We start from the raw sequence: 72,089 nt of genomic DNA, 5'->3' as shown, positions 1-72,089 counted from the left end.
TTAGATGGATCGTATGATATGCTTACCTGAAAAGCTAAAAATGGCTAAAAGATAAGTCAGGGAAGGCTATAAAAATTCTTAAAACTGTTTTTTTATTCAATAACTAAAGTTTTACTATCAGTTACTCATCCAGTCTCCATGTCTCATCCTCCTCCTCCTCCTCCTCCTTTTTCATCCACATCCTCCTCTTGAAGGCTAGCTTCTCTATAGCCGTATCCCGTGGTACCGCGAATGTATAATTTTAGTCAAACATCTTTTTATCACTTTAACTAATTCGCTCGTAGAAAGGTAAATGATTTCTTGAATGAAAGTCTAGAGAGGGTCCATAGAATTAGAGAATAGTGGGAGGGTCTAGGATTGGTTCTGAATGGTCAAATAGTACCCTCTAAGGACATACTATAAGTGAGGAGCTGTAAGGCCTAATAAATTGGTGAACCTGACCTGGGTATAGTAACAGCTAGGACTTAATAAGTTGTCCTAGCAAAAATGTTAATATTCTTGAAATTGATGTTAAATTGTTATTCTCCCCAATAGGGAAGACTATTAAAATTGTATCCTTTCATTTAGAGGATATTTTGTTATCCGGTGCATAGGTTTAGTTAAAAACCATGCAAAGTTATAATTCCATGCTGGATGGGAAGTTAATACCTTGCATGATATCAGCAACTTATCACAATAGCTATCTACAATTTAACTAACGAGAAAAGGGGGGATTGCGGTAGCCACCTAGCGGCAATTACTGGTTCTATCAGTTAAATTGAACTAGTTAACCCGTGTGTGTGTAATTACGTAATATTAAAATACCATAGGCGCGAAAGAAGATTAAGGAAGGCAGTCACCTAGCGGTGACTACTGGAACTAGCAATTAGCTCAACCTAGTTTATCTGTGTAGCAGAGTCGGAAATAGTTAGGCTACGTAAGGTAACTAACCATCGACTTCGAAGGGTGAAAAAACCTTCCCTCAACTAGGGCCCCGTAGGATAACTAACCAACGGTACCATAGGGTGAAAAATACCCCCTCCCTAACCAAACCCGGTCCCACTATAAGACCTTCCAACTGTGACATAGGGTGAAAAATACCCCCTACCTAACCAAACTCGGTCCCACTATAAGACCTTCCAACTGTGACATAGGGTGAAAAATACCCCCACCCTCCCTAACCAAACTCGATCCCACTATAAGACCCTTTCCTTCCTCATCCCCACCACTACCATACTAAGAGAGTCTTATCCCCACCCATCCCCCTTCCACAACACAAAACAGCTTCCCCCACTCCCTGTCATCGGAACCGCATAGCTCCTCTACTATTATCGCCAAGAGCCCTTTTGGTATCAGTATCAACATCATTTTTTACAGTATTTTCATCACTTTTACTTAGTTTCTCTTGACTGATGATAATATTTCTTTCCTCTACCATTTCCATGTTATTTGCCACAAGGTTAATAGTAACGTCATTACTTGCAAAAGTATTAACGTTACTTTTAACTATGTCGACAGTCTTTATAATTTTATTTTTTACTTCCTCCTCACCATAACAGTAAAGCGGTAAGTTAGAAACCACATTGTTTTCATTGACAACATCACTTGGTGCAGTATTATCGTCACATTCAACAATGTCGGCGGTTTCTATAAGAATGACGAATTTATTCTTTATAGTATTAACGTCACTTTCGATAGTAACATCATTACTGTCTTCAGCAATGATTTCGTCATTAGATCCTCCTTCGGAGGATTGCTTGCGCTTTTTGGCAAGTCTTTTCTGTGCCATAATGGCACCTCGCCGCTTCATAGAAGCCATTTTGGACGGCCTTTTGCGTCCGCTACCCATTTCACTGAAAAATTAAATCATGCAAATAAACACACATTCAAATTAAATTTTTAAAACAATTTTAAAAGAGGAACATAGAAAATTATATCGTTTTCGACCATAATACTAGACTTTACAGCAGCATTACTATAAAACTACAAAAACATTTACACAAAATAAGGTACAAGAGTACAACTAAGTCCATTTCACACTTTAGTGCTGCGGTCTATTATCAACATTCCATGTTCCGCTTTTAAACAATTCACGACACTACATTATGAGGATAGCGCAGGTAGAGGGACCAACCGTGATATCATTTACACATGCGCCAAATCTTTTACAAGTTAGGAAATCTCTATTTCGACGTCTAATCAATGTTAAAGAATTTCAGAGCTGCATAACACATGCAAGAGAAGGCAGAAAATCAAAAATATGCTTTTTCGCGATTTCCCTCCTTTAGGCTACTTTCGCTTAATTAAAGATGCATAAAAATTATTTAAAATTCGAGAAATATTCTATTTTCAGACCAATCATTCCAAAAACAATTATGGAGTAGCCCAAAATCTGTGAGGGAAGACAGATTATTCGAAAATTTCAAATTTGCGTATTCACTATCTTTAAACCAGAAACTACTTTGCTAAGAATTCCTAAAAATTATTTAATAAATTCAATAATTATCCTTTTTGTTGCGCAAACAGTTGACAAAGAATTCCAGAGCCCCTGCAGAATTGTGAGAGAAGGCAGAATATTCCATACTGTCCTATTCTGCTTATTCGCTCACTTAGAGCTATCCTGTTTTGCTAGAAACGCATATGAGTTCTTTAAAAAATCAGGATCCCTCTATTTTGATGCCAATTTATCTAAAAATAATTCCAGAGCTCCTGAAGACTTGTGAGAGAAGGCAGAATATTCCATACTGTCCTATTCTGCTTATTCGCCCACTTAGAGCTATCCTGTTTTGCTAGAAACGCATATGAGTTCTTTAACAAATCAGGATACCTCTATTTTGATGCCAATTTATCTAAAAATAATTCCAGAGCTCCTGAAGACTTGTGAGAGCAGGCAGAATATTCCATACTGTCCTATTCTGCTTATTCGCCCACTTAGAATGAGGCTGAAGTTAGCCCACACTTTTAGCACACAGTTACGGGCGCTAGTTGAGAACCACTGCAAACCCCTTATTTCTCTGAAAATTCGATTTTTTCGTATTTTCAGTAAATAAAGGGCTCACTTAACATATAAATCAATAAACTACATTAACTTATATGAAGAATAATAACCTTATTAATGGTTTTAATAAGTTCGCAATAGTGGTTACCACCAAACAATAGCTTCTGTGTTTTTCATAGTAGGAAATTTTTCTAATTTGTGTTAATTGTACACTCTTGAAGCCCATTAAATTATGAATTGAACAGTATGCATTTCCTGAGGGTTCGCGACTCCCCCTTTTAACAAAGAAATAGGACTTTAACTCCCATAACCAACGTTTTCTATCTTTAGGCTGGATTTTTTAAATCGCAGGAATTTTTTTTTTAATTTTTCATACATACAGTCTCAAAGCGCATTAAATTCTGAATATAACGATATGCATTTCGAGATGGTTCGCGACACCCTTAATATCCTTTTTTAATCAACAATTGAACAGAATTCGGAATAGATGGATAAACTGACGTTTTCTATCTTTGGGCTGGATTTTTTAAATAGCAGGCATTTTTTTTTAATTTTTGTCAACTAGACAGTCTTCTAGTCCATTAAATTCTTAATAAAACAGTAGACATTTCGTGAGGGTTCGCGACTCCCTTAAACCCTTTTTTCATGAAGAGCTAAACAGAATTCATAATAGACAGAAAACGTTAGTTCATCCATTTATTCTGAATTCCGGTTACTTCTTGGTTAAAAAAAATCATTAAGGGAATCGCGAACCCTTTCAAAATGCATATCGTTATATTCAGAATTTAATGGGCTTTGAGACTGTGCGTGTGAAAAAAAATTTTTAAAAATGCCTGCTGTTTAAAAAATTCAGCCCAAACATAGAAAACGTCAGTTTATCTATCTATTCCGAATTCTGTTTACTTCTTGATTAAAAAAGGACATTAAGGGAGTCGCGAACAATTTCGAAATGCATATGGTTTTATTCAGAATTGTATAAGCTATAAGACTGTGAAGTTGACAAAAATTAAAAAAATTTTCTGCTATTTCAATAATCTTGCCCAAGGATAGAAAACGTCAGTTTATGCAATAAAATGTTATACTTCTCAGTTAAAAAAGGGCTTTAAGGGAGTCGCGAACCCATAAGAAATGTATACTGTTTTATTAAGAATTTAATGGGCTACAAGACTCTATGATTTAAAAAAAATAAAATAATGTCCTGCTACATAAAAATTTTAACCGAAGGTTGAAAAACATCTGTTTTCTCCTGTATCGCTGCTTTATATGTTAAAAAAGTATAACAAAAAGGACACGATCCCTCAGGAAAGTAGCATCATTCTCTTCCGAATTTAATAAGCTAAATGACTGTATCAATGAAAAAATATCCTGCTACTTGATAATAGTCGTGAATGACTTGCTGATGACATCTATTAATGACCGTAAAAAAAAGTGAACTAAGTCGTTTTCTTTAATAAATATCAAATGAATGTTTTCTTTTTCGATTAACTGAAGCTTCTGCGCCATCGAAATATTAGGTTTTTCGGCAAAATTAAGCATGAGCAGCGGTTCTATACTTGCGTCCGTAACTTTTAGCTGAAACTTTCTGCTATCTTCAGCGCCATAAAATTTCTGAGAGAAGGTAGAATATTCCATTCTGTCCTATTTTCCGTATTGACTCCCCTAGAGCTATCATGCTAAGTCAAGAACAAATTGAAAATCTTGAAAAACATCAGGAAATCTCTTTTCTGATCACCGATCAGTTTAATGTAATGCCAGAGATGCATTAGAAACCACGGTCTGACAGTGTTGTCACGTTGGCCCTCTCTACTACCTGCGTTTGTTTACATGCAACTTCTTGCAGTGTCTTTATAAGTCTTTGCTGTCGTTCTAGTAACACTAAATTTCAAAATTATACTTGATTTACAAGTATCAATAGTATTGAAGAGTACTTAAACTACATAACCTACACGCAACAAAAACTTATTCAGTCACTGCAATTACACACACTTTTTAACAAAATGTTTCAAAATCACATACCAAATTGGTGAGAAAGGCCTTGGAGAGGATTCTGCTACAAACAGCGACCACGAACCATTAAAACACCTGTTTTGGCACTTACGAAAAACGCACGTGTTCACTTATTAAAGGTCTGTAGCAGACTCGCCGATTATCGATCTATTTCCCGATAATAACATTATTAGGGGAGGCGCCTAGCGGTGCCTATGCGTACTACGACCTTCTGACTTATTGTTTATTGCATGCATATTTTTCGTACAGGTTTGACATCACTCAGAAATATTGTTCCAACACTCATGATATAAATGAAGAAAAATTTGTAACCTGAAGCTAATGAACTAAAGAGCGTCGTTGAATTACAGTGCAGTCATTGAGCGGTGAAGTACGCTACAAGCAGTTTTGGCTTCGTTAGACCAATAGCAAGCTTCAAAATAACATATGGCCTTGAAAATTCCCATCAAACTTCTGACCCATGTCTTTTAAGCCTTGCTTTTCTAGATTCGACAAAAATGTGGCCTTGACGAATTTTTACAGCAAATTGCAAGCAGTTTTGTCTTCGTTTGCCCCTTGCGAGCTTCAAAATTCAATTTGGCCTTGAAAATTCTCATCAATATTCTGACACATGTCTTTCAAGCCTAGCTTTTCGAGATTCGACAGAATTCTGGCCTTGACGAATTTTTACAGCAAATTGCAAGCTGTATTGGCGTTGTTTGACCCATAGCAAGCTTAAAAATTACATATGGCCTTGAAAAATCTTGTAATAAATCTGCCACGAGCTCTTTCAACCTATGACTCTCATGCTTTTCAGGAAATGACAAAAATCTGGCCTTGACGAATTTTTACAGCAAATTGCAAGCAATTTTGGCTTTGTTTGACCCATTGCGAGCTTCAAAATTCAATTTGGCCTTGAAAATTCCCATCAAAATTCTGACACATGTCTTTCAAGCCTAGCTTTTCGAGATTCGACAGAATTCTGGCCTTGACGAATTTTTACAGCAAATTGCAAGCTGTATTGGCCTTGTTTGACCCATAGCAAGCTTAAAAATTGCATATGGCCTTGAAAAATCTTATAATAAATCTGCCACGAGCTCTTTCAACCTATGACTCTCATGCTTTTCAAGAATCCATGCTTTGCCCTGCATACAGTTTGGTCCGCCCCTGTAGATGCAGCGGGGGGGCGCCGCGACATTGCAACACAGCCTATTATCGCCACGTGCCGCGAGCCGGGTATTACCGGTATTGCTAGTATAGCATTGTTAGTGCGTGGACGTGCCCTTGTGTTGTGGTGCAGTGCCAGTTCCCTTTTTTGTAAGGATATTTCTGCAGGACGCTGAAAATGGTAAGTTTATTGAACATCATTGTTTTTCATTATTGGAATAGTAGAAACGTCTCATTGTGCAGTCGAACAGCTAATACTATTTTCAATATTATTGCTCCCGTTGTCTGCACAATGAAATAATTTCTACCATTCATGTGTTAATGTACTTTAGCCTATGATGAGGAAAGGGATAAAAAAGGGGGTGGGATTTTCTGCATCATTGGCTATACAATGTACTTGTTGTGTCTGTTCTGTATATAAAAAGGTAGACAGCCTCTCCTCTTTTATTAGGCTAAAGGTTTCAGGTGAATTTCTACGGTACATCAAGTGACTTGCCCCGCGAGCTGAAGGCTATGAGTGGGACACGATGCGACTATCACTGGCATCGTATTCCACCCATAGGCACAATGCAGCAAGCTCAGGCGATAAATAATGAAGCTGAAGTTGACAGACACTTTTCAAGTAGGCAGTTTCGATTTCAATTAGATGTTAAAATGTTATTCTTCATCGGCCGTGTACCTTAAAAAAACTATTGCATCGTATTCTTTGGATAATTGACTATAAGAATATGCATCTTCATAAAATTAAAAAATTGTCCTGTTGAGCAGACATTGGTTTTATTAGATGCAACACTTATGCATTGAATGAAGCTGAAACTGGCGGCCAGAATTAGCGGCCAGCCGACGACGTTCAGCGAAGCTTTTGTGAAAATTTGTATATATATTCCTTATAATATATGCAAGACAATAGCACTATAAAGATTTTGGGGCAGCGATTCCTCTATTGTTTAAAAAATAAAAGTTCTCATATCTTGCAAAATAAGAGCAGGCCAAACGCGAAGGGTATCTGGGCTGAAAATACTCTTTGCGTTTGGCTTCCACGTATTTTGCAAGATATGAGAACTTTTATTTTTTAAACAAAATAGGAAGCGCTGCCCCAAAATCTTTATAGCCCTATTGTCTTACATATATTATAAGGAATTTATGTACAAATGTTCAGTCTGGCTACTCTTTGCGTTTAGCATGTGTACTAATTTTGAATATTTAATAATGATGCAGTCCGTGACATGACGCTGAAGTTAGCAGCGACTTTCCAGCAGCGAGTTTCGGCGTCACATAACCCAAAACTAGCGTGTCACCCGGTACACGACACATATAGAAAACCTATTATAACGAGTAATTTCACGCGTATGTTTCACCAAGCCGTCGTTACCCTATAAAACCCGAAAGTTGCTGGCAGTAGACCTAATATAACCCGGTATTCGGGAGAATTGTAATGCGATCAAGTAAAGGATCGGTTGGGCGCCAGGCTCGATATTGGAGCCGAGGCCTATTCTACCCTGCAACTATCGTACGTATCCTGATTGCGGCTAGTCAGCCCCGAAGGTAGGAGAGGGGATAGATCAGGATGAGTGAGAAGCCATGCGGAGACGGTCCAGCCAAAAAGGAACATGAATTAAAAAGGAGAGTCAAACATACAACTTTCAATTCAGGGAGATGGATCTAGGCTTTATTTTGTCTCAGCACTCAATTTTATAAATTGGATTCCGATCATCCCTTTAATTATCTACAATTCGCGCACACACATTCCATCCATACTTATCGAGTTTCACAGTCATTTTCTCTCACACACGCACACTTCCATGCCGACCCGAGGAGCGGGGAGAACAACGGACTTCCTGGCGATCACTCCCAGGTTACTTCCCTTCGTGTGTCAGAAATGGCCCGATGACGGGGAATAACGCCCAATCCCTAGGTATCGGCCAAGTCCCGTGGGGAGGCCTTATCACGAGCCTCAGAACCCTGCTCCCGTGGGGCGACTCGCCTTGGGTACTCTCTCTCCAACCGCACTATATCGGAGGATGCCCCGACGAGGTGAGTACTCGGCCACGGCCCTTTTCAGGGACACCCGACACCCCCCGGACCACTCAATGGCCGGACAAGCTCAGGTCCCGTCCTATGACCGATCGGATACTCACTCCCGTCACGTGAGCGGGATATCCTACGGGATATCTCCTCGCTCTTAAGGGGAACAGCGTTCTCGGCCCGCGCATCTGCTGTGGGGCCAACCGACGGCCATCTTCCTCTTAACCAACCTACTCCAAACTAGGGAATCGGACTACCCGAGCCAGAAAACTCACCCTACAGACTTCGCCCTTCGGTGGGGAAGACGCTTGGGGAAAAACACCCTAGGCGAGGCCCAGGGTCCTCGCGAGAGGGGAAAACGGCACCCTCCGCGGCCCCGAGATCCTCGCCCAGAGCATCTCCCCCCTCCTGGGCCGATCCCACCCACCATTCCGACACACAAAAGGAACGATAAACTGTCCTCACCTCAACGACATTTCTCCCCACAGGACTGGAGCGGCCTAGCACCTTCTCTCTCTCCTGGCCCAAACCCGCATCAATCCTCCTCACTGCGTCGTCTCCGAGGTATCCAGCCTCCTTCGCCTACTTTGTTCATCACGAGTTGGATCTCCATGTCCGGGAAGTTCTGGGCTGACTTCGACTGGACTCTCTTTCTGGACCTTTATCGCCCCTTGCTGTCCGGCCAGACACCTTCCTTCAACTCTCTCTCCACACCGACTCTCACTCTCTGCTTCTCTGCTTCCTCTCTCGACGCTTTTCCCTCTTTTTTTTCCGGCTCCTCTCCGCCTCCCCTTTACCACTACTTCTTTCCTTATTTTTGGCGTAATTGGCCACATAGAGTCACGTGAGTAATCGACGTCACGTATTCTATCTTCCCTCCATTACAGCGAGGCCTTACCGCGTAAGGTGCGATCGCCTCCTGCGCAGATAAGCATGGAGACTCCTCGGGGCGTTGGCGGCTGAGGAGGGCTCCGGGGAGAGGTACTTTTCCGTCTCTCTCTTCGATCCAAATCACTCTCTCTCTCTCTCTCCCTTTCTCTTCCTCTTTCTGCTTAGCTCCGGGTTTGGGCTCAGGATAGTGCCTAGTCTTTCCTCCCTATTGCTCTATGCTCCCGGCGCTTATCCCCCTCATTCCTCGAGCCGTTCCCTCACATTCCTTCATTCTCACGACCTTAAATAATAAACAACAAATAATAAGTGGCACATAGGTGCTGACTCTATACAAATTTAGAGTGGATTAGTCCACAGAGTAAAATATTGTTACTATCGAGAGGGTATAGCGGGTTGAGCAAGGAGGGAGGGCCTGTCGATTGGTGAAGCAAACGCATTATAACTAAAACTCCCACTTATAATGGGGGTCCCAAGAATCCCCGTTATACTACATATAATGCTTTAATATCAAATTAAAAGCAAGATAAACGTTGTATTTTTTTTTAAATAACATCAATTATGAATTTAAATAAAAAATAACAATTAATACACAGAAAAAATAGTCAAAGGAAAAATATAAGTTTAAACTCTTTATCATCACATTTGACCGACAGGGAAATTTTTGTAATTTATTATAATTGCACAGTCCTCTAGCCTATTAAATTCTGCGTAGGCTGGTATGACTTTTGTTAGGGATCTCGGCTTGTACAATGGTTTTTTTTACGGAGAAACGGATACAGAGAGCGATAACCATGTTTTCCAACTTTCGGCAATGATTCTCAACTAGTAAGAAATTTTTTTAATTCTTTCGAATTACACAGTCTTCTAGACTATTAAATGCTGCGTAGGCTGGTATGACTTTTGTTAGGGATCTCGGCTTGCACGATGTTTTTTTTTTTACAGAGAAGCAGCTATACACAGCGACAACGGTGTTTTCCAACTTTCGGCTATCATTTGCTACTAGCAGGAAATTTTTTTAATTTTTTCGAATTGCACAGTCCTCTAGCCTATTAAATACTGCGTAGGCTGGTATGACTTTTATTAGGGATCTCGACACCCTTTTAGATTTTTGTTAAGATTGAAAGCAGAGATACGAATGAATTTTCAAGTTTTTCGACATTTGGTCAAGTTTTTCAGTTAACAGGAAATTTTTTTAATTTTTTTGAAACCAACAGTCTTGTAGCCTATTAAATTCTGCATAGACCAGTATGAATTTCATTAGGGATTGTGATTACGTTAATGTTTTTTCTTTAGAATAGGTAGTAAAAATACATGTGATTATATAGCTTGCAGAATAAATAAACGAAATATTGCTTGAAATATAATTGAGTTTCGGCAGCTTTCCCTGTTATAAAAAAATTATAAAAAAGTGTCAATCCTTAATAAAATTTGGACATGCCTACTCCTAATTTAATAAAGTAAAAGCCTGTATATTTTTAAAAATTAAAAAAATGTCTCGCCGGTTGGAAAACTCAGCCGACAGTTTGAAAACGTGATTTTGTGATTCAGAGTCTTAGGTTGATTCTTGAAAGAATGCACTAAGGAGGGTGCGATCCCTCACAACACTAACACCATTCTCTACAGAATTTCCTTAGCAAAAAGACAGAATGATTGAAAAAAATTAAAAAAATTTCTTGCTAACTGAAAAACTTGACCAAATGTCGAAAAACTTGAAAATTCATTCGTATCTCTGCTTTCAATATCAAGAAAAAACTGAAAGGGTGTCGAGATCCCTAATAAAAGTCATACCAGCCTACGCAGAATTTAATAGGCTAGAGGACTGTGCAATTCGAAAAAATTACAAAAATTTCCCTGTCGGTCAAATATGATGATAAAAAGTATAAACTTATATCTTTCCTTTGACTATTTTTTGTGTGTATTAATTGTTATTTTTTATTTTAATTCATAATTAATGTTATTTAAAAAAATACAACGTTTATCTTGCTTTTAATTTGATATTAAAGCATTATATATAGGTTTTCTATATGTGTCGTGTACCGGGTGACACGCTAGTTTTGGGTTATGTGACGCCGACACTCGCTGCTGGAAAGTCGCTGCTAGCTTCAGCGTCATGTCCGTGACAAAAGTTTCGCTAAGCGTCATCGGATGGCCGCTTGTTCTGGCCGCCAGTTTCAGCTTCATTCAATGCATAAGTGTTGCACCTAATAAAACCTATGTCTGCTCAACAGGAAATTTTTTTAATTTTTTGAAGATGCATATTCTTGCAATGAATTATCCAAAGAATACGATGCAATAGTTTTTTTTTAAGGTACGCTGCCGATTAAGAATAAAATTTTAATATCTAATTGCAATCGAAACTGCTTGCTGGAAAAGTGACTGCCAACTTCAGCTTCATGAAAAATAGAATAATGTACATGGTACTCTAATCGCAAATGTAAATCATAATTTTTATATTTTTAATTAAACTTATTTATAATTATTATGAAAACATTGCTTATATTTTTAACATAAAAATGAGTGCAAATACGACCTCGGACCATTATTTCTTTTAGTTACACTTTGCAGTTGATACTTTATTAAATTCAAATCAAATTTTCATTTTTGTTTGTATGGTCCTGCTACGGGTTAATAGATGCCTATTTGGATTATTTCCAGACATATTAGAATAGAATCAATTAAATTTCAATGAGATTTTAATGAAATGAGAGATGTAAGATATAACTAATACAGAAATGATAGTCCGAATAGTATGTCATGTTTGGTTTCATTTTCATGTTTAAAACACAAGCAATGTATTTGTTATAATTTTATATATGTATTGTAAGGTTATTCCCGTCAGTGCGAGGAGCCACTCACACTACGGGTTTTCCCATTACCTTCGCCCGTCCTTTTCTATCGGTATCAGGGCGCCAGTTGGTCAGTTGGGTGGCCAGCAATCCTACGTTATCAATTGGGTCCTTCGACCCCATTCGCCATGCATCTTATACGGCCCTGCGGCCATGCATATGGACGGTAGCGGTAGCCAGGGTCGCTCAGTATGCTAGGTCGTGGAGAGAGAGGAGGGTTCCTTACGGAAGTCCGAGCCTCGCAGACCTGCCTGCTGAGGGGCATACATTTCTTCCTCACCACCCACACACAGGTGGTGGCGAGGAGTGCGGGAACATGCGGTATCAATTGCCAAAGCATAGCGTTTTGCCAGGAGCGGACCACCACGGAGGCAATGTTCACGGCCCGTCCAGCCATAGCGCAAGCCTATGGGATTACGGAGGGCACCGGGACACATTCCAACGGGCTAACTACGCCCCTGCGCAACCCACCATGCATTGGCCGGTATCGAGTCGTGACGTACGTGCAGGCTGGCCTATAGCACACGCCTCACGTACGCGAACTGACCCATGGCTGCTGAGTGCCGCGTCACGCGCTCACCAGCACGCACGGACACATCAGCACAGTCTCATGGTCGCGTTCCGACTGCCTGCTATGGCAGTCTGCGCACGACATTCGCGCAGCCTGCTTGACGCGCGTAACCAGCGTTCAAGCCAGACTCGATGTTCTATTTCCCCTCCTCGTGGGGACTTATAGACACTGTCATTGTTTTAGGACTCCCCGAGGCCGCTTCTCCTTATCTCAGGTTGCCTGGGTTGTTTGGCATGGCCCTGCCTTACTTCTCAGGACAACCTGGACATCGTTTACTGGAGCGCCGGTCTTTTCATCCGGGCCTCTGCCTGTCAACGGGGTCTATCCTTGACGTTAGCTATAATCCACTCGTGAGCCTATCTCACGAGTCGGTAACGTAGGGATTAATAATATCCACTGTTCGGTAGCTTTTATGTTCTTTATTCGGTATCTCGTATACGTAACGGGGAACTTCGTTACAGTATGATTAAAAATATAGAATTTGTAAATTTGGATTAGTGTTTGTTGAAAAACCAGGAAAGAAACGAAAAGTAACGATTGCAAATATAAATAAAATTTTTCCTTTGCAGCCAAAGAGGAAGGGTAACATCCCCCGGGGGAAACGAACCCAGGGGCCCCCCAAATCCGCCCGGCCAGCCTCGCAGGAGACAAGCTCCTCCAACCAACCGCAACTGCCGCCAGCCACCTATGCTTCGATTACGGTGGCAAGCACCTCTACCGCGTCGCAACCGCCACCAGCCACTGCTTGCCACTGGAACTGGGCCAAGCACCTCCACCGTACCACAGCCGCCAGCAGCTACCGCTGCTACCGGAACAGGGCCAAGCACCTCCTCCATGCCACAGCTGCCACAACCAGCCCCATCGCCCCGAACAAGGGCAAGCACCTCCGGCGCAATACAGGCCCCTACAACGTCCGTCGCACCAGCGCCCGCACCGCGGAAGTCCAGATCGCGGAATCCACGCACGCCTTCTTCGTCAAGGGCACTAAGCGCCCCGACGACGAGGAGGCGTCACGTGGATTCCGCGGCTCAAGAGCCAGAAGCCTCCACCTCCGTCTCGATCGAGCCGGTGGCCAGTACCTCCGCCTCAAACCAGACGGAGGTCTGCACCACCGTCTCGAACGAGACAGAGGCGAGCACCTCCACAGACGGGCTCACGGCCGATCAGATAGTAAGTATTATATTGCGTTTAAGTCTACTTACCTATATTTTTGTATTATTAGCAATCTAAAAGTTCTTTGCTCTTTTACAGATAAAAAGGGCCATCAATAAAAAAAAGAGGCTAGCGCAGAGGGAGAGAAAGAAGAAGCAGCAGCAGCATACGGAGGGGGGGTCGGTGACAATAACGAGCGCCGTTGTAAGTTATGACGAGTAATTTCGCGCGTATGTTTCACCAAGCCGTCGTTACCCTATAAAACTCAAAAATTGCTGGTAGTAGACCTAATATAACCCGGTATTCGGGAGAATTGTAATGCGATCCTGTAAGGGATCGGTTGGGCGCCAGGCTCGATGTTGGAGCCGAGGCCTATTCTACCCTGCAACTATCGTACCTATCCTGATTGCGGCTAGTCAGCCCCGAAGGTAGGAGAGGGGATGGATCAGGATGAGTGAGAAGCCATGCGGAGATGGTCCAGCCGGAAAGGGACATGAATTAAAAAGAAGAATCAAACACACAACTTTCGTTCCAGGGAGATGGATCTAGGCTTTATTTTGTCTCAGCACTCAATTTTTTTATAAATTGGACTCCGATCATCCCTTTAATTATCTCCAATTCGCGCACACACATTCCATCCATACTCATTGAATTTCACAATCATCCCTTCTCACACGCACACTTCCATACCGACCCGAGGAGCGGGGAGAAAAACGGAGCTCCTGGTGACCACTCCCAGGTTACTTCCCTTCGTGTGTCAGAAACGGCCCGATGACGGGGAATAACACCCAATCCCCAGGTACCGGCCAAGTCCCTTAGGGAGGCCTCCTCACGAGCCTCAGAACCTTGCTCCCGTGGGGCGACTCGCCTTGGGTACTCTCCCTCCAATCGCGCTATATTGGAGGACGCCCCGACGAGGTGAGTACTCGGCCACGGCCCTTTTCAGGGACTCCCGACACCCCTCGGTCCACTCGATGGCCGAGCAAGCCCAGGTCCCGTCCTATGTCCGATCGGATACTCACTCCCGTCACGTGAGCGGGATATCTGACGATATATCTCCTCGCTCTTAAGGGGAACAGCGTTCTGGGCCCGCGCGTCTACTATGGGGCCAACCGACGGCCATCCTCCTCCTAACCCAACCCACCCCAAACCAGGGAATCGGACTACCCGGACCAGAAAACTCACCCCACAAACTTTGCCCTTCGGTGGGAGAGACGCCTGGGGAAAAACACCCTAGGAGAGGCCCAGGGTTCTCGCGAGAGGGGAAAACGGCACCCTCCGCAGCCCTGAGATCCTCGCCCAGAGCATCTCCCCCCTCCTGGGCCGATCCCACCCACTACTCTGACACACAAAAGGAACGATAAAATGTCCTCACCTCAACAACATTTCTCCCCAAGGCCTGGAGCGGCCCAGCACCTTCTCGCTTCTGGCCCAAACCCGCATCAATTCTCCTCGCTGCGTCGTCTCCGAGGCATCCAGCATCCTTCGCCTACCTCACTCATCTCTAGTTGAGTTTCCCTGGCCGGGAAGTTCTGGGCCGACTCGGGCTGGCCTCTCGTTCTAGGCCTTTTTCGCCCCCTTCCTGTCCGGCCAGACACCTTCCTTCTACGCTCTCTGGACACACTCTCGCTCTCCTCTCCTCTGCTTTCTCTCTCGACGCTTTTCTCCTCTTTTTCCCCGGCTCCTCTCCGCCTCCCCCTTTACCACTCCTTCTTTCCTTATTTTTAGCGCAATTGGCCACATAGAATCACGTGAGTAATCGACGTCACGTGTTCTATATCCCCTCCATTACAGCGAGGCCTTACTGCGTAAGGTGCGATCGCTTCTTACGCAGAAGAGCATGGAGACTCCTTGGGGCGTTGGCGGCTGAGGAGGGCTCCGGGGAGAGGTACTTTTGCGTCTCTCTCTCTCTTCGATCCAAGTCATTCTCTCTCTCCCTCTGCTTAACTCCGGGTTTGGGCTCAGGATAGTGCCTAGTCTTTCCTCCCTACTACTCTATGCTTCCTGCGCTTCTCCCCCTCACTCCTCGAGTCATTCCCTCACATTCCTTCATTCCCACGATCTTACATACTAGACAACAATTAATAAGTGGCACATAGGTGCTGACTCTATACAAATCTAAGGTGGATTAATCCATGGAGTAAAATATGGTTACTATTGAGAGGGTATAGCGGGTTGAGCAAGGAGGGAGGGCCTGTCGACTGGTGAAGCAAACGCATTATAGCTAAAACTCCCACTTATAATGGGGGTCCCAAAAATCCCCGTTATAAAGTATAATTATATAAACCTTCTTTTCCAGATTGAACTTCGATCGTTGAATGGAAGACTGCACACTATACAAAATCAACCTTTTTTAAAAAAAAGAGAGCCGCAAAAGCTTTCGATGTGCAAGGGGTCTGAGATAACTATATATCTCCCCCCTCTCTCCAATTCTTTCAACAATCAATCAAAGTTCAATCTATATGCAACCTTTTAACTGTACATTACACATGTTTATAACAGATTTATTTGCAGATGAACAGGCTCTTGGACAGCTACCGGCCTCCCCGGCCGTATGCAGCCCGGCCACGCTACCAGCCGCCCTATCAGCCACTCTATCAGCATCCCTATCAGCCAGCACAACAACCACCTTATCAGCCACCCTATCCGTCAACACAACAGCCACCGTATCAGCCACTACCACAACAGCCATCCTACCAACCACCACCACAGCAGCCACCCTATCAACCACCACCACAAAAGCCGTACTACCAGCCACCACCACAGCAGCCATCCTACCAACTACCACCACAGCAGCCACCCTATCAACCACCACCACAGCAGCCACCCTATCAGCAACCCCATCAACCACCACCACTTCAGCCGTACCACCAGCACAACAGCCATCCTACCAGCCCCAATATTACCCTACACAGTGATCCCTCTTCGCCAGCCTCTTTTTTTAAAATTTAATTTTTATTTTAATATTTTAAACTTCTGTTTTTAATTTTCATATTTTTTTGCTATTTTTAATAAACGAATTATTTATAAAACGTTAAAACTGCTTGCAATTCTCTCTAACAATTCGTCAAGGTCCAGATTTCTGTCGTCTCTCAAAAAGCAAGGCTTAAAAGACTTTTGTCAGAATATTGATGGGAATTTTCAAGGCCATATATTATTTTGAAGCTTGCTATGGGCCAAACGCAGCCAAAACTGCTTGCAATTTGCTGTAAAAATTCGTCAAGGCCAGATTTTTGTCATTTCCTGAAAAGCATGAGAGTCATAGGTTGAAAAAGCTCGTGGCAGATTTATTACAAGATTTTTCAAGGCCATATGTAATTTTTAAGCTTGCTATGGGTCAAACAACGCCAATACAGCTTGCAATTTGTTGCAAAAATTCGTCCAGACCAGATTTTTGTCATTTCCTGAAAAGCATGAGAGTCATAGGTTAAAAGAGCTCGTGGCAGTTTTATTACAAGATTTTTCAAGGCCAAATTGAATTTTGAAGCTCGCAATGGGTTAAACAACGCCAAAACAGGTTGCAATTTGCTGTAAAAATTAGTCAAGTCCACATTTCTGTCGTTTCCTGAAAAGCAAGGCTTAAAAGGCTTCTTTCGAATTTTTAATGGGAATTTTCAAGGCCTAATAGAATTTTTAACCTTCTTTAGGATGAAATAACTCCAAAACTGCTGCCTATTTGTTCCAAAATTCATAAAGTTCCACATTTCTCTCATTTTTGGAAAAGCATGATAGTAGATGGCTGAAAAGACTTCTGTCAGATTTATTATGGGAATTTTCAAGGCCAAATTGAATTTTGAAGCTCGCAATGGGTCAAACAACGCCAAAACAGCTTGCAATTTGTTGCAAAAATTCGTCCAGGCCAGATTTCTGTCGAATCTCGAAAAGCAAGGCTTAAAAGACTTCTACTGTCAGATTTATTATGGGAATTTTCAAGGCCATATATTACTTTGAAGCTTGCTATGGGTCAAACGAAGCCAAAACTGCTTGCAATTTGCTGTAAAAATTCGTCAAGGCCAGATTTTTGTCATTTCCTGAAAAGCATGAGAGTCATAGGTTGAAAGAGCTTGTTGCAGATTTATTACAAGATTTTTCAAGGTCATATGTAAATTTTAAGCTTGCTATGGGTCAAACAACGCCAAAACAGCTTGCAGTTTGTTGTAAAGATTCGTCAAGGCCAGATTTCTGTCGAATCTCGAGAAGCAAGGCTTAAAAGACATGTGTCAGAAGTTTGATGGGAATTTTCAAGGCCATATGTTATTTTGAAGCTTGCTATGGGTCAAATAACTCCATAACTGCTTGACATTATCTCTCTAAATTCATCAAGGCCAGATTTCTGTCGAATCTCGAAAAGCAAGGCTTGAAAGACATGTGTCAGAATATTGTTGGGAATTTTCAAAGCCATATCTTATTTTGAAGCTTGCTATGGGTCAAATAACTCCATAACTGCTTGACATTATCTCTCAAAATTCGTCAAGGCCACATTTCTGCCGTTTCCTGAAAAGCAAGGCTTCAAAGGCTTCTGTCGAATTTTTAATGGAAATTTTCAAGGCCAAATTGAATTTTTAACCTTGCTTTGGGTAAAATAACTCCAAAACTGCTTGACATTATCTCTCAAATTTCGTCAAGGCCTGATTTTGTTCGTTGTTGAAAAGCATGAGAGTGAAAGGAGGAAAAGTGTCCTGTTATATTTATAATGGTAACTTTCAAGTCCATATGTAATTTTGAAGACTACTATGGGTCAAACGAAGCCAAAACTGCTTGCAATTTACTCTAATAATTTGTAAAGGACACATTTTTGTCGTTTCCTGAAAAGCATGAGAGTGAAAGGTGGAAAAGGCTCCTGTCAGATTTGTGTTACTTGTTTTCAAGGCCAGCTAGGTTATTTGAACTTTCAATGGTTCACACAACGCTCAAACTGCTTATAATTGATTCTAAAAATGCATTATAGTCCTGATTTCAATAGTCTGCTGAATGGTAGAAGAATGGTAACAACAATTCATTCTATATATGCACAAACATTCATTCTACTTTAATAACCATTAAAATAAATTATGATTATATTACATTTTTCTGTCATTCAGCAGAAACATTTAATGTATGCATCAAATTTATATTTTTTATGTTAAAATAATGCAAAATTATGTTTGAAATTATTGTACTCATCTAAACCGCAGTCTGTCATGTAAAGATGGCAAACCTATTCCTTTGATTTTTCATGAATGATGTGGTAGTAACTGTAAAGTTGATGTCCCTTAGACCTGTGTAGTTTGTATGATGAGGTCACTCCTTCTATATCACATAAAACTTCACATTGACAATAGCATGTCCAAACACCAACGAAAGATTGACTTATCAAGGAGACATTGTCTTCGTAGAACTGAATGTACTTGATAACGTGCACCATTCACATTTTATAGTAGGACATTGAAATAATCACTTGCATAAATGAAAAATGTTCTGAATAACTATTGTGCAATTGTCAAACATTCTAATTGTCAAGACGCAGTGAGAAAGAAATTGCTCAATGAATTGAAATTGATTGAGCATTTCCACATTGACCGATGCTGTATGGTCAATGTCTTTTCACCACACAAAAACACCACTTCACATTCTTGAGAGGAATAATTATCAGATTGGGTATGATACACATTTTATGACAAATATGCATATCCAATATTCACTTTTATTCCTAAGCAATATCTGCAGCACTTTCTTAAGCAGACTCTTTGTGTACATTTATTGGGTTAATTTTCTCTCATGAATGAGTTTCATTTCTCACCATTCATGGGAAAAATTAACCAAAATGTAGCACTACTGCATATGACAAAATACCGCACAGAAAACCTGTTTTGACAGGTCCTCCTCCTAAACTTGCAACAGCATACGCGTTCGCAAAGGCACACTGGGCATACCACCACGCGCACCACGTGCAACATTTAATGCTTCGTGGGTATGGAAACATAGTATTTTTGATATTCACATTCCTCCTAACAATAATTATTGATGTTGAAGATTAACAAAAATTTATAGAAAATATGCAAGAAATTAAGATAACTGCAAATAATAATTTGATACAGATAAAATTATCCTAACGTGAAAAATAAATATAAGGACTACGTAGCAATATATATATATATATATATATATATATATATATATATATTGCTATTAATTATATACCTGTCTCCTGGTATAAAATATTTAATTAAAAAAAAGAGGATTTGTCGTCGAGGCGCGGTTCGACTACTACCCAGTCATTTGAACTATTTTTTAAGCGGCTGCGGTTGGTGGAGGTGCTTGCCCCCGTTCGGGTGGCTTGAAAAAGCCCAAGCTTTTAATCTTGGAGGAACTGGGGATCGAACCCGGGTCCTCCGGGTAGCAGCCGAACACGCTACCACGACGCCAAATCCTCTAACGAGAATAATTGTTTCAATTTCTTCTAATAACCTTCGTTACTGTTATCCCGATAAATCTACGGGCTATTGACTCCTACATTATCGGCTACCTATGAAAACAATACTACAGCTGTAGGGATACATGTATAGCGTGCGTGTAAACAGCACGCATACACACGCAGTCACTCAATAAATATGACACACATTATAAGCGATAGAAAGAGAGAGCATGACGTATAAGTAAAGGATAAGGACAGAGCAATAACAAAGCTTATTAGAATAATTTTAAACATTGTAACGTTGCGTTCTCGCAACGTTACTATAGCTGCCATCTAGCGCTTTGCTAATCTCAAGCGCTAGATAGGCGGGTCGCGTACGAACTAGGGAGTTATCAACCGATAAGTATTGATCTAGGATCGATAACTTGTCGGCTCCGTAGTGCCGCGCGATGGGTGTAGCGGGGCAGCGGCGGGACAGGCGCAGAGCCTTATACCTGCTTCCGCGGACTGCCCCGACACACGTAGTTTAGAAGTCATAAGTGACACATAGTGCCCGAATCTGAGTTCCCCCAGCCGGTACGAACCCCAGAAGTGACAGCCGCTACCGGACAGAAATTGGAAGGCACGAAAAAGTGCAGCGACTGCCACCGCCACGAATCCATACCGGCCAGAGGAAACCTACTGCCCTAAGGGCGAGAATTAAGGGCGAGAGCGAGAGAGAGAAGAGAGAGAGAGAGAGAGAGAGAGAGAGAGAGAGAAAGAGAGAGACTGAGGCGAGGGAGGAAGAGAGAGAGGGGGACCGAAAGAGAGCAGAGGGACAGAGAGAGAGCAGGGGGATAGAAGAGAGCCAGCCCTTGTAAGTAGAAATTAGGGTGATTATTCGTTTTGTAGTAAAGTCCTGTAACGTCCCGGGGTGTGCTAGGGCTTTAGGGCTCGTAGCACCGAACGGTTTTATAGGGAACCGCTGGCCCAGCTCACCAGTCACGGGTAAGCGGGCAACTTAGCGGAGTGGTCATTCCGTCGGACCGATAACGAATATCCTAAAGAGTAAAAACGCGAATTAGTAGAAGTGTTCGCGATTACATCGATTCGTTGTGCGTTTGACCGTTGACAGGAACGTTCCCTTCGGGTCAGTCAAGGCCGCGGACTTAGCATAATTATCGGGAGGACTCGTGACCTTAGACGTGCGGGAGTAAACAATCCGGGTCATTGTTGTGTTTGAGTACGCGGGAACGGAGTGAGTGCGAATAACCGTCTCGCAACGCGCACGCGCGGGAAGAGGGACTTATCCGCGTAGCGCCGCGTAGTAGTTAATTGAGGAATCCGCCGGTGGCGCGCGAGTACCGCGCGACTCGGTGGGACCACCGCGAACGCCACTAGCGGCTCGAGTGCGAGGTTAGCTAGTACGTCATCGGGACTTCAGCCGTGTTCGCACTACTTAGGCCGCGTCCACATTTAGGACCTAGCGTAACACCCCAAGAACGAGTAAAGCGAACCGGGTCTTGTATTGATAACCGACTTTATCATAAAGAGAGTTTGACCGCAGTTATTGAGTTATTGTATTAGCACCCCATCCCAGATATTCGCGTATTATCCAAAGTACATCGAAGGCGCCCGGGTCTTGTAGGAAGTCGCCTATTGGGACGCGAACGCGATCGGTGAGGGATCACTCCTCCCTCCCCTTCTATACTATCCCTAAGGATAGCCAGTAGCGTCACAACATATATTCTCGATTCAGGATTTGGCGTCGTGGCAAAGTATTCGGCTACCACCCCAAATGACCCGGGATCGAATCCCGGGCTCTTCAGATTAAACGCTCGATTTTTTCAGGCCTTGATGGTCACCCTATCAGCCGCACCACAACATCCAGCCACCCTATCAGCCACAGGGGGGTAGCCGAACACACCGCCCCGACGCCAAATACTGTTTATTTTATTTTTTTACAGAAAATGCAATTTAGTATAGGAGAAATAAATATTTTGTATGGGTTTATTTAATTGGAAATGTAAAGAAGCTTAATAATACAAAAAACAAAGAAACCGATGTAGGCATTCATGAAACATATATAATTTGTATTATATATTAATTATTTTTGTTTGCGTTTATCCTTCTTAAACATATTTCCAATCAAATTTTGATGTCTCCATCGAACCTCTCGCTCTTTCGCGTAGTAAACGTATATTGGATATCTTCTATCCTTTACGCGCTACCTTCCAGCAATAGACAATCAATCAACGCGCAGGCGCAGTCGCCTGATAGTACTGTTAGGTCCTATTGGTGTGTGCAAGCTTGTGTAGTGAACTAATGATATGTGTAAGTGCTGAATGTGTGATTGACATGTGTCACTCGTTGAGGTTAGAAGTTTAAACCAGCTGAGTGATTTCTACTGACAGGTGTGGATTTTAATAGGACTATGGACATATTGTTGAAGCATAAGAAGAAATCAGGTGGTTTTTTAACACTGGAGATAGCCAAAATATGTAGGAAATAAGCATAAAGTAACCAAGAGCAATTAGATAAGTATAATTATTTAAGTGCACTTAAAGTGTACATTGAAGCAACGATACTTTGTGATTTCTTAATGTATTACAGGTACCATTCACTGTAAAGAAGGAAAATTAGACAATGAAGCAAATTTTCTGACCCTTGGAGGTAGAAAAAAAGTGGTACATTATTGATCGAAGAAGAAAGCACGGGCAAAATGATTCAATGGGTAATACCATGCAGGAAGGATAGGTGCAACTTGTCAATTTTAATTTCAAGGACACATTTTAAGGCCGAGTAGTAATTAATTGTAAGTATTTAAATTAAAATTTCTTTAAATTTCTGTGATTATGCATTATTTCATATAGGCTCATGTGTTCATTTCCTTTTAATGTTAATGTTTATAAATATCTACGTATACATAACCACAGACTTTAATCAACAGGTTATTCAAAGATAAAACGAGTGTGTAAGGATTCCATTCAGAAAAAAACATCGATAGCACAGTGCCTGTTGCTATTCAAGGGAAGGATATTAGTAACAAACAGAGCTGAGTAAAATATTTGTTTACTTAGTGCTCTGTCTTCTTGAAGTGCAACTAAAACAAAATGTTTTTCATCACATGTTGCTGAGAATAGAGTTGCCTAGTATAAGTATCCTTTAACCTCATCAAATAATTATTGAGGTATTATTTTTATTAATGCAAAAGGGTCACATCGTAAATATAAAGAATTAGATAAGTATATTATTATAAAATTTTTAAAATGGCATATAGTACGGTGTGATACTTTGTGGAATATTTTTTTTCAGATAACAGTAATAGAAACATTATTTTGTCTTTACTGAGAATGAAGCTATCACAATATATTGAGTTAGAACTAACAGAAACACTATAGACATGGAGCTTAAGATAAATGTGTAGGGACCATCATTTTATTCAAATTTCACACTTCAATATGTGAAAGGTATACATTATTGGAAAATTCGAGGAAATTGAAAACAGTATGCCTGAAAACCAAAAGGTTCTATTGAATTAATAGGTGTTTCACAGTTTATATTAAACAGAAGAAGCCAGAAATGAGAGATATCAGCTTGTCATAAAAAGAACCATAATGCAAAGTTGATATTGAGTGTTAAACCTAAAGAAAAGGAGGAGAAATGAAAAAATTTGGAAGACAATTCTTGAAAGTCAAAGGTCTGCAGGTGAATGTGGGCATAAAATTTTTGAAATACAAATGAAATAGTTAGTGAAAATAATAATAACATCATGTAGATGTGTAAATATGAAAAAATTTCATGATTTCAATAGTTCACATCTAATAGACCATACAGTGTATAATTTTGGGAAACTGTAAGCTGTATATCTAAAAAAGAGTCATCCATTGCATTAATTGGTGTATGTCCTAGTTAAGATTAATGAAAAGAAAATATAAATAGTCAGAGTTTGTCAGAGAAAGAGGCATAATGCAAAGTTGATATTGAAAGTAACACCTGAGAAAACGGTAGATATACAGATAAATTGAAAAGAGTAAATTTTTGAAAGTTAAAAGATGGAAGGAAATTTTTAGTGTAAAATGTTGGAAATATAATTGGAAAAAATCTGTGAATAATATGATGAAATCCTTTAAAAGTGTAATTATGAGAAGAATTTATCATTGTAATATTTTGTGTATTTTTTTTAATAGATTAATAAATAAATATCTTGAATTAAAGCGTTACATTATTGAACGATGAGGACATTGGAAAATATGTTATTACATTTAACCCATTAACGTCCAAAATGTCAAAATTTCTTGCACGTTTTCAAAGTGATTTTTTCCTATGTAATTGGCGTTGAAAAAATTCTTGAACCACATATTCTGATGTAAAATTGCATGCTCTTTCAGAATCCGTTGCCAGAATCATGATAAAACTCACAGGAAAAGAGATATGCTCGATTGAAACATAAAAAACACCTAAATTTTCGAAAAAAAAAATTTTTAGGATTTTTTTTCGAAGTGTTACGGTGAAGATATCACCTTGCGACCGTGATCAAAGGTGATCATGGGAGTTGATGTTTAACAGGGAATTTTTTTGTTGACCTTGAACCATCGCTTCTTTACAAAATGGCGGAAAAAACGAATTTTTTTTTTCAATCTTCATCAACTTTTTTCTCGAAATCTATGGTCTTTAGAAAAAAATTCATAAAAACAAAAATGCCTTAGAATCGCTTCGAGGAACATTCTCAAATTTTTTCAGAATTTTTTGAGACAATTTTTGAAAATTCCATTTCACAAGTTTCCCGGAAAATCAAAAATTGTCTCAAAAAATTCTGAAAAAATTTGAGAATGTTCCTCGAGCGATTCTAAGGCATTTTTGTTTTTATGAATTTTTTTCTAAAGACCATAGATTTCGAGAAAAAAGTTGATGAAGATTGAAAAAAAAAATTCGTTTTTTCCGCCATTTTGTAAAGAAGCGATGGTTCAAGGTCAACAAAAAAATTCCCTGTTAAACTTCAACTCCCATGATCACCTTTGATCACGGTCGCAAGGTGATATCTTCACCGTAACACTTCGAAAAAAAATCCTAAAAATTTTTTTTTTCGAAAATTTAGGTGTTTTTTATGTTTCAATCGAGCATATCTCTTTTCCTGTGAGTTTTATCATGATTCTGGCAACGGATTCTGAAAGAGCATGCAATTTTACATCAGAATATGTGGTTCAAGAATTTTTTCAACGCCAATTACATAGGAAAAAATCACTTTGAAAACGTGCAAGAAATTTTGACATTTTGGACGTTAATGGGTTAAGAAGAGAAAATAATTTTTTAGTTAAAATTTCTATATTCTTACAAAACATTATAAGATTCTACAAAAAGTGGTAGTACCTTGCTAACTGCCTCACTTATTCTTACGCAATGACCTAGAATTGACTTCATCAATGACAATTGAAAAAGCATTTCCACCATAACAATATTGAATAGTGATCATATATGTTTTATAAAATTGTTTTAATCACAAAAAAACATGATGTCACTAATTATAAGGAATAATTCTCAGTTTTCATACAGTACTATTCTTGACACGTATGCATTTGCAATGTTATCACTGTTATTCCTTCTTCGTATCACTGCAGCACTGCTCAAGGCTGTCTTTGAGAACATTTTTTGAGATAATTTTCTTTCATGAATGAGTTTCAATTCTCATCATTCAAGGGGAAAAATTAACCAAAATGTAACTCTATTAAATAACACAATTCTTCTTGTCACTGCAGCACTGTTCTAGGTTGTGTCTTTGAGTACATTTTTTGAGATAAGTTTCTTTCATGAATGAGTTTCAATTCTCATCATTCAAGGGGAAAAATTAACCAAAATGTAACTCTATTAAATAACACAAATCTTCATTGTCACTGCAGCACTGTTTTAGGTTGTGTCTTTGAGTACATTTTTTGAGATAATTTTCTCTCATGAATGAACTTCAACTACCATCATTCAAAGGAAAAATTAACCAAAATGTAACACAAAGAAATAACACAAAACACCACATAGTCAACCTGTCTTGACAATAACGCTCCAAAACTTCCAAAACCATGCAAACCGCACGTTAGCAAAGGCAGATGAACATATGGCACATACCATCACGCGCACCACGTGACTACGTATAGCGCGTGATACATATGGCAACGTTGCACTTTGAAATTTCTATTCTAATGCACAATAACTTTGTATGTAATCATAAAAGAAAAATGCAATTAGTGGAAAGCACACAATTCTTTAAAAAAAATAGATGTTGTTAGTTTTGAAGGATATAAATATGCAAATGTTAAAAATATGTCCGAGGACTATAGCTGCATATATCAATAATAATAATATACAGTCACTCTGAAGGAATACAGAGTTTTATTAGAAAAAAAAACAGAATTTGCCGCCGGGGGGGGGGGGGGTGGTTCGACTACCACCCGAACATTTTTTTAAGCTGCTGTGGCGGCTGTAACGCAGTGGAGGTGCTTGTCACCGTTCGTGTGGCTTGAAAAAGCCCAAGTTTTTAATCTTGGAGGGGCCAGGATTCGAACCCGGGTCCTCCGGGTGGTAGTCGAACACGCTACCCACCGCGCCAAATCCTCTAACGGGAATAATTGTTTCAATTTCTCCTAATAAGCTTTGTTATTGACAGTTGTAGGGATAGATGAGGAGCGTGCGTGTGAACAACACGTATACACAAGCAGTCACTCAATAAATATGACACACAGTATAAGCGATAGAAAGAGAGCATGACGTATAAAGTAAAGGACAAGGACAGAGCAATAACATAGCTTATTAGAAGAAATTGAAACAATTATTCTCGTTAGAGAATTTGGCGCCGTGGCAAAGGGTTCGGCTACCACCCTAAAGGACCCAGGATCGAATCCCGAGTCCTCCAAGATTAAATGCTCGTTTTTTCCGGCCTTTCCGGCCACCCTATCAGCCACCCTATCAGCCACCACAACAGCCACCTACCAGCCACCGCCACAGCTGTCGAAATAGGGGGTAGCCGAACACACCGCCACGACGCCGAATCCTATATTTTTTACATTTTTAAAATAGGTGCAATTTTATTTGCAATAAATGAATTTTTAAAATGAATACATGTAATGGAGCTTTCACTTTATGACAAGCACATAAGCCTTTTACACCAGAAAAATTCAAACTGATCTGGGCATTGCTAATCTATTGGAATTGACTGAATTTTTCCTAAATTAAAATTAATTTCAAGCAGATTTTGATGTCTCTGCCGGACCTCTCGCTCTTTCATGTAACAAACGTATGTTAGATATCTTCTATCCTTTACGCGCTACCTTCCAGCAGTAGTCTATCTATCAACGCACAGGCGCAGTCGCCTGATAGCACTGCTATGCCCTATTGGTGTGTGCAAGCTTATATGGCGAACCATTCATATGTGACAGTGCCGTAGGTGTAGCATTGCTGTAAATAAGAGTTGCATAGCACAGCTGACGCTTCTGTTGGGGCTCACGAAACATACACACTTGTGTGACAGACTGAGCTCCCAAAATCACTATGCGTATAGCGGTTTTCAATTTCATTTTTTGTTCTGCTAAAGAAAAAAAAATACAAAAAAATTTTATATCAAGTCATTTTCCTGCACTCTCCAATGATCCCAGCCGCTTATCAATTGAACCTGTGGATGAATTTTGGTAAATCATAATACAGTGAAATGCATAGAATTTTCGAACTGTTAGCCGACGGTAAAAATCATGCTATCTCTTGCCAAACAGGACGACTGTAATTCTTATCCGATTGTGATAAAAATTGTATGAATATAATCCTTGGTTTATTCCAGAGTGATCTTCGTTCTTGGATTTTCAATAAATGTCAAAGTTTTTTCGCTATTTACGTTAGAAGTCACGAGTGCGCAAAGAACAAAGCGAGTCGAACAGTGACCGTAGTTGTCGCGCACTCGTGACTTCTATCGTATATAGCAAAAAAACTTTTACACTTATTGAAAATTCGTGAACGAAGATCACTGTGGAATAAGCGAAGGATTATATTCGTAAAATCTCTATCACAATCGGATAAGAATTACAGCCGTTCTGTTTGGCAAGAGATAGCAATGATTTTTACCAGCGGCAAACAGTTCGAAAATACTACACATTTCACTGTATTAAGATTTACCAAAATTCATCCACAGGTTCAATTGACAAGCGGCCGGGATTAATCGAAATTGTAGAACAATGACTTGATGCCATACTTTTTCAAAAATTTTTATCCCTTAGGAGAGAAGAAAACCAAGAATGAAGCCGCTATACGCATAGTAATGTTGGGAGCACGGCAGAGTCACACAAGTGTGTGTGCGTCCGTGAGCCCAAACACTAGCGTCTCAGCTGTGGCAATTCCACTCTTATTTACAGCAATGCCACGCTTGTAGTGCGCTTTTGAACTCCTCTCTGTTTATCAGATGGAGGATAAGACAAATAAATAATGAAAAAATTATCAATTCATTGCAATTTGATGCTCTATCCAATAAGATCAGCCATTTGTCAATGTTAGGTCTGGATAAATTTTTATAAATGGAAAATAGACGAATGCTAGACAACATCGGACTGTACGGCCAATGGTAAAAATCACGCAAACATTGGCCAAACAGAACGACTGTATTTCTTATCCGATTGTAATAAAAATTTTACGAATATAATCCTTTTTTTATTTCAGAGTGGTCTTCGTTCTTAGATTTCTAATAAGTGATACAGTTTTTTAGCTATTTGCGGTAGAAGTCGGGAGTGCGGGGCAACTCCGGTCACCGTTTGACTCGCTTTGGTCGTTGCGCACTCATAACTTCTAACGTGAATAGCCAAAAAACTATTACACTTATTAAAAATCCAAGAACGAAGATCACTCTGAAATGAATGCTGGATTGTATTGGTACCATTTTTATCACAATCGGATAAGAATTACAGTCGTTCTGTTTGGCAAGAGATAGCATGATTTTCACCATTGGCCGTAGTGTTCGATGTTGCCTTGCATTGGACTCTTTTACGATTTATCAAAATTTTTCCATACCTTCCATCGGCCAGTGGCTTGTCTCATTGGATAAAGCATGAAATTGCAGTGGTTTGATCATTTTTGCATAATATACTAACCCTTCCTCCATCTGATAAAAAGAGAAGAAGTCGAAAGCGCACCGCAAGCGTGTCACGTTGCTGTAAATAAGAGTAGCTCAGACACGCTGACGCTAGTGTTTGGCTCACGGACACACATACACTTGTGTGATTCTGCCGTGCTCCCAACATTACTATGCGTATTGCGGCTTTATTCTTGATTTTCAGGTCCCCTAAATTATCAAAAATTTCGAAAAAAATATAGCATCAAGTCACTATCCTACAGTTTCGAATGATCCCAGCCGCTTGTCAATTGAACCTGTGGATGAATTTTGGTAAATCATAATACAGTGAAATGCATAGAATTTTCGAACTGTTAGCCGACGGTAAAAATCATGCTATCTCTTGCCAAACAGAACGACTGCAATTCTTATCCGATTGTGATAAAAATTATACGAATGTAATCCTTGGTTTATTCCAGAGTGATCTTCGTTCTTGGATTTTCAATAAATGTCAAAGTTTTTTCGCTATTTACGTTAGAAGTTACGAGTGCGCGACAATTCCGGTGACCGTTCGACTTGTTTTGTTCGTTGCGCACTCCTGACTTCTAACGTATATAGCGAAAAAATTATTACACTTATTGAAAATCCTTGAACGATGATCACTCTGAAATGAATGGAGGATTATATTCGTACCATTTTTATCAATATCGGATGATAATTACCATCGTATTTTTTGGCATAAATTTGCGTGATTTTTACCGTCAGCCGTGCATTTCAATGATTTTTCATTATTAGAACTAATCCATAGTTTTGATAAAAATGCTAATTTTTATTGTGGCCAAGAAAAACAATTAAAAATTGCAGAATTATCATAGAAAATTATCTACTCTCCCCTTCTTTTCCCCTCAATCCTTTCAGCGCAGGCAATACATTGCCGGCCGCGGAGTGGGGAGATAGGAGGAGAGTGAAAGGTGGGTTCGCTTCCCCTTAGTTGCTGGAGTGGGGAGCCAAGCTAAGTTACGATGTTCTCTCTACTTTGTGTAAAATTTAACAAATTCTTCAAATCTTGCGCCAAACGAAACGGCCTCATTTCTTGACCGATTTTCATGTTTATGGACTTTTTGAACTCGCAAGAAGATTATCTAGTGATCTTCGTTGGCCGATTTTTTAAAAAATGAAAAACTAAAAAATTGAAAAAAAAGTGGAATTTGAAAAATCGGCCAACGAAGATCACTAGATAATTTTCTTACGTTTTCAAAAAGTCCACAATCGTGAAAATCGGTTAAGAAATGAGGACGTTTCGTTTGGCGCAAATTTCGCTCTGTAATGTCGATATACGGATTTCCCCTTAAGGGGATGCATTGAGCGACTCAAACACTCATTCAAATTTATCTTCCAAACTACTAGGAATATGAACTTTTTTGTAGAGATTAAATTTACTCTTTTGACTGTACTGAAGCGTGCTACAAACTCGGTTTCTCAAAAATTAAAAAAAATAAATTTCATAAAAATTATATTATACTTGTAATTTTGCTGGTCATAATAATATTGTAAATTAGGCATTGTAGCGCGTTAAAAAAAAGTTCTATGACTAATTTGAGATTAAGAAGAAACAAATATACCTGAAAATGTGGAAGACTTTTTGGAAAAACTAAATTAGCTAATGAAAGACAAGTTTTACACTGTTTTACCGACGGAGAAGTTTCACAGTGCGTTAGACAAGGACAGGTCTATTAGCTCTCTCGCTTTAGAAGGGGTACCCACTCTCTCTCCACCATTCCCCGCTAAACAAACCAACTCTCCTACACACAGCAAGATAACTGGCTAACGCTGCCTGTCGTTGTAAATCCGGAGCGGAATGGAAGAACAAATAATTATTAGTAGATTTCAGAGTTAGGTTTTTGCAAATCCGGCGTTGTACCGCCCTTCCATATCATTTCCGACAGCTACTATAAATTTCTCAAATCATTTTATCATCTACAAGTCTCAAGAAACTTGAATTATTTGACGAAAGCGTGACTCGTAGCAGCTGACGTTGATCGCTAAGTTGTGTAGCGCATCAGCGTCGGCTGCTACGAGTCACGTTTCCGTCAACTAATTCAAGTTTTCTGAAACTTGTAGATGACAAAATACTTTGAAAATTTTACTGTAGCCTCCTGAAATGATATGGAAGGGCGGTACAAGGTCGGTTTTGCGAAAACCTAACCCTAAAACCTAGAAATAATGATTTATTCTTGCATTGCGCTACGGAATCACACCGACGGCCAGCGTTAGCCACCCGTCTTGCTGTGTGTTGGTGCTCGTAGGTGATGCGCTTCACAACTCTGCGATCAGCGTCGGCTGCTACGAGTCATGCTTTCGTCAACTAATTCAAGTTTTTGAGACTTGTAGATGATAAAATGATATGGAAGGGCGGTACAACATCGGATTTGCGAAAACCTAACTCTGAAATCTACAAATAATTATATGTTCCTCCATTCCGCTACGGATTCACACCGACAGGCAGCGTTAGCCAGCCATCTTGCTGTGTGTAGGAGAGTTGGTTTGTTTAGCGGGGAATGATGGGTAGTGAGTGGGTATCCCTTCTAAAGCGAGAGAGCTAATAGGCCTGTCCCTGTCTAACGCACTGTGAATCTTCACCATCGGTAAAACAGTGTAAGACGTCTTTCAATAGCTAATTTAGTTTTTCAAAAAAATTTTCACGAGGCTGAAGCTAGCGGCCGATTCCTAGCGGCCGATGGGCAGCATCGTTGTCATGACTGTACAGACATTTAGCCGTACCAATAAGTAGATAAGTCTATTCCCCGCTAGCGCGCCGTACGTAGTCAGACAAATTCCATATAAATCAGTTCGATGCGCTCTACGCTATTAAGTACGACACTGTCGAAAGAAAAGAAAAACATAAATTGGAAAAATATGCATCATCTTCTTTACTTGATAAAGAAAAGATTTATATAGGTCAGAAAGTGGAACTGGCTATGGACATACTAGAAAAAAAATGCTAAAGCATCAAATACGCTGCGCGCTCAGCTTCTAAGTCGGCTGCTGACCACTAGGCACCTCGTCAGCCCAATAAAAAAATATGTAGAATATTCCTTATTTAATAAGGAATAATTCTATATAGGTTAAAAAGTGGAACTGACTATGGACAAACTAGAAAAAAAATGCTAAAGCCTCAAATACGCTGCGCGCTCAGCTTCTAAGTCGGTTACTGACCACTAGGCACCTCGTCAGCCCAATAAAAAAATATGTAGAATATTCCTTATTTAATAAGGAATAATTCTATATACGTTAAAAAGTGGAACTGGCTATGGACATACTAGAAAAAAATTGCTAAAGCCTCAAATACGCTGCGCGCTCGGCTTCTAAGTCGGCCGCTGACCAGTGGGCACCTCGTCAGCCGAATAAAAAAATATGCAGAATATTCCTTATTTAATAAGGTATAATTCTATATAGGTTAAAAAGTGGAACTGGCTATGGACATACTTGAAAAAAAATGCTAAAGCCTCAAATACGCTGCGCGCTCGGCTTCTAAGTCGGCCGCTGACCAGTGAGCACCTCGTAAGCTGCATCAAAAAATATGTAAAATATTCCTTATTTAATAAGGAACAAATCTATATATATCTAAAAGTGGAACTGGCTATGGACATATTTGAAAAAAAATGCTAAAACATCAAATACGCTGCGCGCTCGGCTTCTAAGTCGGCTGCTGACCACTGGGCACCTCGTCAGCTGCATCAAAAAATATGTAAAATATTCCTTATTTAATAATGAAGAGACCTACAATATTCAAAATGCGGAACGACATATCAATGTGTCTAATAACACACCGCCAAGGAACTTAAAATTTACCGCGTTAGTGCTGTTTACATATCATGCCCCAGCTAAGCTTCTTGTTCTCTCTCGGGTAGACTTTGTTTACATTTTCTCGATCTGCTTCATTCGTATGACGAGTGTCCACCGGTATACACGTGTAGTGTTTTCCAATTTGGGTAGCTTTCAATAGGTTTCATCAAGCTGTGTAGCTTTACCTAAAAATTCGAATAAATTTTTCTTTCCAATTGAAAGTATTTATTAAGTAGTGTTTAAGTTTTTGTAGTGTTCGCAGGTATTTATTTTACTGGATGCCCAAAGAATATTTTCTGCTATTCAGCTATTAACAAAAAATTGTTCCGCGCATTGTGTTGGGTACCATTTTTTTACACTGTGGTTTATGGTACAAATTAATTTCCTATAATTGTTGTAAGCTGTATATTTGTTGCAGTCTTTAATTAAGGTATGTGGAAATTTTTTATTTCTTGTTTTATTTGACTACCGACAGAACATAATGTGCATACTTTGTTTAGCATGCGCTCTCCTTACCCCACAGAATATCAATTCTGGTGCAGCAAAAAAGTCTGATCCTTCAAAGTATAATAGTATAGTTAATTATGATTATTTTAGGATCAGAAAGAAATTAGCAATTAAATATTTGACGGAAATTTTTCACGCAACAAAAGGCGAAGAATCTCTGGCACATGCCGGTTTCCTTTATCGCTTAGGTCATCATTTCTGCAGGAAGAAAAACATTAATTCTTGAAAAGTACATTACAATAGTTAATTGTAATCATTTTAGGTGCAGAAATAAAACAGCAAAAAAATATTTTACGGCAATACTCCATGTAACAGTAGGTACAAAATCTTTTATGCAAGATGCTAGTTGGATCCATCGCTTACTACGTCGATTCCCCCGGGGGAAAAAATCAGTTCTTTAAAAATACCTTAGAATATTTCATTCTAATCATTTTAGGACTGAAACCGGGCTAGTAAAAAAATCCTTAACGAAAATACGTTATTGGACAGTAGGTGTAGGGGCGATGAGCGTGCTCGTTGACTTTATCGCTCTTACCTCATTAATTCTACTATCGCAACAAAATCAGTTATTTATAAATCTATTAAAAAATTTAATTAGGATCGCTGTGGAGCTAGAAACTGGCGAGCAAAACATTTTTTAAGAAAGATAAACATGTTAACAGAGAATAGAATAGAATAGAATTTATTATAATTATACAAGGGCACAGCCCCGTTTGTACAAAAAATAAAGGAAAATAACAAAAATACGAGAAAAGAAAAAGGAGAGCCCCCGAATATTGCAAAAGAACATAAGACAAGATTTGATGATTGAGAGGGGGACTCATCCTTTCAGAGCTCTCAGAGAAGAGTTAAAGAATAGCTACAAAACTGCTTAAGCCTAACGAAGGACCGCAAATATGCAGAAACAGAGCGTATTAACTGCGGCTAACTTAAAAACTAAGTAACTAAAACTAGTAGCTAACAATACTTTAGCAATTAATCAACAACATTAAATATGTATACATACAATTCGCTCTTAAAACGCGAAAGAGAACTAAGCTCCCGAAGTCGTATAGGAAGAGAGTTCCAGAAACGAACACCAGAAATAATAAAAGACCGCTGATAAGCGGCAGTACGACACGAGGGAACCTTAAGATCCAATCGCGAGCTCCGAGTGCCACAGACGTTGCCATTTAACTGTCTAAGTCCCTGAAGAGTGACCCCAAAAGGGGAAAGTTCAGGGAAATAGTAGGCCTTGTAAAAAGCAACCCCAAGAAAGTAACGACGCCTTTCACAAACTTTGAGGAGATTAGCTCTCTTATAGAACGGCGTAATGTGTTCGGATTTGGGAACGCCATATACAAAACGAATACAGGAGTTAAGGGCACGCTGCAGTCTCAAATTCTCCTCCCCCGAAATATCAGGAAACACCAACGAACAGTAATCAATAATTGGGTAAATAAGAGACTTAACCAGTTGAAGACGAATCCTCAAAGAAAGACAACCCTGGTTAAATCTCAGCTGGTAGAGGGTGCGATAAATTCGTTTACAACTATCGTTTACTGTCTCTCTCCAGCTAAGGTTTGCCGAAATACAGATACCGAGGTTAGGAACCGAACTCACAAACGGGACCACATTAGAGTTAACCAACAGGGGGTCAAGACTGGAAAGGTCAATACAATTTATATACCTGGAAGAACCCAAGATCATAGCCTTCGTTTTACTGGGATTAAGTAGAAGATAATTATCACACGACCAGTCCCACAACCGACAGATAGAATGGTTTATAGCAGCAATGCATGAATTAATTTCGGACGGGTCACACTGGGCACAGATTTGAATGTCATCAGCATATTTAATGAGGAGACAATCAGGAAAAAGTGAGTTAATATCCGCGATGTAAAGGAGAAATAAAAGTGGGCCAAGAATAGAGCCCTGCGGAACACCCGAAGTGATCGACATCCACGACGAACGCTGATGATTATACCTCACTGCACATCTTCGGTCAGAGAGATAAGACCAAAGCCATTCCAGTACAGGAGCAGAGAAACCAAGGGCAGAGAGTTTTTTCAGTAGCACGATATGGTTAACGGAGTCAAAAGCCTTAGAAAAATCGAACAGTACAAGAATAGAAACCATTCGTTTATCGATTCCAAGACGAACGAAATCCGTCAATTTAATAAGAGCATCTTGAGTCGAACGACCAGATGTAAAACCGAACTGTGCATCATCCTTAAAATCAATCGATTTAAGGTACTTAAGAATATCGCTGTGCACAATTCTCTCAAGCACCTTGGAAAGCTCAGGTAAAAGAGAGATAGGGCGAAAATGTGACACTTCTGAGGGATTAGACACTTTAGGAACCGCAGTGATATACGCCGATTTCCAAGCACAGGGAAAATGAGAGCAAGCCAAGGATCGATTAAACAACTCAATACAAGCTCCAGCAATAGCAGTGGAAAACTTTGCAAGTAGCCGAGGAGGAATCTCATCACTACCTGATACCAGGGAGGTAGAGAACTTAAAGAAGCTAAGAAACGTAAACGAATTAATGTGTGAAAAATAGAAATTAGAGTCACTAAACACAGGTGGAGCAACGATCAGGGCGGGATAGGAGCCATGACTATTAGATAATCCTGAACCCTGTGAGAAATTCCCCGAGAAGTGCTTGACAAAATCCTCCGCACAAAAAGAGTTAGAAGCAGCCCCTCTCTGAGCAATAATACCCAGGGTCTTCAAACAGTGCCAGAGCGTCCGTGGGGTAACACACGCGTTAATGACCTCTAGACAGTGACCCTCCCTGGCCGATCTAATCAAGTAGCAGTGTTACGGACCGAGCAGTACTCCTGGCGAAGATCACTGTTAGGGGAAGTCAAGCGCCGAAGCTTAAGACGCAGCCTATTTCGGTGACGAATGATAGAGCAGAGTTCAGGCGTCATCCAGGGTGGATGAACCCTAGAAGGCTTAATAGAACAGTATGGAGCCAGGGTATCAGCCAGACTGAGAATAGAGCTCGTGAGAGTGCTGACAGAGAGATCTATTGACTCCTGGTTAAGAGCAACCGAAAAGTTGGTACCTGCAAGCGCAACAAGCGCCTCAGGTTGGTCCAGCCGCTTCCACCGCCTACCCCTAGTTGGCAGATGAAGGGGGAGAGAGTGCCGATCAGTGCGATATTCAATTTGTATCAGGTCATGGGCAGATAAGAAAGGCAAAGAGCACTGGCCCACATGCAAAACCTTGTCATCATCATCAACAATACACACATCAATCCAGGTGTGGGAAGAAGAGGTGTGATGCGTGGCACTAAGAGGGACTAGATGGAGGGAACAAAGGTCTAAAGTACGACGAAGAAACACACTATCAGGCAGATCAGTGAGGAGATCAGAATTTAGGTCACCCATAATAATCTTACTAGCATAATGCTGCGCTGCATCCATCATGATACCCTCAATAACATTAGAAAAGGCAAGTTTAGGTGGACGATATATAACTCCCAGGAAGATCTTAGCAGATGGAGAGAGTACAAGTTCCGCCAGGAGAAAATCCGGCCGCCGTACATGTAAATCCGTAAATGACGTCTCCAATACACGCACCCTAAAGTGGTTACGGTAGTAGAGACACACACCCCCACCCTGTATGCCAGACCTGTCGCAACGCAGCACAGAGTAACCATCCAGACGAACAAAATCATCAGATATATGTGGTTTAAGCCAGGTTTCAGAGACAAAAATAATATCAAACGAATTATGCAGAAAGAACTGACGAAATTCAAGAATGTGAGCAGGAATGGACTGTGCATTAACGTGGCAAACAGTTAAAGAAGTACTGCAATTCTGCGCGCGAACAGGGTGAGCAGGACAGGCAGGGAGGGGGGGTACGTCTCAAATAAGCTTTCCAAAATCGTCTGGAGAGTGAATACTAACTATAGGAGAACGATCCGCCTTACTCGCCTTAATAACCCCAAAATCATCCACCCAAGTGTACCTATAGTTGGCCTTTTTCGTTTCAACTTTTACACTATTTAGAAACTTGTGTAGAGTAGAAGGCAGCGATTTATTAATATAAATATTAGCATTGCCAAATGTGCTAGAGAGCAAGTTCGCTTGCAGCTTCGGTAGGGAACTCTTGGCAAGAAGTATTTTTTGCGCAATATCAATGCTATTAAACCTAACGATCAAGGTTTTTGGGCGATCCTGGTTAGACGAGGGAATTCTACGCGCAGACCTAATCATTGACGGTACGGCATCAATTTTAAGAAGCTTCGCAATTTTTATCACTAACTCCGCATCACTATCAGTAGAGCTAATTGGTACGCCAGAAAACCGCAATTGCGAACGATATGCCTCAAACTCGAGCTGAGCTAATCTAGACGATACGCCGTCAATAGCCTCACGGGATTCCGTCGAAATGGGCATTTCCTCCAGGGCCCCAACACGCGACTCAAGATCCTTACAGACTGCTTGAAGGTCGATGCAGCTGGACTCAATGTTCGCGATTCTAGTAGATATATTATTAAGTTTATCCACACAAGAGTCTACCTTGACCGTCAGGGATTCCAATGCAGACATTTTAGTATCGATGGAATCAAGGCGCGCATTTAATGTAGAAAACATCGAGGCAAGATACTCCGGTACGGTGCCCATAGGGTTCTCTGCAACAAGCGTGGAGGAAGGAGGCACACAGAGATCACTGCGAGGTGTATTGTCACCCGAATCCTTTATACCAGCTTTGACACACGCTGGACAACTGACAGATGGAACTTTATCTGCAGAAGATAGTTTCATCTCCTTCCTGACACATTGCGAGTGATAACCGTGAGCAGAATTAAAACAGAACTGCAGGAGATCACCCCTACTCACAAACTTGTTGCAGAGACCACAATTTACAGTTGGCATTATAAAGTAATACTATATTACAAATGTACCGTGTTAAAAGTAAGCCAGATAGGCAAAATGTCACAGTAAACTTAGCACTAGAGGAGAAGAGCCAATGTTTACAACATAGAGAGGTCCGTCCAGTGTCAAATGTGTGTGATGGTGTAGACATACGATGAGCGCCGTACACATAGGAACGCCGCCAGAGGTAGTTGATTGCGACAGTAGTATCAAGAGACACGGTAGTGTCTCGACGGCAAGTACAGAAAAAAGTAGATAATGACATGTATATACGGCCGTCGAGGCACTACCCTCTTATACAGCAAGTTTGGCTGTCCTAATTTTCAAACCGATTTTTCTTTGTGAATAATCCACTATCATGATTTAAGCAAAGCTTTTCTTAAAATGGTTTTGAACGAGCTTTCATTTGAGCCCATAAACATTAAAATCGGTTCACGCAATCCAGAGATCTCATACTCTGTTAGCTATATATATGCCGAAGTTGAAATTCTTCTCCTTCCTTTCTGTATGTCTCGGGCTGATCTGTATGTCTCGGGCTGAAGTTGACCGCTTCTGTATGTCTCGGGCTGAAGTTGGCTGCTATATTCAACTGCTATATTCAATACCGGCATAACCCTAATTTCGATCGATTTCGATAGAACTGTCAATAAGGTCAAAATCAAAATTACTCTGTATTAGGATAAAAATAGTGTGATATAATTCAAAGTGTAGATAATTAAACTAAAGGAATAAATACATGAAGGAGTCTGATGGAGAATCAGATAAGTAACACAACATTGTAAAATATATTAAAATTTAATATTTTGTGGTACTTTGTGGGATTTTATTTCAGGTTATAAATAAAATATTTTCCTTGTATGCACCTCTGATTTGAAGTCATACCAGTGCCAAATGCTCTAACAATTCTTGGAAATACCCTGTTATTTAAGAATGTAGATTAACGAAAATTGTAAATGAAACAGAAGGATGAGGTTGTTACGTTCACTCATAACCAACACACATGGTAGTGTTTCAACAACAATTAACATAAACGTTTTTAAGAAAAGTAAGTACATTGTGAAAAAAATTAGTTTAATTAAAGCAAAGTTATATACAAGGTATCCTTTCATAGTTTGCAATTTGATGCCAGACCAGTGCCAAATGCTATAACAATTCTTGGAAAAATGCAAGCACCAAAAAGTACTACCATAGTTAAAGAGGAATCAGTTACAGTTCCAGTGGATATTACTACTTTTTATAATAAAATAGATAATGAAGATAGTGCTGCCATGTGTTGCTGGAAAACAGAGCTTTGGTTTAATGCAACTACGGAGTACTGGTTGAGCAATGGAAACAGTAGTTTGAAATGTGATTAACTGTTGATGACTCAATGATATGTCAATTTACTAGCGAAAGAAAAAGATAAGCCAATTGTTCATTATCACATGGTAAAGTATGTGTAACTCATTCAACCGCTTAAAATGTATGTAATTAAAAATTAATTGTTTATTTTTTTATTTTTTAATTCAGCTCAAGCATGTATTAAAATATAACAATTACTTTGTTGAGTCTCTCTTTCCAGATGTACTTCAAAGGTTATTGAAATACCCTGTTATTCAAAAATGCAGGTTATTGCAGATAAAACAGATAAGGATAATCTTGTTACATTCACTCATAATTAAGACACACGGTAGTGTCTCAATAGCTATAAACATAAACATTTTCATGTAAAGTAAGTACATTGTAAAAAGAATTTGTTTAATTAAAACAAAGTTATATATAGGCATTATTTCATAGTTTGCAGTTTGATGCCAACCAGTGCCAAATGCTATAACAATTCTTGGAAATACCCTGTCATTGGAGAATGCAGATTAACAAAGGTTGTAAATGAAACAGAGAAGGATGAGGTTTGAACATATGCTAAACATCCAGGTATGGAAATCAATAACAAATTTCATGTTTAAATTTTTCTTTTCTTTAAACTCATATGGATTTCAACTGTCCGATAGGTTATATCATATATAGAAACAATTTTCCATGAGACAATAAATCTTTCTTATTACTACGATTAAAGAAAAGCAGATAAATATTTTCTAATCGTTATTTAATATTCAATTATAATATAAAAAAGTATTAAAACCATATATTTACCTACGCTTCCCCAATCAGAATAGAAAGAAATTATTATTATTACCAAAAAAATTATTCAAATTTAATTTTTTATAAGAATAACATTGATTTTTATAATATAATATGTAATATATCTTTTGGTACTTAGTGAGATTTTATTTCAGATTGATTTACAATAACATGTTTATTGTGTCATTGTGCAGGGTTAAGCTGTAATATTTAATACAAGAAGTCAGAAATGATTCCAGTTTACCATAGAAAGAGCCATAATGCAAAGTTAATGTTGAGAGTTAAACCTAAGGAAAAAGGTGGAGAAATTAAAAAATTAATTTGGAAGCCAATTTTTAATAGCGAAAGGCTTGCAGGTGATTTTGGGCATAAACCCTTTGAAATATATAAGTCAATTAAATCATAATTTTAATGATAACGTCATCTAGAAATGAAACAATGAAAAGAAGTCATCATATTAATATTTTCCATGCAATAGAATTTACAGTGAATAACTTTGCGAAACTGAAAGCAGTATATCCACAAAAGAGTGGCTTCCATTGTATAAATTGGTGTATTTCTTAGTTTATATTAATGAAAGGAAAATATAAATGGTACTAGTGTGCTGGAGAAAGTGCCATAATTCAAAGTTGATATTGACGGTAACAGCTAAGAAAATGATGGATAAATATGAGCTAATTTATAAGAAAATCCTTAAGAGTGAAGTGCTTGCAGGTGATTTTAGGCATACAACTTTGGAATTAGAAATCACATAGTTGATGAAAATTATAATAAATTTATGTAGATGTGTAAATATGAAAAGAATTCATGATTGCAATATTTTACATGTGATCAGGCATATGGTGAATAAAATTAGGAAACTGAAAGCTGTATATTTAATAAAGAGAGGCATCCATTGTATAAATTGGTGTATTTCCTAGTTTATACTAATGAAGGGAAAATATAAATGGCACTAGTGTGCTGGAGAAAGTGCCATAATTCAAAGTTGATGTTGAGGTTAACAGCTAAAAAAGTGATGGATAAATATGAGTTAATTTATAAGAAAATCCTTGAGAGTGAAGTGCCTGCAGGTGATTTTGGGCATACAACTTTGGAATTAGAAATAACATAGTTGATGAAAATTATAATAAAATCATGTAAATGTGTAAATATGAAAGGAATTCATAATTTCAATATTTCACATGTAATAGAACATACAGTGTGTAACTTCAAGAAACTGAAAGCAGTATACCTAAAAAACATAGACTTCCATTGCATTAACTGGTATATATTTTATAGTTTATATTAATGAAAAGAATATATAAATGTCACTAGTTTACCAGGGAAAGAGCCATAATGCAAAGATGATAGTGAGAGTAACACCTAAGAAAAAAGTGGATTTAAAGGTAAATTTAGAAACAAATTTTTGAAAGCGAAAGGCTTTAATGTGATATTGGGTATATGATGTTGAAAATATAACTCAAACAGTCATTGAATCCTATGTTAAATGCCTCTAAAAGTGTAATTATGATAAGAACTCATCATTGTAATATTTTGTATTATATTTAATAGATTAATAAATTAATATCTCGAATTGAAGCTTTACATTATGGAACGATGAGAACATTGGAAAATGTTTTATTAGATTGATTTAGTTAAAAGAATTTTTAGTTTTAATTCCTATATTCTTACAAAACGTTATAAGATCCCACAAAAAACAAGCTTTGCTTGTAAAAAAAGGACGGCAAGTACATAAGTCGTATCTAGTATGATTAATATATAGTAATATAAAATATTTTAATTAAAAAAAAGTAGTGAAATCCAAATGTTAGGCAAGTATAAATTTTTTCCATGGCGAAAATTGAAATTTAGAAAAAAGTAAATAGTAATACAAAAATTACTTGCCGGGCCCGTAATATTCATGTGTAAGTTGCTATCTTGCAATATAAGCATTGCTTCTCGTAAGTTAAAAATGTGGCTATTTAATACGATTGCATACAACGGGCCTGGCAAGTAATTTTTGTATTACTATTTACTTTTTTCTAAATTTCAATTTTCGCCATGGAAAAAATTTATACTTGCCTAACATTTGGATTTCACTACTTTTTTTTAATTAAAATATTTTATATTACTATATATTAATCATACTAGATACGACTTATGTACTTGCCGTCCTTTTTTTACAAGCATTCCAAAATACAGCAAACACCAACCAAGTTAAGTGTTAGACTGTTGAACACACCAACCTTCAAATAGGCACCCTGGGAGTCTCCAATTTGAAAAGTGAGGCCAACCAATGCGACCGATTAAAAGCGTCAATCCTCACATGTAGGCTAACAAGCCAGACCACAATTCACCACTCAAAAGGTAGCTTGAGATATGGAATAGCAGATCTGCAACAGTACGCCCACAAGGGCACCAGAAAAGCAGTAAAAAGAACAATTTAAGACAGACAGCTTAAACAGACATGCTATGTACTTACAGAGAGAGAGAGAGAGAGAGAGAGAGGGCATCATCTAATTCTAAATGTTTCAGCCGTTGTCAATCAGCCTATTTTCTTTAAATACTTTTTTTTCGCACTAGTTTTAGGTCTTCAAATTATCACAATTAATTATTTTACTGCACTTTTACTCAGTTGATTTTCTTGCCGAGGGAGAATCAGCATGATTCTGAAGGAGATTCAACGCGCACGCCGACACGTTCCTGCTATGCTGTATATTTTAAAATAATTTAAATTTTTTGAAGCTGTTAATATTTCCCTAGAGCAAAAAAATTTAGTGCCATAATTTGTTTAATTTATACGGCTAAATATCACATAACCGTTTGGTTGGGGGGGGGGGGGGGTGTGGGTCCAGCTTAACATTAAGCTGGACCCCCCCTCCCCCCCGGTTATCTTAATTTCCTTCGCAGCCAATAGAGAAAAACAAAATTTATTTTAGCAAATAAATTGCAAAAAAATAGCACTAAACTTTTATATATCAAAAATTATATTTCGCGCTTGGGGGGGGGGGGGGTTAATTAAATAGACATTTCAAAGTAGTTAGGTATAGTCACGCTAACAAACATTATGCTTTATTTTTCGAAAAGCTGGAATTTTGTTTAATATTTGGTAATTATACAGTCTCGAAGATTATTAAATTCTGAATTTAACATTATGAGTTTCCTGGGGATTCGCGATTCTCTTAATGTCTTTTTTTGACAAAAAGATACTGTATATTTAAAAAAACTATGTGTCCTGCTATTTAAAAAATCTAGCCCAAACTTTGAAGACGTAAGTTTCGGCAATTAATGTCCTATTGATTAGTTAAAAAAGGACAGTAAGGGATTGGCGAACCTTTATGAATCTCATATCTTTTTATTTGGATTTAAAACGGCTTCAAGAACGTATGGTTGAATAAAATTAAAAAAATTTCCCCTTATGCAAAATACAGATACTATTAGTCAATCGAACCTTCTTTTGCGTATTTATTAAAATCGTTAATAAATTTAATATTTGTATTACAAATCAAAGTAGTTTATTTATTTTATGTATAAACAAAGCCCTTGATTTTCTGAAAATACAAAAAAAAAGAATTTATAGAGAAATAAGTCATTCGCAGTAGTTCCCAACTAGCGCCCGTAACTGTGGGCTGAAAGTATGGGCTAACTTCAGCCTCATATAAATTAGTACTATACAGTATATATTTCTATGTGAACAATATTTTCATACTTCTCACTCTATTATATTAGTGCATATTTGCAGTTTAAATGATAATTGTATAAATAAATTTTCGACGATTTGGTAATTCTGTATGACCTTCTTCGTCATTTTATCGTTAATTTTGTAAAATGTTTTACGTTTCAGCAAGGATCCATTATAAGTAATAAATAATATTTATATAAGATGACGCCGAGGAATAATGAAATGGCTGAAGCCTTGTTCGAATTGAAGCCTCACATTGATTTTGATGATTTCATAAAATCTGAAGAATGCCATTCAAGGAGAAAGGAAAACTGTTTGTGGTATTTAATTTCTGTAAAAATATTAAAAAGTAATCGTAAAAATACAATAAAAGGTAAGACGCACAAAATTTATAAACATTTTTTCTCTAACATGGAGCAAATAAAGAATATATATTATGAAATAAAAAGTAAAAAATATAAAGAAACTGCTGAGATAAATAACTGCGTTAATGAAGAAATAATGGTTGAAAATGTATTTGACAAACAGAAAAATGGTAATTATTTCGATTATGAATGTCAGAATAATTTGAATAATATTGATAATATTAACTATGCTAATCATATCGATTATAATTATAACCATTGCAATAATAGTAATGATAATAATAATGAGATATATCATGAAAACAATATGGATAATATTAATGCATATGATGACAATTGTTCAAATGTGAATTGTTATTATAATGAGAATAAAAATGAAGAAATCCATGAAGTTTTTAATGAAAATAATAATAATGAAGTCGATGATAAAACCGAAATAATGAATATGAATGAAAAAAATGAAGAAATTGTTCACAATGACAGTGATCTTACAATCGATGAAAATAATGTTAAAATTAAAAATAAAAGATTTGATTCAAAATTTATTATTACTGCTGAATTTTGGAAAAAATATGTAACGAGATTAAACTGTCGCCTCAGATTGAAAAGGGGCTGGACGCAAGACTTTAATCAAGTTTTTGAAAAAACATATCCATTTTGCGTTCTGAAGTTTATGTGGCATAAATGCTACAAGCATAAGAAACAAAGAGGATTCACATCAACAGCAGTTTGTAAAAATACCCTATGTAACGTTGAATTCGAATTCACGACATTTCAAGCAATAACTGAAAATACTAATGTCACCATATTGACATTTGTTAGCAAGGAAGTTGATCACAAAATTGGCGAGGATCATCGACGATTTATTACTGGAGAAAAACGACTGCAAATAAGAGATAAATTAAAGGGAAAAGATCCAAGCAGATATCTTTTAGAGCAATTAAATGAAGTACCAGAAATTGTACTTGAACATGGGAATTTAAATAACGCACCTAATTTATCCATAATACAAAAAATTAATAGTGAAGGAAATAAGCGTACTAATCTCGATAAAGATGACATAATTGCACTGATGGAATTAAAAGAACAGTTAATATCTGCATGGAAAGGATACAAAATTGAAGGATATATTCAAGAAATATCATTGTATCCTATAAGAGTAATATTATTTTCTGAACGTGTTATAAGATATTTAATATCCATAACACATAATGTTTTTTGTTATTTAGATGCAACGGGTTCTATTGTTCTTCATCCCGGTAAACAGAAACATAGCAAGAAGACTGATTATTTGTTGGACAATGAAAAATATTATAAGCCATTATTTTATTATGCTTTAGTTTTAGGCGGTAGTGAAAGATATGGTCCCCTCCCTGTGGCTGAATGTCTGACAGATAGTCACGATATTTTATCAATAACACATTTTTTAAATTGTTTCCAACATGCCACAAAAATGATAACATCAAAAAAAGTTGTTATTAATAAAGTTGAAACAGATTTTAGCTTTGCATTAATACAGGCAGCTATTAATGCTTTTAATAAAATTAATTTAAGTAAATACTTAAATTTATCATATAATTATATTTTACATAAAATTATACAATCATTTTGTAACAATTATACGATTATCCATATCTGCTCTACACACCTTTTAAAAACAGTTTTAAGGAAGATAAAAACAATTACCAAAAGTAAAGATATACGGATCTTAGCAGGTCAGGCAATAACAACTTTAATCCACTGTAACGATTTAGAAATAGCTGCAACGATATTTTCTAACATCGTCAAAATATTCGGGAAAAAATATGTACAAAATAAGAAAAGTTGTGATATAAGAAATATAAATTTCTTGAATAATGTTGGCAATTTTAGCTTGAATACAAATCAATTTGTTAATGAAAAGAATTACGATTGTAACGTAAATAAATGGAAAGATGTCATAAAATCTTCCCCATACTACAATTTTTTTAGGTCCATTTACAACCACAATGTAAGGTCTACAAGCAAAAAACGTATTTGTAGGACTGCAGATAGTTTAAAGTATAATAAACAGAAAGCATAAAGAAGACCTGCAAAGGCAATACATATTAATAAGACGAAGAAAATAAATAGTTTTCGAATAAAAAATTCACTGTTCTGCGATAGATTCTTAAAATATTTAATGTCATGAATACTTCCATATTTTCCTCTGTGGTCGGCAATTATAATTAAAATATTTAAAATTAAAAGAGACAGCAACGCTTCGGTCGAAAATTGGTTTAAAATAGTAAAAACAAATATTTTTAAAAAGAAACTAAAGTTGTCTATAGTGCTATTTATTCAAGAAATGTCAACTATAATTGAAGGAAACTTGAAGCACAGAAAATATAAATTAATAACAGAAAGGCAGAAGGGAAATATTAAATTAAGAAATAATGCACCAGAAATGGTAAAAGAACACTGGGTGGATAAGAGAGCTAGAAAATCTGTAAAAAATAAGAAGAATATTTTCTTTACGGAAGACAAATTGATTAGGCAGCACGAGTGTGATGTCGATGAAGATAATCCAGATGGAGATTTAGATTCAATCGCAGATGATTATGATCATTCCGTAAAGTCAAATATATTAGAAGAAGGAACATATCAATTGGTAGATGTAAACCAAAATGAAATTAAGAATGACATGAATTATCAAATAAACTTAAACAAACATGTAAAACCTTGGCTTGGTATAAAGGAATATCGTAATATTACAGGGAATGTTAATTTACATATTTTCAATTTTGTAATAGATAAAATTGCATTACAGACATTAAGTCCAAATGGTTGTATAGAGGACAATATCATAAACGCGTTTTTATTTATCATTAATACAAAATTAAACAATACAGAGATTCTTGTTTTTGATACTCATTTTTATGAATGGGTATCGAATCCAAATGTAATTAGTATTGGATTCCTTAAATGGGCCTCGACTAGGAAAGCCTGGAATTTTCAAATATGGTTAATACCTATCTTTAGGAATCACCATTGGACATTACTGGTTGTCGATTTTAATAATAAATATTACGTATATTTTGATTCCTTACACGGTTCAGTACCGAAAAATCTCGTTTTAGATATTAGTAGTTTTATTGATAAGTTATTTTCTAGGAAAGACATCCAATTCAACTGGAGTGAATGGGTACTGTGTATACCAAATGACATATTACACCAAGGAAGGACCCAAAATTGCGGAATACATTTAATGATATGGGCATATCTAATAATATCTGGAAAAAAATTGGATTTTGAAAATAACGAAATGGATAATATTCGTCAGTGGATTTGTGAAATACTGTTCGAAAATGACGGTATACAAGGGGAAGATAATTCAAAAAGTAAAATACCACTTGATTTTCCCCCGGATAGGTTTATAGCAAAATCAGATGTTAATAAAATGAAGAGTTACAAATACATTCCGTCACCGAATTTGCATGATTGCAAATTAAGTACATTATATTATTGCACAAATATAATAAAATCAATAAAACATCGATACACATTATAAAGATCGATAAAAATTAATATTCTGCAATGCAATATTAAGTAATATTCACAGTGAAATTTAAGCTTAGGAATAATATAATTGCAGAATGATACCTCAAAGGTCACCAACCAATGGAGGTGTGTGCTTTGTTGAGAAAAAAACGATTCTTTGCTAACTATCACAAAATATCCTTCGAACATTATGACAGATCTTTTTAGCAAACGTTCATTCCTATCGAAGCAGTGATGTATGCTTTGAAGAAAATATAATAAACATTCAAGCAAACGCTCATATGCTTTTGAAGCTGGGGCTGTATGTTTTAAAGAATGTAGTGACAGCTTTTTCAAACGCTGTTTTACTAACTAAGCAAAGCCTCTATAATTTCTAACTTTAAAGAATTCGAAAAGTAAAAGCAAACGCTCTTTTGCTACGTAAGCAGGGGCTGTATATGCTTTGAAGGTTTTCGATATGTCAAAAATCGCTTATTTGCTATCTAAGCAGGGGTAGATTGGTAATAAGAAAATATTTCAGCTGTACCCAATATACACCAATAACAGTATACAATGTTCAACCAATTTCAGATTATGATGAAAACAAAAAACATATTAGGAATTCTTATAGAGGAAAACAAAAATGCTCTACGTTACTTGAAACGAAGGGTGTGTGGAATAGTAAAGATAAGTATGCTTATGATCCACTAATACTTTCAGCTAAGAAAAATTAATAAATTATTGTTTTTTCAGCATTATTTGGACTAGTATCGAAGAATACCGCATTGTGAGAAGAGTCATCAACAAAATTAAACCGAAGGGAACTGTACCAGGGATGATATACCGTAATATCTATACATGATCAGAGATTAGAAGTTTTTCCATGAAGCATGGGACAATGGGACAATGTAGTAAAAAATACAAAATATTAGGTATGTCCATTGTCTACTGATAATTTAAGTGGATAATAATTTGGCAATTATTGTGTTTTTCTAGATTTATCTTTATTGACTCAAGTACGCCTCATCTCTCAATGGATTTGATTAATTTTGAGACAGACTGACTGCAAAGGGAAAATCTATAGAAGAAACACTATTAATTGATCGGTTAACAAATAAAGCTTTTTATTAAGTTGTATTGTGTAATGTTTATAAATACATATTTTAATTGCATTTAATTTTTAATGTGAGGTATACGTTTTCTCAGCCTCTCCTTCTTCTTTTCCCTCTTTATATGATGGTTTCAATTTAATTACTATTTGATACTTAAAGTTGGTCATGTCATCTGTTAAATTGTCACGTTAAAAAAGAAAAGGAGTTGAACAGATGGCTTTGGTAAATACGAGTAGTAGCATTACATGAAAAGCCTTGTTTCCTATAAAAAACAAGGGGATGAAATGAGTAGAAGGCATTAGGTAAATTAATATGTGAATAATCTGTATCCATAGGCAAAATCCTAAAAGGACCAATCATCTGGCATTGACAAACTGCTATGATTAGTATAAAATTAGTACTCAATGCTGTTTCGCAATAGTAGTAATCCCTATCCCACAAAAAACAAGCTTTGCTTGTAAAAAAAGGACGGCAAGTACATAAGTCGTATCTAGTATGATTAATATATAGTAATATAAAATATTTTAATTAAAAAAAAGTAGTGAAATCCAAATGTTAGGCAAGTATAAATTTTTTCCATGGCGAAAATTGAAATTTAGAAAAAAGTAAATAGTAATACAAAAATTACTTGCCAGGCCCGTTGTATGCAATCGTATTAAATAGCCACATTTTTAACTTACGAGAAGCAATGCTTATATTGCAAGATAGCAACTTACACATGAATATTACGGGCCCGGCAAGTAATTTTTGTATTACTATTTACTTTTTTCTAAATTTCAATTTTCGCCATAGAAAAAATTTATACTTGCCTAACATTTGGATTTCACTATTTTTTTTTAATTAAAATATTTTATATTACTATATATTAATCATACTAGATACGACTTATGTACTTGCCGTCCTTTTTTTACAAGCAAAGCTTGTTTTTTGTGGGATCTTATAACGTTTTGTAAGAATATAGGAATTAAAACTAAAAATTGTTTTAACTAATTCAATCTAATAAATCATTTTCCAATGTTCTCATCGTTCCATAATGTAAAGCTTCAATTCGAGATATTAATTTATTAATCTATTAAATATAATATAAAATATTACAATGATGAGTTCTTATCATAATTACACTTTTAGAGGCATTTAAAATAGGATTCAATGACTGTTTGAGTTATATTTTCAACATCATATACCCAATATCACATTAAAGCCTTTCGCTTTCAAAAATTTGTTTCTAAATTTACCTTTAAATCCACTTTTTTCTTAGGTGTTACTCTCACTATCATTTTTGCATTATGGCTCTTTCCCTGGTAAACTAGTGACATTTATATATTCTTTTCATTAATATAAACTGTAAAATATATACCAGTTAATGCAATGGAAGTCTATGTATTTTAGGTATACTGCTTTCAGTTTCTTGAAGTTACACACTGTATGTTCTATTACATGTGAAATATTGAAATTATGAATTCCTTTCATATTTACACATTTACATGATTTTATTATAATTTTCATCAACTATGTTATTTCTAATTCCAAAGTTGTATGCCCAAAATCACCTGCAGGCACTTCACTCTCAAGGATTTTCTTATAAATTAACTCATATTTATCCATCACTTTTTTAGCTGTTAACCTCAACATCAACTTTGAATTATGGCACTTTCTCCAGCACACTAGTGCCATTTATATTTTCCTTTCATTAGTATAAACTAGGAAATACACCAATTTATACAATGGATGCCTCTCTTTATTAAATATACAGCTTTCAGTTTCCTAATTTTATTCACCATATGCCTGATCACATGTAAAATATTGCAATCATGAATTCTTTTCATATTTACACATCTACATAAATTTATTATAATTTTCATCAACTATGTGATTTCTAATTCCAAAGTTGTATGCCTAAAATCACCTGCAAGCACTTCACTCTTAAGGATTTTCTTATAAATTAGCTCATATTTATCCATCATTTTCTTAGCTGTTACCGTCAATATCAACTTTGAATTATGGCACTTTCTCCAGCACACTAGTACCATTTATATTTTCCTTTCATTAATATAAACTAAGAAATACACCAATTTATACAATGGAAGCCACTCTTTTGTGGATATACTGCTTTCAGTTTCGCAAAGTTATTCACTGTAAATTCTATTGCATGGAAAATATTAATATGATGACTTCTTTTCATTGTTTCATTTCTAGATGACGTTATCATTAAAATTATGATTTAATTGACTTATATATTTCAAAGGGTTTATGCCCAAAATCACCTGCAAGCCTTTCGCTATTAAAAATTGGCTTCCAAATTAATTTTTTAATTTCTCCACCTTTTTCCTTAGGTTTAACTCTCAACATTAACTTTGCATTATGGCTCTTTCTATGGTAAACTGGAATCATTTCTGACTTCTTGTATTAAATATTACAGCTTAACCCTGCACAATGACACAATAAACATGTTATTGTAAATCAATCTGAAATAAAATCTCACTAAGTACCAAAAGATATATTACATATTATATTATAAAAATCAATGTTATTCTTATAAAAAATTAAATTTGAATAATTTTTTTGGTAATAATAATAATTTCTTTCTATTCTGATTGGGGAAGCGTAGGTAAATATATGGTTTTAATACTTTTTTATATTATAATTGAATATTAAATAACGATTAGAAAATATTTATCTGCTTTTCTTTAATCGTAGTAATAAGAAAGATTTATTGTCTCATGGAAAATTGTTTCTATATATGATATAACCTATCGGACAGTTGAAATCCATATGAGTTTAAAGAAAAGAAAAATTTAAACATGAAATTTGTTATTGATTTCCATACCTGGATGTTTAGCATATGTTCAAACCTCATCCTTCTCTGTTTCATTTACAACCTTTGTTAATCTGCATTCTCCAATGACAGGGTATTTCCAAGAATTGTTATAGCATTTGGCACTGGTTGGCATCAAACTGCAAACTATGAAATAATGCCTATATATAACTTTGTTTTAATTAAACAAATTCTTTTTACAATGTACTTACTTTACATGAAAATGTTTATGTTTATAGCTATTGAGACACTACCGTGTGTCTTAATTATGAGTGAATGTAACAAGATTATCCTTATCTGTTTTATCTGCAATAACCTGCATTTTTGAATAACAGGGTATTTCAATAACCTTTGAAGTACATCTGGAAAGAGAGACTCAACAAAGTAATTGTTATATTTTAATACATGCTTGAGCTGAATTAAAAAATAAAAAAATAAACAATTAATTTTTAATTACATACATTTTAAGCGGTTGAATGAGTTACACATACTTTACCATGTGATAATGAACAATTGGCTTATCTTTTTCTTTCGCTAGTAAATTGACATATCATTGAGTCATCAACAGTTAATCACATTTCAAACTACTGTTTCCATTGCTCAACCAGTACTCCGTAGTTGCATTAAACCAAAGCTCTGTTTTCCAGCAACACATGGCAGCACTATCTTCATTATCTATTTTATTATAAAAAGTAGTAATATCCACTGGAACTGTAACTGATTCCTCTTTAACTATGGTAGTACTTTTTGGTGCTTGCATTTTTCCAAGAATTGTTATAGCATTTGGCACTGGTCTGGCATCAAATTGCAAACTATGAAAGGATACCTTGTATATAACTTTGCTTTAATTAAACTAATTTTTTTCACAATGTACTTACTTTTCTTAAAAACGTTTATGTTAATTGTTGTTGAAACACTACCATGTGTGTTGGTTATGAGTGAACGTAACAACCTCATCCTTCTGTTTCATTTACAATTTTCGTTAATCTACATTCTTAAATAACAGGGTATTTCCAAGAATTGTTAGAGCATTTGGCACTGGTATGACTTCAAATCAGAGGTGCATACAAGGAAAATATTTTATTTATAACCTGAAATAAAATCCACAAAGTACCACAAAATATTAAATTTTAATATATTTTACAATGTTGTGTTACTTATCTGATTCTCCATCAGACTCCTTCATGTATTTATTCCTTTAGTTTGTTTAATTATCTACATTTTGAATTATATCATACTATTTTTATCCCAACAGAGTAATTTTGATTTTGACAGTTCTATCGAAATCGATCGAAATTTAGGGTTATGCCAGTATTGAATATAGCAGGTGAATATAGCAGCCAACTTCAGCCCGAGACATACAGAAGCGGCCAATTTCAGCCCGAGACATACAGATCAGCCCGAGACATACAGAGAAAAGGGAGAAGAATTTCAACTTCGGCATATATATAGCTAACAGAGTATGAGATCTCTGGATTGCGTGAACCGATTTTAATGTTTATGGGCTCAAATGAAAGCTCGTTCAAAACCATTTTAAGAAAAGCTTTGCTTAAATCATGATAGTGGATTATTCACAAAGAAAAATCGGTTTGAAAATTAGGACAGCCAAACCTGCTGTATAAGAGAGTAGTGCCTCGACGGCCGTATATACATGTCATTATCTACTTTTTTCTGTACTTGCCGTCGAGACACTACCGTGTCTCTTGATTGGCACGATGCCCATTTTTGAGGAGAAAATGACATTAAGGCAACAAAGAAGGTCGTCAGAATAGAACAAATCTGGTAGGTGACGTTTCGACAGTATGATCCGATTATGTATCTATTCTCTCATTTCAATAAAATAATTAACGCATGTGGCTTTCTCCCTCATTCCGGAGTTTTTATGCTTAAGTTAATTGACTGAGCTGGTAAATGCACGGGGATTATTAGTGTATTCATTTTTTTACCCGAATTCCTTAACCCTTATAATCATGAGACTTTATTCCATATTTTTTTTCTCAAACACTATTTTTCCTGCTATATCAACCAGATAATTACAAAATTCTTATAATAACTTATTCTGCGAAGCAATAAATTTTGTATTTTAGAAAAATTGTTCAACTCTAGTATGTATATTCAACTTCGTCCGTTATTTTAACGGATCCACCCAACTTTTTGTACTATGTCAGCAAATTTTGGAATAGCAATGAATTGTTTTACAAATTGTAGGAATGGCTACGATGATCACTATCACGTTTATGTATTACAAGAATTGATAGTCCTTATAACACATACCGGTGGAAGGCGAGGTGGAGAATTAATTACTTGTTTTTAGCAATTTAAAAAGAAGAGTTTCTCTGATCAGTCAAATGATTGTCATCTGAAGTCCTCGTCCTATCCACATTGTTATTTGCAGTATATAGAATGTATAATACATCATGGAAACAGAGATGGTGACTGATGGGTATTTTCTCTCCTTGCTATACCTGCCAAGCGCATGTAGTCTATGGGATTGATAGGCTTAGGGGGGGGGGGGGGGGGTGGATACCAACTAGCTACCAATTTTTATATGGAAATTAAATTATTTTAAATTGAAGTTAACTTCATAGGCTACCAGAATGTTGTTTTTATTGACGACAAGACTTCATTAAGGCAGTGTAGCCAGATCGAGAACGGATTTTGTGCGCACAGCTTTTAGGAGAGCTGTACGCACAAAATCCGTTCTCGATCTGGCTACACTGCTTTAAGGGTACGGGTTCGTCGGGTTTTAGTACTAGTATCGCTATCACCAAGCACGGACGTTCAGGCCTTAAATAAAATCTCCCGAATTATTTAACATAGGATAAAAGGAATTGGTCGATATTAATTATAAGTCGAAATGGAACCCTGTAATAATAGTAAGTAAAAATACACATAATAAATTTGTATTTTATATATCAGGGACGATAAAATTTATCAGTGTGACAGGGGAAACTTATTTTTGTTAAATACATAGCTATTTTTTGGTATACAGTTCTTTTTTAAAAAATTACAAAAAATAGGTAGATCAATATTAATATTTGTTATATAAGATAATTGCGTGTTATGAATCAGGGAAACTTCTCACATATGTAAATACTTTCTTGGTGCTACAAGTTTTGTAAAAAACTAATAGATCAAGTGATTCCATGCAAATAATTGTTAATTTATAGGAGTTAAACGAAAGAAAGGAGCCAATTCGGGAAAAATGTCGAGGCAAAAATATAAAAAAAAAAGACGAGAAAGAATAAGAACACAGAAAGAAAATGCGCAAGGCGCAGAAAGGAAAGAAGAAAAAAATAAGGAAAACGAAGCTGAAACTATAGGCAACCCAAGTTTGGAAAAGGAAATACCTTATGAAGAAAAAATATGCAATAACATAAGGATTGTTTCTACGGCGCAGACCGTAACAATTCACGTGGATAGAACTGTAAGACCCCTTATACTTCTCATATTATTTTGATTTCAATAGTTCCTCTATATTTATATATATATAAAACTCCTAAATTTTAAGGTTTCCAAAATGAAAAAAGATCCACAAACATCAACAGAAGATGCAATTGCAACAAAAGTTATCAACCTAAAAGCCAATATTATAAAAACAAATATTAACATTCAATACAAAAATTAAATTGAAATCATTTTATGTATTACACCCTTCGTAAATTAAATATCAGAAATAATGATAAAAATAAATATAACGTAACAACACAGTTGTAACTTCTTCAGTCGTTTCTTATACAGATATTTTGCGTAGCAATTAGATTTTAGCTTGAACTATTACCTTGAATAAACTGATGTGAAAATGTTATTGATTGTAATTGCTACATATTTCAAATATTTAGAATTTCTTTACTGCGTAAGTAAAACTGAACATCTCACATACAGAGATTTTCTATATACAATTGAAATTATAAAATCTTTAGTTGTACATATGTGTTGCGTAGAAGTTACATTTTATCTCAAATTATTACATTGCATATATTAATGTGTCAATCTTATTCACTGCAATTGCTACATATTTAAACTATTCAGTATTTTATCTCTGCGTAAGTAGATTGTCCCTCTTATTATCAAAATGTATTTCTACAATTGCAATTGTAGAATGTTTCCTTATTCAGGTATGTTACGTAGGAATTGCAACTAGCTTCAATTCCTGCAAGGAAAAGGTACATCCATCAGTCTTAATGATTGCAATTGATGCTAATTAGAAATATATTGTATTTCATTTCTGCATACGTAAAATATTCATTTTACAATATGATTATACGCATGAAATGGCATTTATTGAAAGTTTGCCTATGTAAATCTGTTGCGTACCATCTGCATTTTATCTTCAACTGTTACCTTCAATTATTTCGTAGTTGCACAAATCTGGACCATGAAATTTTTTACTACATTCAAAGAATTAGCAGTTATTATTTGCATAGTAAAATATTCTTCCTTCAAACGTATTGTATTTTTTAAATCCTAATTACCAGTTTTTAGAATATACAGATATGTAGCGTAGCAGTGGCATCTTAGCCTGAGCTAACAGATTGAGTAAATTCATGCGTATAATTTTTCAATTCAAAGTGAATCCCATTGTTAGAATTCATAATTCAATACGGTGCATGTATATAAGAAATTTCAAAAATCATAAAGCTAATAATACTCACCGCAAACAATTTTATATTTTCATGGTAGATTTAATACTTCTCCATGTACATAATTGTGATTGATAAACGTAACATTAGAAAAATATAAAATTAAAATCTTGTATTACTTTTAAATCAAATAGTTATTTTTATTTAAAAATAAATTGGCGCTCTTATAATTTTGGCTCTTATATAGTAATTATTATAGCCTCTTCCTCGTGTTCTTCCTCCTCCGCGCCGTTGACCTCTGCCTCTTGCCGGGCCTGGTCTCCATGTTCCACGTCCACCCCTATTCCCTCTTCCCTGTCCCGGGCCCCACCTTGCTCTCTCCTCTCCACCCCGATGGTACTCTTCATTCCGACAGTCACCACAAGCACTGTCTCTGTCATCATAGCCTGATGTAGCTGAGGCTACTACGGAGGCTGCCTCCTCTCCAGTTGCAGACCCCTCTCTATAGCTCTGTAGAAATTAAGAATTGATTGAAATTAGAAGTATTATTTTTTTTTTTTTCAAGGAGCAATGATAAAAATTCGGTAAATACCTCATTGTCTGCATCCATTTGCAAAACCTCAAGGTCTCTCCTTATAATTTCCAATGCCCCCGGTTGTCTCCACCATCTTATTTCTCTGTTTTGATTTTCTCCTCTGATATTACAATGGTCAAATCCTTCAGCTTCATTTTCAACGAGCTCTCTCTCCCTAGCCTCGTCAACTATTAATAAAAAAGTAAATAAATTTTCAAATGGAACTATGTTTCAATTGAAATTAGATTTTGCTTAACGTATTATCTTTAAATTTTAGCAATGAGGAAAAAATGAAAAAGATCCAATCGAGAAATAGGATAACAAGTATTAATATTAATAAGTTTTCAATAAAGATTGCTACACTACAAAAATTTTGGCATACCCTAAGATATTCGTAAGCTGTAACTAAATCAAAATCTGTAACGTAAGTTGGGCGCCAGGTTCCCGAAAGAACCACTGTACTGTAGTGACTGCAAAATACTGTATTCGTCAAACTAAAATGCCAACTAGCTCAGTGAATATAAGAGTAAGATTGCGGAAGCGGAGAGTGGGTGAGTTCCTGAAACGTAAAATGCAAAAGGATTTGGCAGTTCGGGTCAAATCACTACATACTATATTCGATAATAAAGTGTCTATATTTCCAAAAAGACATTGCTGTATTTGTCAGACTTCATAGCGCATAGATCGTTATTCGTATTCTACAAAACTATAACTCGAAATGGCGTAGAAAACGGTTTTCCGGAGTGCTCGGGATCAATCCAACGAATTTCTTCACTAAACAACTAACTAATCAAATAAAGGCCTACCCAAGGCAGGTGTTTCTCCTGCGACCTTTTAACTAAACGAAACTATACTCTCGCGAAGAGAACCGAACGGAGTAGCTCTTTCTGGGAGAATTCACCTCCGGGGTTCCTTCTGACGAGAAAACGAACTGTATTACCACGAGGTGATCGAACGAGGTAGCTCCTTTCGGGGAGAATTCGACCTCGGGATGCACCCCTGGTTAAACGCGACGAACTGTACGAAACGCAACTGAAATTCGAAACTGAACGAATATCCCGGTCACTCTTTATACCCGAATTCGACCCATCTACTATACTGTAAGCGCATAACCAATTTCTCGGAAAATACAATACTTTAATATGGCATTATATACACGGTAAACGATAAAAGGACTTAACGTAAGTTATAGATAAAAACTATGTACATTTCATATCCGAAAACCCAAAGACGACGGTGTCCTTGAATTACTAGCGAATCTCAAAGTTTCTCGATATTAGACCATTGTTCCAATTTCTCATTTATGTCCCTAATTCCCAATCCACGCACTTTGGGAGTATGTTTAACTCGTAATTCGTGGTTTTTGACGATTTCACGGCTATTAAGCGCGTTTTCCGAAGTTTACTCGTGATATAAGGATTTCTAGGAGCTGGGACTCCCGCTAACCTTTTCCGTTGGAGCTGGAGAACGACGGCTGAGCAGGATAAAGCAGAGCAGAGCAGAGCGGAGCGGCGTCGAGCAGAGTTGAGCAGAGCAGATCGGAGCAGAGCAGATCGGAGCAGAGCAGGGCAGAGCAGAGCAGGACAGCGCAGAGCAGCGTCGAGCAGAGCAGAGCAGGGCAGAGCAGATCGGAGAAGAGCAGAGCAGAGCAGGGCAGAGCAGAGCAGGACAGAGCAGAGCAGGACAGCGCAGAGCAGCGTCGAGCAGAGCAGAGCAGGGCAGAGCAGATCGGAGCAGAGCGGAGCAGAGCAGAGCAGAGCAGGGCAGAGCAGAGCAGGACAGAGCAGAGCAGAGCAGCGCAGAGCAGCGCAGAGCAGCGTCGAGCAGAGCAGAGCAGGGCAGAGCAGAGCAGGACAGCGCAGAGCAGCGTCGAGCAGAGCAGAGCAGGGCAGAGCAGATCGGAGCAGAGCGGAGCAGAGCAGAGCAGAGCAGGGCAGAGCAGAGCAGGACAGAGCAGAGCAGAGCAGCGCAGAGCAGCGTCGAGCAGAGCAGAGCAGGGCAGAGCAGAGCAGGACAGAGCAGAGCAGAGCAGGGCAGAGCTGAGCAGAGCGGAGTCGAGTAGCTTCCACACTTTTCACTTGCTACGATGCGAGTCTTCAATTTCCGAGTTGCTAAGATCGCGACTGATCTTCTTCAGGACTAGATAACGAGTTGCCGAAAATACGTCTGATCCTTTTCAGAACTAAGATACGAGTGTCGCAAAAATCGGGAAACACCAGCAACGAGCTGTTGGTCCCTTATCCCCAACTCTTCGTAACTCTAAATCTAATTGGCGGAGCCGATTAAGCTATTGGTACTACCAATCAGATCCAAGGTCTAACTTCTTCCGAAAATTCAACTTGAATATTCGGGAGCCGCGGAAGGCCGTAGTTCGTTAGACCCATTTAACATACGACTTATGGGCCACGATCGTTACTCTACTTTATGACCCATCAATCATCGAACTTTATACTATATTTCGGATGATAGGTAGGCCAACCGTATATGACATGATATTATGGCCGTGATAATATGACCATAATATGTCTCAATGTTCCATAGATAGATATATATATATATCTTTTTAGTGAACATGTACTATCTTAAAATAGTACATGGTCACAAGATTTAAAAATTTACATTACTTCATGAATTATAAGTTTTACATACCTGAATTTGTGGAATCCATAATAGCTTCGCTAGTTTCTATTTACTGTACAACAGCCGAAAGAATAGTGAACGCAGTAAACCTTGATCTGCAATGATGGCCAGTAGGGGAAATGCGCTATCTCTCATTGGAGACTTGTTGCCTGTTGTGTAAGGTGATATTACACGGCGTGGTGCTAATAGCCACACGCCCAATAATGCATTGCCGCCCCGCGGTGTGCCGAGCTAAGCCTGTGAGCGGAACACGACGAAAATGACAATTGTGCCGTGTCCCACAGATAGCTTTGAGAAGGCGCGGCGCGATAATTCTTCTGCTACTAGCTCACACGGTGTGAGTCACACCGTCTGAGAGCAAAAGAAGCCGAGCGCGCAGCGTATTTGAGGCTTTAGCATTTTTTTTCTAGGATGTCCATAGCCAGTTCCACTTTCTGACCTATATAAATCTTTTCTTTATCAAGTGAAGAAGATGATGCATATTTTTCCAATTTATGTTTTTCTTTTCTTTCGACAGTGTCGTACTTAATAGCGTAGAGCGCATCGAACTGATTTATATGGAATTTGTCTGACTACGTACGGCGCGCTAGCGGGGAATAGACTTATCTACTTATTGGTACGGCTAAATGTCTGTACAGTCATGACAACGATGCTGCCATCGGCCGCTAGGAATCGGCCGCTAGCTTCAGCCTCGTAAAATTTTCCACATTTTTAGGTATTTTGTTTCTTCTTGGTCTCAAATTAGTCATAGAACTTTTCTATAGCGCGCTACAAAGCCTAATTTTCAATATTATTATGACCAACAAAATTATAAGTGTTTATAATTTTTATGAAATTTTTTTTTATAATTTTGAGAAACCGAGTTTGCAGTGCGCTTCAGCACAATCAAACGAGTAAATTTAATCTCTACAAAAAAGTTCATATTCCTAATAATTTCGAAGATAAACTTGAATGAGTGTTTGAATCGCTCAATGCATCCCCTTAAGGATAGGGAAAACATCTTCGTAGAATGTGTGTATTGTCTAGTACCTGAAAGATATTTTAAATAAAAATTATAAAAAAATAATTGTAAAAAAATGTAATTTTTGAATATATTTTGTATATTATCAAAAAAATGAATAAATAAATTAAGGTTTTTTTTTAATTATAAAATAATAGTTTTTATTACAAATTACCCAATAGTTTATAACGTATACTATTTTATAATACTACAATATTTATATAAAACAATTGTTATTAAATACACTAAAATCATTTTTCACTCAAAAATTGTATACATATAATTTGTTCTGGAATATAATACAATTGATTTTAAATAAAAATATAAAATTTCGTTTTGTACAATAGAATATTTGTTAAAAATTGTATGTTTTTCAATCAATTCAAGAATACAATTTTTAAACTTAGCAGAAAGAGCAATTTTACAAAATCCTGAAATGTTTGTAAAACTGTATCCAAATTAAATTGTAACCATTGAGTTGTAATATTAATACAACGATAAAGAGATAACATATTTTTACAAATTTTACTTGATACATAAATAACACTATTTACTTGATTAAATTTAACTTTTTTTCCAATTCCATCAATTTTATCCAACAATTCTATTGATGTATCATCACTAAGTAGATGAAGAGTTGGTGTAGGTATATTATCAAAAAATGTATAAATATATTCACGATAATTATAGACCTCATTCCATGTTTCTTCGGAAAATTCAATAAAGTCATTTCTTGCAATATGACTAAGGATGATTGATATAGTAGCTTTTTGAATATTTGAAATTTTAATACCAATTTCCAAATATTCATAATCATTTGAAGTTAATGGATATCGCCTGCTCAGAATAAGAATCGGTTTCCTTTAAACAAATTTATCTGTAATTAATAATAAAAAAGACAATTTTTTAATTTTTTTTACTTACTCTCGAGGAACAGCGTTCATGCTTGATGATTAAACGATTACTGACTAGTTTTTAATGAAATTTTTGTTGTCTTATAATTCATTTTTCTTAATCTGATCAATTTTATACTTTTGCACTTCGGCAAATGAATTAAATCTCTGAACACGTTCAGAATCGAAGGATACTCCTTTCATACTTTGATATGATTCATCATTAAAATCATTATTATATTCATCATCATCATCATCATTATTATCCTTATTAACATCATCGTTTAAATAATTTCCTTTAAGATTATGATAATTGTTGATATCATCTCCATAAAATGTTAACATCCTCACCATAAGAGTTTTTAATTTTTCACCTAAAGTGATACTTGAACATTCAATATTAAATAATGATAAATCAAATTTATCTGACTTTACAATTATACCCATGAATTCATCATAGGCTTTATACATATCATTTTGTATTATATAAATTTTTCCATTTGTATATCTGAATAATGTAAAGTTTTGATAAAAATTTATTTCAGTTTGAAAAACTGATTCAACTGTGGTGAATTTGTTGGGTTTTAATACTTCACAGCTGGACAATTCCATTACATAATTAGGAGTATAAAAAATATAAACTTTTCCAGAATTTGTTAAAACAGCTGCTTTAACACCATCATAATTAACATAATAACCTAATAATTGTTGATATGTTCTTGGATATCCTGAATCTAATTCTCTAGTAAGAGCATCAAATATATATATTGTAACGTGGTGAAATCACGTTACAGAAATGTACCCGTTTTTTAGTTCTTCTCAGGTCTCCCCCTTAGTGCCTCCCGTCCCCTGGAGTATGCATGTGAGTAAGTGAGTGAGCGTAGATGAACCTTCCGTATGATGGTAATGTAGTTACCCGCTGAAGGGATATTGTAATTGCCATCCACGGAAAGAGAGTAAATGTTTTTAGGAAAAGGTATGATTGAGGATTGAGCGAATGTTTCTAGGTTGTAGTTTATTTAGAATTACATATTATATTCCCAATGGTAAATTTTATTAGTAGCTTATAAGACCGATTTCCCTGCTCCAACAAGAGCTTGAAAACTGTTGTCCCTCTATCCTTTTCTAGCCCATACCCGATCCACATAAGTCTATCTCCCTCGCACCCATTGTTCCGTCCGCGTATGTTTATGCGTCGCTCTATCCTTCCCCTCAGTGATGATAGAAAGCGGGTATTCGTTCCCCCCACTAAGCAACCATAGGCTCACTACGACTCCGAAAGCCTTCTGGAAATTCTGGCATGCGTGAGACATCCCCACTCGTGTCCCTTCTCGCTGATCACATATACCATCACAGCGATGCATACGTGTCTCGGCTTCCGTCGCTTCACTTCGGCAAGCTTCGTTGAACGTAAGTACGAAAGAGAGCGGTATACACTTCTCGGACCTCTCTTTCTCCCGCTCGATCTTCGTTCGTTTAGCCAACGAGCAACGCCGTGCTAGCCGAAGCAAATTAAGAAATGTCTTTTCTGGCAGCTATGATAAAAAAGCTGGCCACGTTGAATGAATATTAAAATAATATTTATAAGCAGCCATTAACTTATTAGATTTTATAATAAATAAGGAAATGCGATGACTTTACGTAACATTGATCAATTTTGTTGAGACTCATATGTTACGTATTATTGTTAAAAATATTTCCTTTTCTTAATTTATTATTTAATCTAGTAGATTAATGGTAATAAAAAAAAATTCATTATGAAAACAAAATTATAAAAAATTGCACGAGTCTTCGGGAATCGAACCCGAGCCCGTGATAACAGCAGGCAATCTTCTTACCATCTACGCTATGGCACTTATTTGGCAGCTTAGAAGCAAAGTCGCAAGTCGCTTATTAAAGCGATGGAACCTTTTTCTATTAAGTTTAATTTCCAGAAGAAAGTATTAATTATAATCTTAAATTCATTTACTTCGTATGTCTTTACATAATAAAACAAAATATTTTGTTTACATATTTCTAAACATTAATGACTTTAAGAGCTGTAGCTTCAAAAGTGACTCTAACATTACGGAGAACATTTTTGAAAGCTACAGAATTAAAAATAAGTAACCCAAGAATCGTATTTGGCATTTAATATGTCATTCCTATTGCAATCTATTTAATTTAAAATACCTCATAAATAGAAAAACGATTAATCGTTCTTAACAAGTAAAAGCACGTGGTTGACGGAGATTAAGTCGATATTTATAATAGATAATATATAAAAATAAATAAATAAATTGTGATCGATTTTTTGCATTTTCACAAATAATAGTATCGCATAATTAAAAAAAGTAGTGCAAAAGTGGATGAGCTAGTCTTAAGGATTCATATCGCAATTTTGGCAAATCATCGAATAGTTCCTCCCGATCTTTCTCCGTTAATTTTTACAATTTCTGAGAAATAAGCATATCTACGTGTAGCCTTAAATGTCTACTTTCTACGATGTCCAAACAACTTTTTTCGATAAAAGCAATTTTTCCAGCTCAAAAAGGCACTTCACGCGCCGTGTACCCGTACCTTAATGTTCGTACGGAAGGAGAAAATCAAAATTATCAAATGATGCTTATTTTTCAGAAATTGTAAAAATTAAAGGAGAAAGATCGAGAGGAACTATTCGATGACTTGCCAAAATTGCGCTATCGATCCTTTAGACTAGCTCATCCACTTTTGCACTACCTCTTTTAATTATGCGATACTATTATTTGAAAATGTAAAAAATCGATCACAATTTATTTATTTATTTTCATATATTATCTATTATAAATATCGACTTAATCTCTGTCAGCCACGGGCTTTTACTTGTTAAGAACGATTAATCATTTTTCTATTTATGAGGTATTTTAAATTAAATAGATTGCAAAAGGAATGACATATTAAATACCCAATACGGTTCTTGGGTTACTTATTTTTAATTCTGCAGCTTTCAAAAATGTTCTCCGGAATGTTAGAGTCACTTTTTGAAGCTACAGCTGTTAAAGTCATTAATGTTTAGAAATATGCAAAAAAAATAATTTGTTTTATTATGAAAAGACATACGAAGTAAATCAATTTAAGATTATAATTAATACTTTCTTTTGGAAATTAAACTTAATAGAGAAAGGTTTCATCGCTTTAATAAGCGACTTACGATTTTGCTTCTAAGCTGCCAAATAAGTGCCATAGCGTAGATGGTAAGGCGGCTGCCTGCTGTTATCGCGGGCTCGGGTTCGATTCCCGAAGAGTCGTGCAATTTTTTTAAATTTTGCTTTCATAATGATTTTTTTTTATTACCATTAATCTACTAGATTAAATAATAAATTAAGAAAATGAAATATTTTTAACAATAATACGTAACATCAGTTTCAACAAAATTGATCAATGTTACGTTTAATCATCGCATTTCCTTATTTATTATAAAATCTAATAAGTTAATGGCTGCTTATAAATATTATTTTAATATTCATTTAACGTGGCCAGCTTTTTTATCATAGCTGCCAGAAAAGACATTTCTTAATTTGCTTCGGCTAGCACGGCTTTGCTCGTTGGCTAAACGAACGAAGATCGAGCGCGAGAAAGAGAGGTCCGATGAAAGTATACCGCTCTCTTTCGTACTTACGTTCAACGAAGCTTGCCGAAGTCAAGCGACGGAAGCCGAGACACGTATGGTTCAACTCCAATATTCAGTATGTGAGCGAATCTTCTTCCTTGGTTTTCTAATTCAATTGTACCAAATGTATTTTAGTCAAAGCACAAGTATTACTATTTGCTATAATACACTTGCACAGTGACTGTAAAATGCTAAATGATAACATCTGAGTAAACCTAAAATCAAATTACTCATTTAAATATCTCAAATCTTCAAAGAAAATAATATTTTAAAGAAACATGAATCATTCCATTTGTTAATCAACATTTTACTTTTTACCAACATCTGACTTTGTGAAACTTCAGTAACTCCATCAGCTGCTTGAGGTGATACAGGGGCATGACTGGACAAGCAATTCGCAAAGCTTTGAATAAGCTAGAATTAAGCATATATTCAAAGCTGGCATTGTCGTTTTGCATACCACGTTTCTTTTTGGCACCAATCATTATTACATTTATGCTGGTAACTCTTGAAAAAGGTGGCATGGGAGATACATTGGCGAGTCGTCCTTATAACATTTCCTGTGCCAGAGTCCTCAAATGTTCGTTTCGTTAATTTCTATACACTGTTGAAACTGGTCGGACTTCTGGTGCTGCAAAATGGAGTAGAAACCATTAATTTTTGGACTGACTTTCAATTGAGAGTAACCGTGCATTTTTTCATCCATACCAACGACTAGTATACTGCCTTTGGCCTAGAATACTAGCATAGGTAACAGAGGAAAACTATCAACAGTTATTAACTCAATTTTACAGAATTTCATCCAATGAATCTCATCCTTAAATTATGGCTGAGCAATGGATGACGATTATCTGAATATTGGCTTATTCTTACTTTGCCAATCTTTCAATGCTTTCATCCTTGCCTGTTTCAAATACCAGAATGCAGGAATGAAAAGCCCAATGTTTGATTCAACTCCAATAGTCAGTATGTGAGCGAACCTTCTTCCTTGGTTTTCTAATTCAATTGTACCAAATGTATTTAAGTCAAAGCACAAGTATTACTATTTGCTATAATAAACTTGCACAGTGACTGTAAAATACTAAATGATAACACTATGCGTAAGCCTGAAATCAAATTCATCATCTAACAATCTTAATCTTCAAAGAAAATAAATATTTGAAGGAACATGAAACATCTCAGTTATACTTACCAGTATTTGATTTTGCCCCATCTCCATTTTCTTTATTGCTTGTTGACCTAACTTCTGTAATATTTGGTTGTATTCGCATCTTTTGTAAACATCTACTATCGTATAATTTGTTCCAATCCAAATACTGGTCAACTTGTATTTTACGTAAATAAAGATTTTTTGGAATGTTTCATATCTTTCAAATTAGCATTGCCATAATTTAATCTGAAATATTTGTTTATATATATATGATATAACCTATCGGATAATTACAATCAATATCAGTTTAAAGAAAACAAAAAGCAAAACATGCATTTGATTAATGATTTCAATACCTGAAAGTTTAGCATATGATTATTAAGTACCTTAACAATTTCTTTCAATTAATATCCTGCTGATAATGACCGATGCACATTACTGTTGAAAGTATATTTCTCATTGGCACAGACTTGTAAATATTAATTTTATTTAATCCAGTCAGCTCTATCCTCATCAATGAATATGAAAATATTCTGTCTTAATTTATCTGCAAAAAGAAATACCACAAAGTACCACAAAGTATATACTACATCCTGTATTGTAAAATATAATATTATACTTATCTAATTCGCGAATCCTTCAGTCACTGTTAATTGAAGTATTTGTGATTGTAGAGATTAACAGATGCAATATCGCAACACGATGAATAACCTCACTGCATTAAATAAAAATAACCTCACATTACAATTTACACAGTTCAATATAGTCGCCGAATTGACAGTTCACAACCATACATAGTTTGATCGTTGAGTATATTATGTTGGAAGCGTTGTGAAAATGACGTCATTTTTCTTAGCGACCAACTTCAGCCCGAGACATACACTCTGGCTGGAGAAGAAGAAGATGACGGAAAGAAATTAAATTTGTTATATATATAGCTAACAGATTATGAGATCTCTGGATTGCGTGAACCAATTTTGATGTTTATGGGCTCAAATAAAAGCTTGTTCTAATCCATTTCAAGAAAAGCTTTACTGAAATCATGACAGTGTTTCATTTACGGAAAAAAATCGATTTAAAAATTGAGACGGCCAATCTTGCTGTATAAGATACAGTAGTGCCTGGACGGCGGTATAGACACGTCTATACCTACTTTTATGTACTTGCCGTCGAGACACTACCGTGTCTCTTGATGAATTATATAATATAATTATAATTCATTCTAACTCTTTTGTTCATTTTTTACCAAAATTTTGATAGGTTTCTTTTGTTATTTATGTTGCTAGGGTTTACCGGAGCACGTTGTACAATTAATAATCCGAATGAAAGAAAGAAAGACCACTAGTGTATTTCCACCTCAATTAAAAAATTTCGCTAGGTCGCTACATTTTCATTCTCCAGCTGCATATGAGATGGTAAGAAAAAGTTTCTTGAAATGTTTACCATGCGTGGAAACACTTAAAAGATGGTACTGTTCAAAAAATTTCCAACCTGGAATATGCTCTGAAGTTATTTATCAGGTTTCACAAATTGTTACAAAAGCAATTGAAGGAAACAAAACGCTTATTTTTAATATAACATTTGATGAAATCAGTATTAAACAGTGGGCTTTTTATTGTAAACGTTCACACGAGTGGAATGGATTAGTTGATTTCGGTGGTCAACTAGAATCTTGTGCTGAAGGACAAGAAAAAGCCAGTAAAGCTCTGGTTTTTATGCTAGTCAATATTAACGGAGAATTCAAAGTACCTGTTGCTTACTACTTCACAAATTCATTGAATGGTAATGATAAGTCAATCCTATTAAAAGATTTATTGGTTAAGCTGCACGAACATAACGTTAATGTTGTTAGTGTAACATTCGACGGTGATGATTCAAATATAAAAGCTTGTAAGTTCTTAGGTGGTAATTTTGATTACAATGATCAAACTCATTTTAAGCCTTATTTTGACCACCCAGCAACTTCAAAGCCTGTTTATGTATTTTATGATCCCTGTCACATGTTAAAACTAGTGAGAAATTATTTTGCATTGAAAGGTCCTATAATTTATGATCGAAAACATTACATAAATTGGGATTTTATAAAAAGAATTAATGATAAGCAGTACAAAGAAGGACTACACTGTGCTTGTAAAATAAAGAATAGGCATGTCTACTTTTTCAATGAAAAGATGAAAGTATTTTTGGCTGCACAAGTACTTAGTTCAAGTACATCAGCCGCATTACATTTTTTGGAACATGATTTAGAAGATGAACAATTCAAAGGTGCTTCGGCTACGGCAAAATTTTGTCAAATGTTCAATGACATTTTTGACCTTTTAAATATTAAAAATAAATTTTGCAAAATACCACAAAGAAAAGCAATTACCAAAGACTCTTTATCCGCTTTAAAAGAAAAAGTAGATAAATCCATCAAATACATTAAAAAATTAGAAGTGAATGTTACTTTTGCACAAAAACAAAGAAATAATGAGGCAAATAATGAAAATTTGATAAGTAATAAAAAAAAACGAATAAACATACGATTGTGCAAAAATCTGTTCTTACATACAGTAAAGTAAGAACAGGATTTATGGGATTCATAATTTGTTTGCAGAATCTTTATTCTTTATGTGAAACGGTCTTTAATGAAAATATATGCGAATACTTATTATCGTATAAATTGTCGCAAGACCACGTCGAAATGTTTTTGCATTAATTAGGCGTATGAATGGATTTAATAATAATCCAACTACTATGCAATTTACGTCAGCCTATAAAAAATTATTATTAAATAATATAAATGTCGCAGTATCTACTTCTGCGAATTGTAAACCTCAAGATAATACGTACTTAATGAATAATATCGATGTGTTCAACATTAAAAACATAAATAATATTCAGACAAAAAATGTTTTGATAAAAGAAAATTTACTCAAACGTAATAATAATTTGTGTGTTAATTTACCTAGTTTTAATTACAACTTACTTGAGCATGATTATACAACGAGAGATGGCTGGTTGCAATCAGAATATTTGCACAATATAATTGAATATATTGCTGGGAAAATTATATATTCATTAAAGGAAAAGATACATTGCCAAGAATGTTTAGACATCTTACATGGAAATATTCCAAGTTTGTCAAAACCAACAGTCCTAATGAATAAAAATAGTCTAAACTTTGCTTCTGACGATGTTATTTATATATGTCATTGTACAGAAAAGATACTACGACAAACCAAAGATAAACTACTTTCTAAAAATATATATTTTCGTGTACTTTCTGAAACTTTAAAAATCATACCTCCATTTATTTTAAATTGTAACAATCACATTTTCGATCAAGAGCCTCTTCATGATCATCGATATCAAATAATCTATCTTATTATTCAAACTTACTTAGATATACGCTTGAAGCATGAATGTGATAAATTAGGTGATATTAAATTTCGTACACGAATGCGTAATAATAAGCTAACTATATTTAAAGGAGAATAAAAAATTTAAATACACTTTTGTAATTAACTACAACAAATTATATTTTATACGTTGTTTATGTGATACACTTTGACATTTATAATACGATATATTTTATATAATGTTACATCATAAATTTATTACTTATATATCTTAAAATAAATATTTAATCAAAAAAAAAAATAATTAGTTTTAATACTAACCTAAAAACATATTTAACAAACTTTTACTATTAAAAATACATTTAGTATGTACGTTTATACACATGTGACCAAAAAATTGCACTTTTTTATATTTTATCTATATAACTGTGAATTTGAATAATAGAAATATGAATTTACTGAATTTTAATAAAATACTTCTGTATCATTTAAATAGAATATATTGTTATGTACATAGAATAAACATACATAACTCATTGCTACAATAAGCATTATATAATTAATATTATTAATATTATTATCATTTAAAGATATAATTAATAACTCTAAATCTATCATAATTATATTAAAATATCAATAGCCTCATTGTAAAGGAGAGATACTCCTAAAAGCGACAAATTCCTAAATGTAATACGAAGCGCCAGACGCAGCTCGTTCACACAGTCGCCAAGGCTAAGTCCCGACACGTGGCAAAATGCACTTCGACGGCAGTCGAATGTTCTAGAACAATGACGCATTTGACCATTGGGACCCGCAAATGTTACCATATAAGGTAATGTTTGACGCTGCACTTTGAGGGTATGAGCCCCAAACGTGCAGCCCCAAAAATCAGTTCGAGTCAAAACCTAGAAGGGACAAGTCGAGTCTCCTAGGACCTTCAGTCCTCTTATCTCTTAAACTTATCCAGGCAATCCTTTGTCTCTTAAAACTATAATTATCTAGCTCATAGCTCTGGTTATCAATTTGTATAAAGAAGAAACATTGTAAATCAAACGTCAATAAACTTTATTATACAAAAGAATTTCGAGTTTGTCGTGAATCAGCGATAGAACCACAACAAACTGGTGGCAGCGGTGGGATCCGTTGACTGGTGAAGATCAAACCTACATAAATCTTCATCCCAAGGAAAATCAGGAAAATTTATTTCTCCGATCGACCAACCTCTACAAGGACGAATCGACGTGGATGATCATCGATACTCAACGAGACATCCGCCAACTTCGCCTTTCTCAGCAACGGAGCGACAAACCCACAACTTCGAGGTTCACCCCGCATACTACCTCACGACTACAAGAAATCAACGACTGGAAACCAGCAGAACTTGCAGCCAGCCAACCAGTGAAAATGAGCTTTTGGTGAGTACGGTACCAATCATATCAGTAGCAATTTTATTTGTGAACATTGTAACCGCGAGCCCATAGCGTTCGTAAGTACTAAATTTTTTCCATGTACCGTAATCCCGATAATTTAGACCGAACTCAATCTGAACCCAGCTTAACTCCCTCGACACATAGTGTACCTCGACCAAATCGTGTTTCAATCTCCCGAGAGATAGACAGTTGCATCTCTCAATTAGGGAATAGAACTTTGCGTACTCTTAGGGAAACCGACGAAGGAACCCCATTTCGAAACGTAAATACGCGAAGACGGAATAGACTAACTATGGCTCACCGTGGCAACGCGAATAACGACGCCCCAGAATTAGATCATAGTTACACCGCGGAACGTCCGCCTGTCAGAATAGAAGACGCACCAACAAACACGATTCCTCTTGACGAGAGCATACCTCCTAGCGCCATAGATGCTGAAATTAGAAGATTACACAACAGCATAAGGCCCCGCGAAATTAGCGCAATTGAAGAAGAAAACGCGAGACTGAGAGACGAACTCTCCAGGCTACGCCAAAGTTTCAATAGGTTCCCCGCGAGGACCTCCACGGCAAGACCGGCACAAAGAACATCGTATGTGACTCCCTGCGAAAGACCTCGATACGTGCCAGATCTAGACGATGAGGAAGAAGAAGAACCTCACCACGGATATGCTTCCCTACATGTAACTCTCGGAAGAATCCCAAAATACAAAGGAGACCCAGACGAGCTAGAACCGTTTGTGAATTCTATAGTTATGGCAAATCAAAATCTACACCCGTTAGATAGAGACGAATTTCTACGGCAGGTTAGATTCACAATACTAAGAGGCAAAGCTTATACTGAAACTAAGCACAAAGTAATCGAAAACATCGAACAACTAATACGAGAATTAGAAGATGCGTTCAAACCCCGACGGTCTACCGCGACCCTCCAAAATAGTTTAAATCGATGTCGACAAGGAAAAGATGAATCGGTGCGATCCTATGCTTC

The 72,089-nt window shown here is 36.6% G+C and overlaps 3 protein-coding genes and 2 long non-coding RNA genes across 7 annotated transcripts; 3 read left to right on the top strand and 2 right to left on the bottom strand.

The window, feature by feature from the left end:
* Nucleotides 1–15,762: 15,762 nt before the first annotated feature.
* Nucleotides 15,763–16,567, top strand: LOC136778079 (uncharacterized). Its single transcript, XM_066734690.1, has 2 exons — nt 15,763–15,780; nt 16,130–16,567. The coding sequence occupies exons 1-2, from the start codon at nt 15,763–15,765 to the stop codon at nt 16,565–16,567; spliced, it is 456 nt and encodes a 151-aa protein (XP_066590787.1).
* Nucleotides 16,568–34,367: 17,800 nt separating this feature from the next.
* Nucleotides 34,368–36,833, bottom strand: LOC136778078 (uncharacterized). Its single transcript, XM_066734689.1, has 3 exons — nt 36,231–36,833; nt 34,424–36,108; nt 34,368–34,374 (listed from the first exon to the last, which is right to left on the bottom strand). The coding sequence occupies exons 1-3, from the start codon at nt 36,831–36,833 to the stop codon at nt 34,368–34,370; spliced, it is 2,295 nt and encodes a 764-aa protein (XP_066590786.1).
* A 3,054-nt stretch (nt 36,834–39,887) lies between these two features.
* On the top strand, nt 39,888–41,908 carry LOC136778038 (uncharacterized). 2 transcript variants are annotated; one of them, XR_010823359.1, is made up of 3 exons: nt 39,888–40,002; nt 40,068–40,202; nt 40,604–41,908. It is a non-coding gene; the product is annotated as an uncharacterized lncRNA (long non-coding RNA). The 2 variants fall into 2 exon arrangements; XR_010823358.1 differs by having other exon boundaries at nt 40,565–41,908.
* A 2,573-nt stretch (nt 41,909–44,481) lies between these two features.
* LOC136778077 (uncharacterized) lies at nt 44,482–47,964 on the top strand. The gene is made up of 4 exons (XM_066734688.1): nt 44,482–45,988; nt 46,097–46,353; nt 46,407–46,447; nt 46,665–47,964. Exons 1-4 carry the CDS (start codon nt 44,482–44,484, stop codon nt 47,962–47,964), a joined length of 3,105 nt encoding a protein of 1,034 aa, XP_066590785.1.
* A 2,831-nt stretch (nt 47,965–50,795) lies between these two features.
* LOC136778162 (uncharacterized) lies at nt 50,796–52,187 on the bottom strand. 2 transcript variants are annotated; one of them, XR_010823369.1, is made up of 3 exons: nt 52,073–52,187; nt 51,873–52,007; nt 50,796–51,510 (listed from the first exon to the last, which is right to left on the bottom strand). It is a non-coding gene; the product is annotated as an uncharacterized lncRNA (long non-coding RNA). The 2 variants fall into 2 exon arrangements; XR_010823370.1 differs by having other exon boundaries at nt 50,796–51,471.
* Between the last annotated feature and the right edge of the window lie 19,902 nt (nt 52,188–72,089).

Source organism: Prorops nasuta, unplaced genomic scaffold (genome assembly GCF_024137725.1).
Source record: "Prorops nasuta isolate Cenicafe-Biocafe unplaced genomic scaffold, Cenicafe_Pnas_1.2 PNAS00013, whole genome shotgun sequence".
NCBI lineage: Eukaryota > Metazoa > Arthropoda > Insecta > Hymenoptera > Bethylidae > Prorops > Prorops nasuta.
This window is presented reverse-complemented; position numbering and strand designations above follow the sequence as displayed.

What these genes read in the sequence shown, in the direction of transcription:
- LOC136778077 (XM_066734688.1), top strand. Translation starts at nt 44,482, where the DNA reads ATGGAGCAAATAAAGAATATATATTATGAAATAAAAAGTAAAAAATAT. An exon ending in TTTTAATAAAATTAATTTAA is followed by an intron (nt 45,989 to 46,096) that starts GTAAATACTTAA and finishes TTTTAAAAACAG; the next exon opens with TTTTAAGGAAGATAAAAACA. An exon ending in AAAAGAATTACGATTGTAAC is followed by an intron (nt 46,354 to 46,406) that starts GTAAATAAATGG and finishes CAATTTTTTTAG; the next exon opens with GTCCATTTACAACCACAATG.
- LOC136778078 (XM_066734689.1), bottom strand. Translation starts at nt 36,833, where the DNA reads ATGGATGCAGCGCAGCATTATGCTAGTAAGATTATTATGGGTGACCTA. An exon ending in TTCGCCAGGAGTACTGCTCG is followed by an intron (nt 36,109 to 36,230) that starts GTCCGTAACACT and finishes ATTATTGCTCAG; the next exon opens with AGAGGGGCTGCTTCTAACTC.